At 36.5% G+C, this 67,475-nt stretch overlaps 1 protein-coding gene across 3 annotated transcripts; it reads right to left on the bottom strand.

Annotated features, from left to right (window-relative positions):
- Positions 1 to 6,240: 6,240 nt before the first annotated feature.
- Positions 6,241 to 60,658, bottom strand: GYG2 (glycogenin 2). Of its 3 annotated transcripts, none has more exons than XM_020992967.1 (11): positions 60,592 to 60,658; positions 60,086 to 60,301; positions 43,542 to 43,683; positions 37,566 to 37,740; positions 34,309 to 34,471; positions 33,044 to 33,170; positions 28,700 to 28,922; positions 25,543 to 25,689; positions 11,460 to 11,567; positions 11,019 to 11,123; positions 6,241 to 8,245 (listed from the first exon to the last, which is right to left on the bottom strand). In XM_020992967.1, the coding sequence occupies exons 2-11, from the start codon at positions 60,093 to 60,095 to the stop codon at positions 8,084 to 8,086; spliced, it is 1,362 nt and encodes a 453-aa protein (XP_020848626.1). In that variant the 5' UTR covers positions 60,096 to 60,301; positions 60,592 to 60,658; the 3' UTR covers positions 6,241 to 8,083. The 3 variants fall into 3 exon arrangements, with proteins under 3 accessions (XP_020848626.1, XP_020848622.1, XP_020848630.1); XM_020992963.1 differs by having other exon boundaries at positions 11,019 to 11,126; XM_020992971.1 differs by lacking the exons at positions 11,019 to 11,123; positions 11,460 to 11,567.
- Between the last annotated feature and the right edge of the window lie 6,817 nt (positions 60,659 to 67,475).

Here is a 67,475-nt window from a genome sequence, read left to right on the forward strand (position 1 = left end):
GCTTACCACCTATGTTATCAGATGAGGTGTTTTCTTCTACTAACCTTTAGTCCTAGGCTATTCTGTTCTTTCTGACAGACTGCTTTCTACTGGAACTTTCCACTGGGATGCTTTCAATCTCTAGATACAGTTTCTTTGGAACCTCTGCTTATTTCAGCAGCTAAGCAGCCCTCTCCTCTGCAGAAAATAAGTTCAGTTCTTTTAACTAGAACTTCAGAACTATAGTATCCACCAAGCCAGGCAACAAACAAAAACTATCAGAAGTCCTTAGGCTTAAATTAAGTCTGTCTTTTGAATGTCTTTCTCCTGACTACTCGGTTTTTCAGTCTAAGCTTTTATCTGAGTTACAGGACTGAAATCCTTTTAACTCCTATCAATCCTCGGGTTACTAACCTGTATCCTCTTTAAATAACCCAGAGCCTCCATTTAGCAAAACTAGAATGAAGCTGGATGGAACTGGGGTGAAGAATTTATTTTCAAACCCCATCATATCCCTGGCAACATGGGAGTCATGTCCATGCAAATCAACTGAAAAAAGACTTTAAAAGAGATAGGTGGGTTTTATAGCACTAATACACTTTGCTCCATTTTCCATAAGTGACCTGAATAACTGTGGGACCTACCAAAAAAAAAAACCCTACAACTACTTTTTATTTGTACAATCTATGGGTCTTTTTTTTTTTAATTTCAAAATATAAAGATTTCAGTTACCAGATTGGGGGGACCAGAAAATGCTTTATTACTCACATTATATAGAATTTTTACTATTTTTTTTCATGATGGTGAAAGATCCTCAAACATCTTAAAAGATTCTGAAGAAATGTGAATGTTCTTAAATTCTTAGGAATAATAAAGACAAAAATTCTCTAAATTTGTCATCTCAGATTCTGAGCACAAAAATATCTCCAAGACCTCTTAGGAATATGAAATATTGTAAAATGCTATGATCTTACTGGACTGACTTTCATCTAGTATTTAAATTACCTTTTATCATCATCCAATTGATGTTTGGAGTTGGTACAAGTAATAAAATAAACTCTTTATATAGTTATAAGATGATTCAGTTGTAAGTTTTCCTAAATTCCTGATATGTGTTGGTTTGATTAATTGGTTTATTGGTTTAAATTAGGATCTGGAGAGTAGCATTTTGAAATTGAGTATTTTTTTCAGCATGTGATTTTAAAAATTTCATGGTACAAGTTTAAAAGTAAAATTAGAGCCCTCAGTAGATGTTGCAATCAGATCTAACATGAAATGCAAATGAAGCAGGGAGTGGAGAGGTGTAGGAAGCAGAAAAGAACTGACCAATGTGGGACGTATTTCAAGGATTTGCCCTTTCATGGGGGTTATACAGAGCATGTTCAGAAATTCCCTGCCTTATTTTGAATCTAACACTCAGAACTTTTGAAATGTGTTTCCAGCCATGCATGACTTAGGAGTTGGTATTTAATGATGATTTTTTTTTAAAAAAAGCTTCTAATTGGCTGCAGAACTGAAAAAGAACTTTTAGATTGAGAAAGTGGTTAGGTGACAGTGCTGAACCTGGAATCAGGAATGCCCAAGTTCAAATCTGGCCTCAGACACTTTCCAAGTGGGTCACTCTAGTCAAGTCACTCATCTCTATTTGCTTCAGTTTCCTCAACTATAATCTGAGGATAATAATAACACAACTCACAGGTTGTTGTGAGGATCAAAGAGCATAATAGTCGGAAGGTATTTAGCACAGTTCCTGGCACATTGTAGGTGCTTAAAATAAATGCTGCTTTTTTTTTCCCTAAAGAGGTGCTGAACTGAGTGTGTATACAGAAGGGAGGAACTGCTGATCACTCACTCCCTTTTCCTTTTTGGCAATGATTAAAGAAAAGACTGCTATGAGCTGCCAAGTCAGTGGATCAATCTCTTACCTGGCTACCGCCATGAACACATGATGTCTCTATTTCTCCTGTATTTACTTTTTTTTTTCTTTGCTGTGGATGCATCTAGGTGGCCTGGTGAGCTCAGCAGATGTGAAGGAACCATTAGAGATTCCACTGGCCACCGTAGTTGGTAGCAGTCCACTGGATCCAAAAGCAGTAGCCACAGGAGTCAGGTAATGGAGAATCAACCTTGAGATGGACATCCCCAGTAATAGGTCTTGTAAGGTCTAGTGAGATTGCAGAGTGGCCTACCCTAAGAGTAACCACATCTCATAACAACTGGTGTTTACCGCTTCCCCGGAACCTGACCAGAAAGAGGGCAGGAGGGAAAGGCCAGAGTGGCCTCCAGAGTAGTAGTGGATGATGAAAGGATGTGGCTGCAGATGTATATGAAAAAAAAAAAGGCCATCCTAGATAGTAACAGCTTCAGGACTGTGACCCTGCATAACAAAGATAAGTGCTGTCTCTTTGCTATACGTGTACCGTGTACCTTACCACCACTGTACCTTAATTTTGAGCCCACTATCTGTGCCCAGGGACTTTTTGTGTGCAAAGACAGAGTGGACCTGCAGTTTGGGAGGATTGTTCTGTAAACATTTGTTCTTGCTATACTTCTCAGTAAATCCATTTTCTAAAACCTGATGTAATTCATCTGATTCTGATTAATAATGGGGAGCACACCAGTGAGAGCTATTGAGCAGGACCCAGCTCCTCAGACGTAGCAACTGCCCTATAGGGACTTGACCTACCAGTGCAAATGGAAGTAGGGTGGAACAGCTCTAAAGGGAATGTGACACAAGAATGCGGCCAGCAGTTAAAGAAAACTGCTGCTGCCTCCTCTTCTATCTTCCAGGCTCTAAAAGTGAATAGTTCAAAAATTCAGTGCTTATCCTGCATCTCTTCTGTCTCTTTATACTCTTACATGGATGTCTCTTCATCCTCTGCACCAATGACTCACAATCATATATCTCCAACTCCGATTGTACTACTTTTATATCTCTGCTTACTGAATATCTACATTTAAATATTCTGTCATGACCTCAAATCCAACATCTTTATAATTAAACAGTATCCCCCAAAATGGATGCCCAATTCTATCAATGCTATCATGATTCTCCCTATTATATACACCCCTAACTTCAGACATTTCTTTAAGTATATGTATTATTCTCTGAACATAGGGAACCAAAGTCAGGAACTCACAATCACCAAGCATGGTTACTCTTTCTTCAGTTTTCTTACATCCATCCATCAACCCATCCTTTCCTTCCACTTGAGTTCAAGTCTTCTTTTACTCCATTCCAAACTGGTTTCCTTGCCTTCAGATTCACCACACTCCAGTCCATTCTTTATACTAACATTGAATTAATCTTCCTAAAATACTTTTCTTGTGATGTCTGAACGTTCCATAGCTACCACTTGCCTAAAGGATACTGGAGTTCAGAAAGTTGTTTGTTTAAAAACACACACACATACATACATGTGTGTATGCTTATATAGATATATACACATACACACATATGGATATGCATATACACATATGTACATAAATATATATCTATAACTGTGTTTCAATATAATTTGTTTCCTATATAATCCTATGTATTTTATTTTAAGAATTATTCAGAGAAAGGGGATCCACAGACTTCACCAATCTACCAAAGAGATCTATGACACACACAAAAAGCTGAATGATCCTGAGATCCATATAGGTCAAGGAGACACTGTGCAGTTGATTTGGGGCTATAAACATGCACACACACACACACACACATACATACATACATACATACATACATACATACACAGACAAAATAGGATAGTGATGATAATAGGTGGCAAATGAATTAAACAGATAGTAAGTTCTATCAAGTTAAGAACCCCTAGCCTTGTGCGTTATCTCTAAACTCCTTTGCCTACCATTCAAGAATCTCTATAATCTGACCCTAATCTACATTTTCCACATCCTTCTACTACCCTACATGAATCCCTTGCATCAATCATGCCTCCCTATTCATTATTGCTTTAAATATTACTATTGGAATACTGTCTCCATACCTTTGTATATGTTCTTCCCCTTGACTGAAATGCCATCCATTTTCTACCTATGTGGAGTTACTCATATTTCAAGTCCTAGCTGAAGTGCTTAACCTCCATAAAGATTAATTCTTTTATCTCCTCAAACTTGATAGAATTTACTGTTCAATTCATTTAACAACAATCATCATATATTATCTTATTTTGTGTAAGTATGTATGTGTGTATGGCCCCAAACCAGATTCATGGGGTGCTGTCTCCTTCAATGGATCTCAGGATCATTCAGCATTTTTTTAAAGGTTAGAGAAACTGCACACCCAGTAAACCCATGCATTTGCTATAGGGCCAGGGCTACATATGTATTATGTGTGTGTGTGTGTGTGTGTGTGTGTGTGTGTGTGTGTGTGTGTGTGTGAGCCTTCCCAGTCAACTTGTCTGCTACTTGAGTACAGGCCAATATCCCCCCACAGACAAGTAGATTTTTCCTTTGAAATAAGCCAGAATACTTTAAGAAAAAGTTCAAGTATTGCCTCTGTACAGATGACACCTAGATCCGTATCTAATATTAATGTTAATCTCTCTCCAGAGTACCAGCTCCTCATCTCTGACTGGTTTTCCAGTAGGAATGTCAAACAAGAGATAACCATCTTCCCCTTATTCCCTTCTACAAACTTTCCTATTTTTTCTGGAGAGCATCATCATGCCAATGAGCATACAGATTTGCAATTCCAGAATCATCCCAAACTATTCTCAGTCTCTGTCTCTCTCTCTGTGTCTCTGTTTCTGTCTCTCTCTCTCTCTCTCTCTCTCTCTCTCTCTCTCTCTCTCTCTCTCTCAGCAACCAAATATTGTTGATTCCAACTCCACAACACTTTTCACAACTGTCCCCTTCATCACACTCACATAACCATCACCCTAGTTTATGTACTCAACCTCCTCTCATCTAGATTATAATAGCCTCATATTTAGACCTCTTGCTTTATGTCTTTCTCCTCTTCTCTTCCACATAGTTGCCACAAGAATCACCCTAAAGCACAAGTATGAGAACAGATGAGATGACATACATAAAAGTGTAAACATTAAAGCTCTATTTAAAAATTATCTTTATCATTCCCCTTTTTAAGAATGCCAACAGTGCCCTATTGCTTCTATTACAAACTCTCTAGTATAGTATTTAAAGCCCTTCATAACGTGGCCTGCCTTTCCAGATTCATTTCATATGACTACCCTTAGCACATTCTGTGTTTCAACCAAACCAAGCTTCTACCTCTTCCCCAAACTTGCCTCTATGCCTCTCTCCACAAGGCCTCATGTCTGAAATACCCTGCTTCCTTGCCTCTGCCATCTCTTAGGATAATGCCTAGCTTCACAGAAGGCTCAGATCATATTCCACCTCCTATGGGAAAACTTTCTTGGAAAGAAACTTTTCTTAGGAAAATTCTCCCCACTTTGTTAGCAATCCACTCCACTTTCAAATTATGTATATACCTCAGCCCCCAATAGAATATAAATTCCTTAAGGGCAGGAACTTTGCTTTAATTTCTCTTTCAATAATGAGTACCTAGGCAATTAATAAAAGCTCATTGGAGTGGAATAGGCAAGTAACAATTTATGTTCAGCTATTAGAAAATGCTTAGAGAGTTAACCAGTGCTTAAAGCAAAAATGAATGAGAGAAGAAAGAAGAGCCAGGGATAGTCAGAATGACTGGCCTCCTTTATGAAACTTTCTCACCTACTTTTTCTCTTTCCCATATCACCAGGAAAGGATCAGAAAGGAATAGGATAAGATAAGCAAACACAGCATGCTGGATTACTGTCAGAATGCTATAAAAGGTGTAGTAAAGATGGATACCCTCACAAACAGTGGTGGAATAACAACTGCTCCTTTGGAGAAAAATGGTAATATGTGCAGTGGGCTAATTAATTTTAGAAGAGTAAAATCCTATCTTAAAATACCTCATAATAAAATGGATTTAGTGACACTTTCTATTGAATCATATTTTTGTGTACATGAAGAACTTACATACAACATATATCTCCTTACATCACTGAAATTCTGTGGAATATGTATTATCTCCAACACCAGAGTAATTAATATATCAGGGTCCTTCTGAACTTCCTTATGTCTATATAGAGCCATCCAAAAGTATGTGTAAACATAAAAATTTGAAAAAGCATTATTGGAAAGTCATCAGCTTTCTCAGGTGGGTGTCATTTGAAAAATAAGCACTTTTAGATATTTTATTTCTAGAAACAGTTATGAAAAATCCATTTAATATGTGTTTGCTTATTTTTTTTATTTGGAGAATTTGGAAATGTGTAATAAAACTGCTTCCCTTTGAACATAAAACATCATCCTGTGTTCCCAGGACACACATGCAAAGCACAAACAAGTAGATTATACAACCTTTAAATGAGAACAGTTCAAAAGAGATGAAAAATACTGATGCTAATAGAGCATAGCAAGATTGACCTGCACAGTTTAATTTGTATCAGAGGACAGTTTAGCTGTCTCTGTTGACACACATCTCCAGAGACAAAAGAAGCTGAGAATAAAGCTAGTTCACTTAACTCCACATCTTATGTGTTCCACCTCATTTGTTAGATTTAGACCTATTTTCATCCACTATTCAATAACATAACACACAATATTTTCATTCCTTTCTCAAACAATTAGTACTGGTGGACTTCCAATAATATTAGATCACCAGTTCTATATTTGACACACAACTCATGCCCTTTTAAAATTGTTTTTAAATAAACTTTCACTAACCAATATGCATATGGTACTAGCAAGGACGATTGGGTCAGCCATCATTCAGTCTTAAGCAGAAATGAAGCTTCTAAATCCTACTTCCCTGGATAAACTGATGCCCTAACAGAAAAGAGCTATTTCAAAGTTCATTTGGATCTCCCTGACCCAGAACCAAACAACCTCAGGGAGATCTCAAATGTTTTCAAATATACTGATTCAATTAAAACACCACAGGACACAGGTGAACTTCCCAGCCCCTCCAAAATATATGGCAAACTAGTCATTCATTTTTCAGTAGGCTTATGATAAATAAGCCACTAAAAATTTCAAAAATTAATTTCCCCTCTCTTTTCAATAGGGTGAAATTCCCTAGTTATTATGATGAATGTGCCTGGTCTGTAACAGTGGTCATAAGAAATGTAACAACATCCATGGTAGGTTCATGAAACATAGACTCTTTTGAGAACTTCTCATAAAATTTAGCAATCAGTCTCATAAAACTGAGAATTCCTTGGAATCTGTTGAAAGAGTTTATAGAGCACCATGATTAAATAAGTTAGTTAAAACTGAGGTAGTGAGTCTTAGATATATATTGATAAGGGGAGGAGGGAAGAGATACAATTTAACAGACACTATAAATTTACTTTCCTCTCAGTATTTCAGGTATTGCCACAATAAGCTGGTCTATGGAAAACTGAAATAAAATATGAGTTCTTCAGAAACACTATGCCAATTCCTCTACGTAACACTAAAGAGACTCTTTTATCAGTCAGGTGAACACCTCTCTATGTGGTATGTTCAGAATCGGAGCTCCTGGCAGAGACATCAAAAGAGTTCATGAGATCTTAAAACTGCAAGTGAAATTAAAAAGGTGAGTTACTGAAATTTAACTTAACCATACAGGAACAGATCCATTTATCATCAAGCTTTCCCATATAATCAACTGCATCTCCTAGCATTATTACAGAAATGTGAACAGCAAGGCTTGATGCATGATTTCCAACTATACTAAGCATCTACATTTTTGCACCTGAATAGGTCTACATTTTAGGTATCCTTCCTGTTATAATACATACTTTTACCAAAAAGTCTATAGTTATTCTAAATCATTTTGCTGGCAAGATTAAGTGAGGTACAGATCTAATAGTGAAAACTAGAAGTTATTTATCTTGGGTCACCAGGTATTTCAAGCTAGACTTGAATTTTCTGCACTACTTGTATTTAGGCACTCAAGTTGGCTGAAAATAAATAGAGGCACATCATTTAAAAGGCCTTCCCCATTACTAAGGGCTAGAAGAGACTTTTTGTCATTTTGCAAAAGCATGAACATAATGACAATGACATTTGCGCTAGAACGCAGACACAACTGACAAGACTACTGTAAAAATCTATCCAATTTTTCCTGAATACGTGCAAAGGCATCTTTTCCCATGTAGTCCACCCGCCCTTCTTCCCATTTCCTCCTTTCCTCTTCTGCACTGGGTTCCTTGACTTTCTGTTGAATGGAAAGCTCTGCTACAGAAAAGGCCAAATCCACCTAAAAGAAATAAGATGACAAAAATCAATATTTTGTTCTGTTGATCACAACAAGGAATTATACTCTTTAAGCACACTTATGTAGAAAGTCTTCTTGCAGGATCATATTTATTGACTGAATTTTTTAAAGACCACAAAATCATATATTTGCCAGCTTCTCTTAAGCATTTCAGTGATTTACACAGCAATTTTTTTTCTAGAACAGTATTTGACTATTACTTAAAACTATATACAGAGACATGGAGATACACACACACACACACACACACACACACACACATATATATGTATATATATATATATATATTATATATATATATATATATATATATATATATAGTAACTTTAAACTCATAGGAAATAACATCAGACTGCTGAAAAGAAGTTTTTTTAATGCATCTATATGAATACAAAATCCTATAATATACTCTCAGATTGTTTGACAAGACAAATTGAATCATACGGATTCTCTTATTCTAATAATACTGCTACTTCCTCATCAAGCGTTATGAGAAAAAAAAGGAAGCAGAAATATACATCTATATCTTTCACAGGTCCTGCTGTTGACAATATTATTATCTAATGATGTAAGAATATCAATACATAATGTATAACTTTAGTTCCTTTGAAATTGTACACATATCCAGTTTCTTCTCTGCTTGATATCTGTAACTATTATTAACAAATCTTGGTACTATTTATGCCTCTGTCTCTATAATTGAACATGCTTTTGTTAGAATGGAGACGTTCAAGTTGTGAAAGTCAGGGATCTTCATGGCTTGTCAACTGTTGGAAAATGCAAAATATAATTCCTGGTTTGGGGATTGCAAAAGGTCTTCCCTGATGAGAATCACCTGCAATTTCAATAAAATTAGTATATGTAGACTTTGGATTTATTCCCATGTTCCCAGATAGCACTAGATCAGACAGTAAGCCAACACCAACTGTCATTCAAGTGAATTAAGTAAAGTAAGATTATTCAATCAATCAATCAATAAGCATTTATTAAATCTCTGCTATGAGATGAGCAACAAGGCACTGGAAGTGCAAAGACAAAAATAAAATGGCTCCTGCCCTCAAGGAGGGCACTCTACACTACAAAATTTATTACATTACAAAATACTACACACACACACACACTGACATAGATCATTTATCAAGTCAGTAACAAACCCACTTGGGAGGAGAAAAACAATATCCCTCAGTTATCAAGCCCATAACTTTGAATCAAATGATGGAAATTATGCTCTAGTAATGGCTACTGATAGTTACTTTCACAGCCCTTGTACTCACAGAATCATAGATTCAGATCTAGAAAAGAACTGAATGCATAGGGAAAATGAGGAGCCCCAGGAGCTTAAGTACTTTGCCTAATATCATAGAGGTGGTCAGTGGCAGAACCAGTATTTGAACTTTTGGAATTAGAATCTAGAACATTTTCATTTTACCACACTGTGTTTCTTAATTAAGTAAAAATCTTATTTGTCCAAAGGTTTTTCTTGCTCCAAGTTAGAAAGAGTGGGTTTCAAAAGGAGGAAGAAAATCAAAAGCACCAGTAGTGGGTCAGAAAGATTAAACTGGCATTCAATATATTGGCAAAATAAATACTAATCTCTCATTTTGCAAAATGAATATAAGGGCTTGAAATTTATTAATGGAACTCACAAAGTTCTGTTCCAAGAGTCCCAGGGAATTTCAGTCAAAGGAATTTTGGTGAAAAAGAAAAGAAAAATTAAAGATGTTCTTTGCCAAAAAATTGCTATATCTAAGGATTATTTTTGAAACTTAAATGATTTTATACTTAATATTTTAGGGAGTGAATGTCTCTTTAGAATTAACATTCTCCTAGGTTCTTAGTTTCATCATCTAGAGCGCCCTGAGGCCCATCAAACAAAGAACACAGACTGGAAATATCTTTCACAGAAGAAGCTACTATTAAAAGATCACCCGGATTGTTATTTACAAGAAGTTCCACTCCAAATTAACTTTAATTTCAACTATGAGTTCAGCTCCCTGTCTGCACTTTCTCTGTTCTTTATCATTTAATCAAGAACCTAAGTGTATTAGAATCTCACAAAAAGAATGCTAAAAACATGGTCCCTGTTCTCAGAGTAGGAATATAATTCTCAAGAATTTTTCTTTAAGAAGAAAAAATATAAAATAACACACATTTTATTTGACTCTTAAGGAAGCATTCCTTTCTCTTTGCCAGTCTATATCTCTCCATGTCTGAAAAACATTAGACTAATCTGTAATCGTACTCTCGTTATTAGAGAATGAATTAACTTGCATATTTATCACATTAGAAGATACAATACTGTCCTCTCCAAACAATAACAGTAAACCCAACCCTTAATTTTTCTTTATTTAATATACTTTTACCATATTATTTTTAAAGTGAATATAATTGTCACATGCTGAATTATTTATATATTCAACAATTAGGCCATGCAACAAATCAGCCACCTTGGGGCAGCTAGGTAGCACAGTAGATAGAGCTCCAGCCTTAGAGCTCCGGCCTCAGACACTTGAAACTTAATAGCTGTGTGACCCTGGGCAAGTCACTTAACCCCAATTGCCTCACCAAAAAAAAAAAAAACCAACAAAAAAAACCCCAAAACCAAATCGGCTACCTGAAGGGAAATCTTTACTGGAGACAGGAATCTGCTATTAAAGGGGAGACTGGAATGCTCTCATTTTAGTGATGTAAGAAGAAAAAAATGACATCATCAGGCGTATTAGACAAGGTGGAACATAAAGGTTGTATATATCACCTCCAAATTGTGTAGAGAAACAGAGTCACTGGTAAACTGTGCAGATGGTTCATTGTTTGGCTCCAGGAAACACTCAGGAGAATTGGGTTCCTCTTTATGGACTGGCTGCTAAGAATATAACCATTTTTCCATTAGTTAATAATTTGCTCTTCGGTGACTAGGCATTACGCAAAATTGCAAAACTTACCAGCCTACAACAATTAAGTTGGAGGTCTGTTCTGATTTTTATTTTGTCTTTGAAAAGACTAAACAAACCCGATTCATCCTCTCCCACCACCCCACAAAAACAAAAACAAAACTATTAAAAGGTAAATTGGCATGCTTTCATTTTAATAATATCAGATTCAAAAATAATGTTAATTAGTTCACCAAACATAATAATATAGAGCTGTTTCATCAAGTGTATTAAACAAGACAGGACATAAAGGCTGAAAATATCACCTCCAAACTGTGTAGAGGAACAGAGTCACTGGTGAACTCTACAAGTGGTTCATTATTTGATTCCAGGAAACTCTCAGGAGAATTGTGTTCATCTTTATGGACTGGCTGCTAAGAATATAACCATTTTTCCATTAGTTACCAATTTGCTCTTAAGTTACTAGGCACTAACAAAAATTGTAAAACATTGACTCACAGGAATCAAGTTGAAGATCCGTTCTGATTGTTATTTTTTTCTTAGAAAAGACTAAATAAAGCAGCTCCATCATTTCTAACTCACCCTGAAAAAAAAACCCTCAAAACTGCTATTAAAAGGTAGATTAACATACTTTCATTTTAGTGAGGTAAGATTAAAAATTAATTTTAATTAGATGAACAAACATAACGTAGAATTGATTCATCAAGTTTATCAAGACTAGATGGGACATAAAGATTGCATATAGGAGGTGGCGCAGTGGATAGAGCACCAGCCTTGAAGTCAGGAGGACCTGAGTTCAAATCCGACCTCAGACCAAACACTTGACACTTAACTAGCTGTGTGACCCTGGGCAAGTCACTTAAACCCAATTGCCTACCAAAAAAAAAAAGATTGCATATACAACTTCAAAAGTGTGTAGAGGAATAGGGTCACTGGTAAACTGTACAGGTAGTTCATTATTTGGTTCCAGGAAACACTCAGGAGAACTGGGTTCCTCCTTAAGGACTAGCAACTAAGAAAATTACCAGTTTTCCATTAGTTAACTATTTATGCATTGGCCCTGGAGTCAAGAGGACTCCAGTTCAAACCCAGCCTCAGGCGCTTACTAGCTAGGTAACCCCTCTCTCAGCAAGTTACTTAATCCCTCACTTAATTGCCTCAAAAAAAAAAGTTAAAAAAGAAAACAATTTGTTCTTGGAAGACTGAGCATTATCCAAAATTGTAAAACTTATCAGTCTATAAGAATCAAGATAGAGGTCTGCTGTAATTGTTTTTTGTCCCAGAAAAAAAAAAACTAAAAAAAATCTGTCCCAACTGTGCTCCCCCTCAGGGAGGAAAAAAAAAAACCACCCTTCTTTATCTTGCTACTTGTATTTTCCACAATCTCAGTATTTGGTTCAAAGATCTACATCCAGAAAGATTTGTTTATTAATGTGCCAATAGGACGCGTCTCTATGCTTCTCCCACACTTTTTTTTTCAGTGTATTATCATAAAACTCTTATCATGAACAAGAATGTTTAGTAGAGTAAATTTACTTATAGTTTATAGTAATGGATAAACAAGGTTCAGATGGAAAAATAAAGTCCTCATCACCAAATTCTCATTTTCTTCATTAAGTTCAACCTAATTCCCTAATATTTTTAAAAAATTATCAGAATGTGATTAAGACAACACAGAGAGAACTGTAGTTGGGTCTCTTTCCAGCCATAGGATTGATAATGGATTAAGAGTTAGTGGGATCTTGGGAAAGTCCTAACATCTTTTATTTTACAGGTGTAGAAACTAAAACTCAAAGAGAATAGGTGACTTCTCCAAGGTCACAAAGGCACTAAGAGGCAGACACAGGGCTTTCACTTCTTCCAACTTTAAATCGAACATTCCTTCCAAGGCACAAGAAAATAAAGAAATAACAAATTCAAGCCAACAAGCTTTAAATAATTGCCTGCTATGCCAAAGCATTATGACAGGAGCTGGGGTTAAAAAGAAGAAAACTAAAAAGTTACTGGCCTCAGGAATTATATATTCTATGCCACTAGGCAAAGAAAAGGAGTGAGGAAAATGAAATTGATTTTGTTAAATAGCAAAACTAGACTATCAGCCTTGAATAATCTAGAAATAACTATCCTGTAACTTGTATATAACTTATTAAAAATGACTAGGAATGCCAATACTCAAATTAACACTCAATTAATCATATATCAGGCACCTACTTTGTACCTAGCACTGGTGAAAGAAGTACAAAGAATTCAGCAATATCTACTCACAAGGAGCTTACATACTAATGGAAATAATATCAATACTTAGCAGATTTATTTGCATTTACCAATCAAAACAAAACAAAAAAGAAATTCACAGTAAATATCATATAGAAAAAAAGGGTTTCGTTTTTGTTTTCCTCACAGTTCATGATAGTGGTTCATAAGCATTGTTTTGTTAGGTGAAGGAAAGAGAATAAACATTCATTAAGGACCATTACTGTGCTAAGCATTTTACAAATACTCTGTCACTTGATCCTGACAACATTAATGGAATGTAGGTACTATTTATTATCCCCATTTTACAGATAAGGAAACTGAGGCAGAGATCATGTGACTTGCCTAAGTTCACATAGCTAGTAAATATCTGAGGCCAAATTTGAATTCAGGTTTTCCTAACATCAAGCCCAGAACTCTACCCAGTTCCATATCACCATTAGAAAGCAATAAGTTGGGGCAGCTAGATGGCACAGTGGATAGGGCCTGGGGTTAGGAGAACCTGAGTTTAAATCTGGCCTCAGACACTTAGCTGTGTGACCCTGGGCAAGTCACTTAACTCTGTTTGCCTCAGTTTCCTCACCTGTAAAATGAGCTGGAGAAGTAATTTTCAAACCACTCCAGTATCTTTGCCAAGAAAACCCCAAAAGAGGTGAGAGAGGTAGACATGACTGAAAAGTGACTGAACAACAAAAATGTGCATGGCATTGGAGATCCAAATACAAAAAAATGAAATAATCCATCCCTTCCCACTTAGACATATTTTATCAAATGCACATAAGCAGAATGGTGAAAAAGAGAGAATCCCTAATGTGCCCATGACTATCAACAGGTTCTGGCTATAGTTAAAATGAGAAATCAAGGGGCCTATTCACTGAATGGGTGAAATTGCCTCACTCAAAGTGAGAACCCGAAAAGACCTTAGCTTAAAAGGGCTGAGGTCTCGCATTGCATCCTGGGCCATCTCCAGTCGTCCTGACTGATGTCTGGCCATTGGACCCAGATGGCTCTGTAGGAGAAAGTGAAGCCGGTGACTTTGCACAGCCCTACCTCACTCAAATCAAAGGCAATTGCAAGTCACGTTATCATCTCCCTGACGTCATGGAACTCTTCGAGAATGAAAACAAACCACAAAAACTACCACAAAATGAGAAATCAAGCACAGAGTCTAGGAAAAGTTAATATACTTTGCTTCCTTTCTACTCGCTTTGTTTTTCATGGATATTGGTGTTTGTGGAGGAATGCATGAGAGCACTTAATAAAAGATAGATTAGTGTTTATATGATTTCAATTTAAGCCTGATTCTCAAAGTGATGAACAGTCTAGGAAAAACGAAAAGGAATTAGAGAGATGGTTACAGAAGGCTTTTCAGAAAGAACAAAAGCAGCTACAAACACACATACCCCACTACAATTAACCTTTGACTCTTGCTTCACCCCTGCTTCAGAGTTAAAAGACCAAAGGGCCATTTAGTCCAACCAGGGGTGGGGAACCTGCAGCCTCGAGGTCACATGTGGCCCTCTAGGTCCTCAAGTGCAGCCCTTTGAATCCAAACTGCACTTTAGGACCTACAGGGCCACATGTGGCCTCCAGGCCACAAGTTCCTCACTCCTGGGACTCCAACCCCTCACTTCATGGGTGAGGAAATTAGGGCTGAGAGGGGCCAAGTGATTTGCCTAAGGTAGGTTCTGAAACCAGATATGACTACTACTTCCAAATGTCTATAGTCATTAATAATAATATTCAATAATTACATAGGCTTAAGGGCTTGTAGGACACTTTATATTTTATCCTTCCAATAACTACTAGTTAATAAAATATGACAAATAAAGTACCTGAAGCTCAAGGAGGTAAATCATTTGCCCATGGCCATACAGCTAGTGTCAGTGAGAGAATTCAAACTGAGAGCTCTCCTAACTTCAAGTTCAGTATTCTCACCATGATAGCACACGAACTCTCATTAATTCCCTTAAAATGCCAGAGTACTATGGAAGTCCTTAATAACTCTGCCATTTAAAGTTCAAAAAAGGTAATGACTAGATCAAATTCCATTTTCTTCCAGAGGTCTTTCTCATATCCCCATTTACCCCAGCTGCCAATGTCTTCCTAATGGCAGATCTTCTTTCTCTCTCTCTTTCTCTCTCTCTCTCTCCATATATATATATATATATACACACACACACACACACATATATATACACACACACGTATGCATATGTATGTATATATATACACACATACATATATATGTATAGATAGAAATATAGATGTATATATAGATATATCTATATGTATATACAAGTTGACTTCTCCATTGAACGTAAGATCCTTTTTTTCTTAAATAAATATATTCCTTTATTTTTTCTTTTTGGTGAGACAATTGGGGTTAAGTGACTTGCCCACTGTCAACCAGCTAGTAAGTGCCAAGTGTCTGAAGCCAGATTTGAACCTAGGTCCTCCTGACTTCAAGGCTAGAGCTGTATCCACTGCACCATCTAGCTGCCCCTGAATATGAGATCCTTTAAGGCAGAGACTGTTTTTTACCTTTTTATTTTTGTATCCCTAACACTTAGAATAGTGCCTAGCACATAGCAAGCACTTAAATGCTTGTTGATTTGAGAGTTCTCCTTTGCAAAAACATTTAAATTCTATTCATTTTTTTCCCTTTTGGGACCAAGGGGCACAGGGTAAAGGGTGACACAGGAACTGTCCAGTGGAGTACTCAGAATGAAATAAAAAGACCTAGCAATATCAGGAAAATATATCAGTGCTTGGTGTATTGCTGGCATTCACCAACTCAATTGAATTTAAAAAACCAACCAAAAAACCCCACATACTCTTTAGGAAATGGCTACAGAAGAAAGAAGAAACATTTTGAAATGTCAGTGGGATCAATACAAACTTGTCAAACTGAATCACATTTTAATGGACTTAATAATTTTTAGGAATTATATGTAAGGTGAAAACAATTTAATCATTAATAGCATTTTTCCCATTTTCTATTTTCATTCTCCAAAAAGGTTATAGGAATGAGAAGGAGGAGAAGGAGAAGCAAAGCAGGGGAAGGGAACACAGAAGGAAGGAAAGAGATTTAAAAAAACTGAATTGAAATTTGAGTAAAGCCAAGAAACTAGTTTAAGCTAAGAACCATTAACACTTTTCAATATATAGCATATTTTAAATACACTAATAATTTTTATACATTTTAACAGTTTTAAAATTTATATCACAGAAAAAAAATAATTGTGCTAACCAGAAATTCCATCATCCTTGATGATATTATTATCCTGCTTCCTTATCACATCCATAAACAAATGTTTTAAAAATAAATTCCCAAAATTTTCCAACTTATTTCAAAAGAATGTATATATCCTTCAGGTTTTTATTTGTTATTTTCAAATTATTATAAAAGAAATTAATAGTACATAAAATATTTGGTATAAATATGCCATTTTTGTTTTATCAAAATTAATAATTTTCTAAAAATCTCAGTTTGCATAAGGTCACAAATTTTTATTAACCGTGTTCTCACTGATACCAAAACTCCATTGAAAAGTATTTTTTCCCTTTACTGACCAATCTTTCTGGCCCAAAGTCACAGACTGTTCCCATTCTGAGAAACAGTGGTTGCCCACCAAGATAAAAAGCTCTTTCTTACACATTCATTAAGGAGGGCATGTTAGGTTCTGTTTTTCATTAATTCCCTGTTAAAAAGCTCCAAATATGGACTTTATATCACATTATCTTGAATATTAACATGTCAACTCTTTCTACTTTGCTTTTATCCCATACAGATTTGACAATGCAACTCAACGTCCTCTTCATTTTCCAATTAACTCTTTTTGAAAGCTTATGATTTTCATAGAAATAGTAATAGGGAGATTTGCTTGTGCAATCCATATTTCCATTTTCTGTTCATATTCAATCTTATTTTACACAAATTCAATCTTATTTTACACAAAGACATTGAGACAGTATTTATATGATTCAATCATGGTGTGATATTAGCATAGTTTAATTTAAATAGCTCAGTTATATAAATGGAATGATTTCACATCTAACAGCTGCTTCAACATAGCAGGAATACTGTATCTTTCAGGATGGTTTTTAATAAGAACAAAAACTCAAGACAATATTAAGAAGTGGATTAAATGTTGGCATATGTCAGTAAGACTAACAATGCAAAACAATCAGAAACTACAGACGAAAAATTGTAAAAATTGGATGTGCTATGTCATCACGCATTTCCTCTCCCCTATCCCTAGCTCTTTTGATGTCTAGTCTTCCCCCATTAAAATGTAAACTACTTGTAGGTACAGACTGCCTAGCATGCTCCCTTGTATTTGTATCACTAGCACTTACCAGAGTACCAGGTACCAGCACTGCCTTGGTACTTAAGAGGTGCTTTATCATCCATTTCATTGTTGTTCATAGGTAAAATGCTAATAATTTATCATCCACTGTACTCATAGATTGGTTCTCCTTAACCCTCACTTTTCTCTCCCCAAGTTTAAACTTACAATTTTTACTTTTAAATAATGCTTCCAAACACTGATTCTACTGCTATTCATTCAAGGGGGAAATTATATTGATGAACAAGATGGCATATGACAGTAATGAATTTGAGGTCTCTGACAGATGCCTTTCAATATCTAGGAGATCTGAAATAATTATTTGGAAAAGATCAAAAGGTCCTACATTATAATTGGCAATAGAGATTTATGATATAGAAAACTTCTCCAAAATGAAAATTCATTATTTGTATTTACTGAATGCCTAATATTCATAAGGCAGATTTTCTGTTGTTCAGTGTTTCAGTCAGGTCTGACTCTCCATGACCTCATCTAGGGTTTTCTTGGCAAAGATACTGGAGCAGTTTGCCCTTTCCTTCTTCAGCTCATTTTACAGATGAGGAAACTGAGGCAGAGTTAAGTGACTTGTCCAAGGTCACATGGCTAATAAGTATCTGAGGACAGATTGAACTCAGGAAGATGAGTCTTCCAGATTTGAGGCCCCAGCACTGAATACACTGTGCCACCTAGCTGCCATAAAACTATAAAGATATGATTCTTGCTGTCAAAGATTTTATGATCTGGATGGGGATGACACAAGTAATCTGTGTGTCTGCTATCATGCACACAGCATGTTACTTAGTAACTGCAGGGTTAAAATCTAGACCAGCGATTTCATTGTTATAATGAAATCCCCATGAAGAGCTTTCTCTGCTGATGGAAGTCATCAACTCATCCGCAATCTATAGTCTTCAACCTACTGTCTTGCCTAAAATCCTAATACGTTGAGTGACCTGAGCAGCATCACACAGCTTTTATGCCTCAAAGATGGGAATAAAACCTAGGTTTTCTTGAATTCAAGATCAATTCTCTAGGTTGCTCAGTGGACAAAGTAATGGGCCTGGAGTCAAGAAGAGCTAAGTTCAAATCTAGCCTCAGTCACTTACTAGCTGTGGAACTTGAAAAAGTCACTTAACCTCGGTCTGCCTCAGTTTCTTCATCTTAAAATAGGAATAATAATAACACTTACCTCCCAGAGTAGTTATGAAGATAAAATGAGATAATACTTGCAAAGTATTTTGCAAGCTACAAAGTATTATGCATGTGTTATTATTGTTGTTTTTCCTTAATACCAAAAAGCAAACTAACATGTTTTAATTACTTGTCAATTTTTTAAAAATACTTTTTGCTAAGTGGTTTTGTTCAGATTGGACTTATTGGTAATTAATACATAAGTTGCGTTTGATTTCTATGACTTAAATTTAATGAAACCCAGCCATTGAGAAGGCCAAATTCAGTCAACACTTGCAAATACTTACTCGAGGTGTAAAGCATTGCTTAATAACAATTATATTCATGGTTATAAGAAGGTGAGCCATAAATTTTTAATTGATCTTTTCTGCAACAGACAGGATTCCTATCTTTAGGTAATCTATGTAATGCAGAGATATTAAGACAAAAATGAGCAATTTTATAATTTTACAGTATTTGGGTATTATTTACATGCATATACAAACAAATGATATTAATTGAAGCTTTTTAGCCTAATATAAAATCATGATACATCAGTACTTGCACCACTGCCTAAAGTACTGATCACTATATCTCAACAAAGATACAGTGAAGTTGGAAAAGGCTCGAAGAGGAGCTAAAGAACTTGTATTATGAAAACAGACTTTAAAAAAAAAAGGAACCTTTCAGTTTACACAAAGACTGCAAAGTTATATGATCTCTATCTTATATCATATAAGAGATGGATAGCGTGACCAGGGCCTTTTTCATCATATTCTGGAAGTGGAATAGTAACTCCTTTTAAAGCCTAAAAGAAGTAAATTTAAGACAGATAATACAGAAATACAAGTCTTAGACGGCACTACTGATCGACAGTAAATTGGTGCCAGAGTTGAATAGAAGGAGGCAAATGACCCTGCTAGATTATATGTAAGAAATTGTGTCATGCAGTTTCAATGAGCCTGAACTGATTCCTACTTCATAAACACGTGCTTTGAACATGAATATTCTCCTAGTGATGTTATATGGCTATGGATGATGGAAAACTATAAAAGAATTAAAATTGTAAGTGATGAAAAAACCAATACAGATGTATATAAGGGGTGTCTATAGGCTGTAGTTTAATACTAGTGATTACTCACAAACTGTAATAAGTAAAGCTATCATAGGAAAAGATGATCTGGTTATGCACGTAGAGTGAAGACTAATGGATACATTGCCCAAGTGTTGCATGTGTATTCACTAAATGCTAAAAAATCTAAAGTGTGGGAAAGAAGAGGTATTAGTCTGTGCTGACCTCATTGTTGCATGCCTATGAAACCTGGACAGTACACCCTAACCATGCCAGGAAGCTGAATTGCTTCCATTTGAATTGTCTTAGGAAGATTCTGAAGATCATCTGGCAAGATCAGGTACTAGACTCTGAGGTCCTTTCTCTAGTTGAGCTTCCAAGCATTCAGACTCTACTGCAGACAGTGCAACTCCAATGGGCTGGCTATGCTGTTTGAATGTCAAACACACATTTGCCTAAAAGACTATCTTATCAAGAACTCACATAAGGCAAGCACTTACACAGAGGTCAGCAGAAGCAATACAAGGACACTCTCAAGGTCTCTCTGGAGAACTTTGGAATTGATAGCATGACAAGGGAGACAATGGCACAGGACCACCCAACATGGCATGCCTGCATCAAAGAAGGCTCTGTGCTCTATGAACAAAGCAGAATTGCAGCAGCTCAAAAGAAACGCGAGATGTGCAAATTTAGAGAAATCTCCACTCTAACTGTTCATATGGATTATTTGTGCCCAACCTGTGGTAGTCTTCTGAGCTCATACCGGTCTAATCAATCACAGTCAGGCACACTGTACCTTGACCTCAACTTAGTGATGTCATTTTGGTCCTCTTTGAGCACAAAGGACAGCAACCAAAAGATTTAAAGACCTCAGTAAGTACATTGGGTAAAGACTCTATTGCAGATTTTTGGAAATGCTTACAAAGGACAAAGAAAAAATGAGGTACGGATAGATTATGTCATATCACTGGAAGTATAACCCACTATGATGAAATCAAAGACCCACTCAATTAGCTAAGTAACACTGAAATACCACTTTTCGTGGTGGATAATAAGCTCAAGGAATTAATCAATCCAAGTGATGGCATATATATATGTATTTACTTTTGAAAAAAGTCTTCTTATATCACTGGTATATGGAACTCTCTCTGCCAATACAGTATGGTACCTGCTCTATAATATTGAATCTTAGAGAGTTGCATGGGGCACTGAGAGGTTAAGTTAGTTACTCATGATCAGTGGTCACAAAACCAGTATATGCCAGATGTAGGACTTAAATCCAAGTCTTCCTGACTCCAAAGACAACTCTCTATCATTATCTCCTGCTACTTCTGAAGAGGTGGCATGAGCCAAACAAATAGGTTCAATAAAAGTTTATTTTTAAATATTAATTACAAATTTGTAATGTGTTATTTTGGGAAAGTAGTACGCATCCCCAACTTTTGGAAGCTGGCATGTAAGAAGTTAAGTATGCCTTCCCTAGGGTCAGCTAGGTGGTGCAGTGGATAGAGCACCAGCTCTGGAGTCAGGAGAACCTGAGTTCAAATCCAGCTTCTGACACTTGACACTTTCTAGCTGTGTGACCCTGGACAAGTCACTTAACCCCATTGCCTGGCTGAAAAATAAATAAATATGCCTTCCCATAAATGTCCTTCTGTATCATTGCCTGAGACAGACTACTGGACTTTGAGCAAGAAATGAAATTCTTATGTTTGTAAATCAATTTAGAAAGAAAATAATCTAGGAAAATCCACTTATATCACTTAACTGTCAAAAGAAAAACAATGGAAAAGATCAGGAGATTGAAAATCAAGAAAGGTGAATTTTAGTTTTATTATATGAGCTTGGCTAACTCACTGAATGTCTCTGAGCCTTCATTCCAAATCTGTAAAATGAAAGGGCTGAATCAGATGACCTATGAAGTCTTTCCCCAGCTCAGAAATTTTATGATTCTGTGGGTGATCAGCAGGTGGCAGTCAAGCAACATGAAAAATGATAGAGCGTCCACACAGAATAAAAAATATCAAATACATCTTAAGACCCAAAGACTGTCAAGTATTGTGCTTTACTGGATCTATATTTTGTCCATTTGTATAATCTCTTCAAACTTTCTCATCCCGCACAATTCTTAAACACGTCTTCTTCCCCTGATTCTTTTAATACGTGATAGATGCAGAAGAAGCACTCAGGCTAGTCATCAGTTACATCTTACTCTTGATACATGACAGCCCACCTCTTTTGGGGGTTTATTAGTCTCTAATGATGTAATTTACCCTATGTGTCACATTCAAGTCATCATTGTTAATTATATGCTAACTCATTAACTTACATTACTTATGCAATTCTCTTTTGGTCATTGGGTCACCTGAAACTGTGATTCTTCTGATATCATGGTGGTTTGTGATTCACAATTGTAAAGGATTATCAGAGGAAGCTTCATTTTACTGCCATGGAGTTTTGTGGCAGTGGGCAGTATGACATCATCTAAAGTTCTGTGCAGTTTCCTCAATGGTGTCTAGTATAATGTCCTCCTATTCAATTCTAGGCTTGGCTTGTTATCTGTCCAAACTGTCTGCCAAAGTGATAAGTACTGATGAACACTACAATAGATTTATCATCCAAATGCACACAGCTATCTGGCCAATAAGTATTCTTCATCCCCTTTATTTTATTGTGTAGATGGCCAGGATGGTCAAGTGCTAGATTATGGATTAAAATGGAAAACACTTGAGATAGTCATTTATGTGTGCTAAATATTGACAGTGAACATTGATTTTTTTTTAATAGCATCAGTGAGTCTAGTCTCCATCTGCAGCATGGGGTTATGGTTTTATACATAATTCAACAGCAAACTGACAAGTGAGTTACTAACTTAAAAAAATCAAACACTATTTTTTTCACCCTCAACAGTAATATTCCATTGCCCAGCTTCAGAATATTATCCTTTTAGAACACGTTAATGATAGGTGTAGGGATAGGGCGTGGGACTAGACCTGGGACAATGTGATATCATAGGTCTAAGAAGCTTCTGGGAAAGGAGCTGCCAATACAGGTCTGAACTTTCTCTAAAATTTACAGTCTTAGAGAGTTGCCTATAGTACCGAGAGGCTGTGATTAGCTCAGGGTCCCCCAGAAAGTATATGTAAGAGTGGGGCTTAAATCTAGATATGACTAGCTCCAAAGCCAGCTTTCTGGGATTAAAGGGGTTAAAGTCAGGAAATGCTACATTTCATGTTAACACTTCAATCTTGACCTTCAAAGCCATAGGAAGCCTTATTTACTTTGCATATGCTGACATGAGCTCAGCAATTCAGGAAATGCTGATTCATGAAATTAAGGATATGTTTATTTCATACATCATCATGAAGTGTGATGTTTTTAGAAGACTCAAAATTACAGGTGACCCAAAGGATAACATAAAAATGAGAGTACACTGATAATTTGCGTAAAATTGTGGAAGACAGACAAGAACAATGACATGGTCAAGGGCATGGTCAAGAATTACGTAATATAATGTATAACTTATGTCAAATTATTGTCTTCTCAATAGAAGGGAAGTGAAGGAGGGAGGTAATTCAGAACTCAAAATTTGAAAAAAAATGCTGAAACTGTTTTATATGTAACTAGGAAAAATAAAATATTAAAAAGAAAAAAAACCCTACATATTATAAGAAGACATGGATAGGACAGGTCACAATTTGCACCAGTTTCTCAAGTAATTACACAGATGAGACCATGGAGCAACTGAAACATTGACATAAGTGACATTTTACATATGACTATTTAGATACTTCAATATATATATTAACAGCAATCAACTTAAAACCTTAAATCAAACATCTTCAGGGTGAGATCAAGAGCTGCCAGTAAAAACAAAAGCATTACTACCTTGGCATTCCCATGTACAATTCATCTTTATATATAAAACTAAAAGCTCTGTCAGGAAGATAAGAAGCTGAGCAGTTCTTTTGAACATGGTCATTTAAAATCAGAAAACTATTCTAACAGCACAGAAAACTATTCCAGTTGGAGAGATGGAATCAATAAATTACAATTTTTAAATTTTTTTTCAAGGATTTTGCCCTAGCAACCTGATGCCTTATTTTTATTTTTGTTGGCAGACATAATTTACTAGACACAGCAATGATATACATAACTTTAGATGTCTACACCAATCATTTAAAGTGTTCTTTACAAATCTTGTGTGAATGTGTAAAGTTAACTAATAATAATATTAATAATAATAGCATTTATATCACACTTCAAAGTTTACCAAGTGCTTTACAAATATCTCATTCTATCCTCACAATTACCTTGGGAGACAGGTGCTATTATTATCCCCATTGGAAGGAAGGATTTATTAAGTGCATACTATATGCCAGGCCCTATGCTAAGTGCTTTATAAATATTTCATTTGGTCCTCAACAACCCTGAAGGTAGGTGCTACTATTATTCTGCTACTATTATTCCTGTTTTACAATTGAAGTAACTAAGGCAGTTAAGTGACTTGTCCAGGGTCACACAACTAGTAAGTTTCTGAGGCTGGATTTGAATTCAAATCTTCCAAACTCCAGGTCCAGCATTCCGCCCATTGTGATACCTAGCTGCCTCTATCTAAAGGCAGAGAGTAAGGCATCGTGAAATGAATAGAGAGCTGGTCTTTGAGACAGGAAGATCTGGGTTCATGTCCCACCTCTGACACATACTGACTGTGTGACTCCAGGCAAGTGACTAACTTAACCTCTCAATGCTGCAGGAAACATTCCAAAACTGTAGGTTTCTGAGAAGATGCTGACCTATACTGATAGAAGGATGCTTCATTGGGAACTTCAGATGAACTCGTAGGCACAAGCATAATAAATAAATGAATGGATGGATAAAGACAAAAATAGATAAATAGATGAAAAATAAATCAATGAATGAATGGATGAACAAATAATGACTGAATGGATAAATATATAGATGAACAGATAAATAAATCAATGATTGGATAGGTAGATGGATGATGAATAGAAGCTTGCAAGTATACAACGCAAAATAGAAGTTCAATAGTTTTTGGGAAAAAGAAGTCTGGACCTGGAGTCAAGATCTCAGTCAATTTTTTGTTCTAGTAGCTATAAGCCTTAAAAAGAAAAAAAAATCTTACTACTATAGCTTTTCAAAAATGCAAAAACAAAAATTGCTGCAGTAATACGGGACTATAACAATTCTTTGAATCAAAGGAAATCTCCATTCTTGGGCAATCGGGTCAGAGTACAACCTGGAAAGAGTCCAAAGAAAGCCAAGATGGAGCTGAACCATTCACAATCAAAACCAAGTCAAACCAGAGTAGGATCCTCTGATACTTTTTGAGTCTGAGCAGTGTGAAGACATGGACTTTCCAAGAGTGGTACACTCAGCAGTGTTATCAGGTCAGAGAAAGCATTCTGGGCAACAAACATTAGCTCCACCCAATGCATTCTCTACATGTGACTGGATAGAATCTGGTATTGGCTTTGTTTCCACCCTGCTACATAAACCAAGCTGTTACCATGTACTTACATCTTTCTTGGTCACCTCTTCTGGTGTCAGAATAGGATGAGTTATTTCCAGTGTCTGTTCTGGAAACTTCTGAACAGGGAAATACTGGCTATTATTTTGGCTTGAATTTGAGCTTTCCCATGGTTCACCAGTACCACAAAGAGTACTCTAAAATAAAATAATAAAACAAGAGAAATTAGACAATGAAATGGTTTATTTTTACAACATAACCATTTAATTATATTTCCTATATTATTTCCTAGCTGTATTTGTTAATGTAGCAAGTTTTATGATTTATATTACATTTCTACAATCATGCATTTATTGATCATAAGCACTTGATAAGTATCACCTTTTTCTCCCCTAGTTGAAGGCAACAAGCATTTATTATGCACCTGTTATATACTGGGAACCGTGCTAAATGCTTTACAAATATCATCTCATTTAATCCGTACTACGACCCTGGGAGGTAGGTGCTATTATTATTATTCTCATTTATAGTTGAGGCAGCTGAGGCAAACAGGTTTAAGTGACTTGCCCAAGGTCACACAGCTAGTCAATGTTTGGGGCTGCATTTGAATGCAGGACTTCCTGACCAGTGGGCAGCTAGGTGGCACAGTGAATAGAGTGCCAGGCCTGAAGTCAGGAAGACTCATCTTCCCAAGTTCAAATCCAGTCTCAGACACTTATAGCTGTGTGACCCTGGGCAAGTCACTTAAATCTGTTTGCCTCAGTTTTTCATCTGTAAAATGACTTGGAGAAGGAAATGGCAAACCACTCCAGTATCCTTGCCAAGAAAACCCCAAATGGTATCATGGAATCTGACATGACTGAAACAAGAGAACACACTTCCCAACTTCAGGTCCAGTGTTCTATCCACTACCATCTACCTTCTCCTCTGCCCTAGACCAGAAGATTTAGCAGAATTATTCTACACAATCACAAGTGCTTAGTGTTTTCCTTACAAATTCATAGGTCCTATCTAGCAATTGTGTGAGTGGGGAATCTGATACAAGATGTTATTATAACATCTTTAGCAGTGCCTACCAGATATTAAACTAAGGAAGCATCTGTTAAAGTCTTTCCCTTTTGAGAAGAATCTATAAATTCTCTTGGATAAATAAAAGTTTGTTTTATTCTGATTCTATTAAAGCAAAAACAAATATTAAAGTGAAACATTAATAATACTAATTTATAATTTTGTATTAAGACTATTTGCTAGGTAATAAAGTAGATAGATTTCTAGACTTGGAAGTAGAAAGATCTGAGTTCAAATTCTGATCCAGACATTTACTGGATATGTGACTCTAAAATGAGGGGGTGGCCATATCTTCCAGCTCTAAATTAATGACACTACAATTCCACAATATTTCTACCAGTCCCCAGAAAAGTGGAAAGGTATGTAAATACACATACACACACATACTTAAATATAACTTTTCTAAGGAAAAGGTTGTTTTATAAGTGTATGTGTATATATGTGTCTGTGTATGTATGTATGTGTGTGTGTATATATATATTATAAAACACCCTTCCTTTACATGTATACATAAATATTCCTTTATACATACATAAATAATAGTTTACACACACAAACACAGTTAACTAAATCTGTATGTGATATGAAAAAATAAATGTGTGTACAGTATTTCTGCATCTCCGCAATCATTTCATGTTGTCTTAAGATTCTTTCTTCCTTCAAAGCAGTAACTGAACTGTTGTGTTACAATTTTCCTAACCTCCAGCACCCTATATCAGATCCCAATCTAAGGATTGGAGAGATTTAAGTCAACCATGAAAATGAACACTGACTTCTTACTTCTGGAAGCTAAATTCAATTAAGGCTTTTGGCTGACTGTTGTAGACAAATCAAAGTAATAATAAATATTAAAATATTACATAGATCTACTGCCTTGGGCCACAGATTCATTGATACAGTACCATGTTATGACACTGCTGAACTTAAAAGATTGGTAAAATGTGTTTAAGCAGTAAAATGTATACATGTGTACCTTACATATGCAATATTTGGCAAGGCAAATAAATTTCCCCAGTGCAAATAGAATGCAGATTGGGTATGCATGATTCTATGATTTTCTTAAGTGTGAGAGAGGAATCATTTAAAAAAAATAGAAGTATAAATGTTTTTCATAATATAACAGTTCATATTTATATATCTTGATGTCTACAAAAGCATTTTCCTCCAAACCACTCTGTAAGGGAGGTAGTTTAAGAATTATTACGTCCATTTCACACATGATAAAAATTGAGACTCAGAGAGTTGAAGTGACTTGCCCCAATATCAGACAAGTAGTAAAGTGAGATTTGAATCCAGGTCTTACAGATTCCAAGACCAGTGTTCTTTCCATCATTCCATGTTGCCTTCTACAAGGCAGATTTATCCAAAGAGACAGTTAAGAAATCCAATCCTTTTGAAATACATTTATATTCTGGTCTTCACACAAAAAAGTAAAAACAAATCTACTCCACATGTCTATCAAAAAAGTAAAGGATCCTTCTGAAGCACTTCCTGGTTGCTATTTTGAATTTGATTTGAAATGAGGGCAAAAAAATCTCTTCAAACAGAATTGTAATCAGCATTCTATTCTAGCCACTACATATCTGTGATTAAGGCCCATATTATAAAATATCAGCTGCTAATTTAAATAACCTATTCTTCATTATTAGAAATCATTCCAGCATCTCACACTCTCTTAAACTTTACCTTTTTTTTCTTGTCACTGAATTCTATGCAACCAATAATTTAAAAAAATAATAATTTACATGACTAGCATTCTGCTACTCAAAACCAGACTTCATGCCACAGTGCACAGTGCAGAAAATAAATTTGGTTTTCAACAATTGATCCTTCTTCTAGATAAGCATGGCTATAGAAAGGAAAAATGAGTGGCCTTAGAGTCAGAAGACCTGAGTTTTCATCTCAGCTGTGTGAACCTCAGCAAGTCACTGACTGCCTCTGACCCTATATTTCCTTAACCATAAAATGTGGATAAGGATTTTTTTCCTAGGTATTTTATAGGACTGTTATAAGGATTAAATCAAATTATATATGTCAAAGTGTTAGACCAATGTCTGACAAATTAAAATTCAACGTGATCAACAACTTCATTTTTTAAAAAATGAAGTTGATAGTAGGTAGAATCATCAGTTTACTTACTGTTTGTTCTTGAGATTCAAGCTCTGCTACATGCTGGAGTTTATCGAAAAAAGGCACAATGCTCTCATCGTATATTTTCCACCAGAGATCAAGAAATGAGACATGATGCTGAGATTCTGAAGTTAAGCTCTCCGAAATCACTGAGCCAGTCTGACGGTTATATTTGTAGTGCCAAGGCTTTGATGGCCCCAAAAAATGGACCACTTTTGCATCCGAGCCAAATCTTAGAAAACAACAATAATCTATTTTTTTCACTTGAGTGATGACACATCCAAGTAATTTATTCAACAATTGCAAAGTTCTTAAAAAATGAAAGGGAACTGGGAGATTCTTTCAATGCTTTTTTTAAAATTGAAAATCACTTCATTTTTTATCGAAAATCACTTTTACTTTTATTGAAGGCCAATTCACAACGAACTTAGATTAAAACTATTTTTCTTATCAATATGTCAAGGAACTCTGATTCATCAGACCTTAAAAACTCCCTCCCCATTGGGACAAATCACAAACCATTTAAAACATGGAGACTTAGAGGGTTTTCTGAGGAATAGAAAGGTTGAATAAATTGACCACAATCATGCAGTTCATATATTTTACTATCGGAGGTTGACCTTGTTTCCAAGCCTTCCTAATTGCAGTTTCAGCATTCTATCCCCTATGCCATACTCCCTTTCATTTTCAGTGAAACAGTCCCGATGCTTAAAATAGCATGAATATATTTTTTATATAAATAAAAAGGCAGTTATGTTTCATGTTTCTATATGGGGTTTACTAGGGAAAGTGCTAGGCTGGGAGACAGAGGATGTAAATTTTAATCCTAGCTATAATGCTAAATAACCATAAAATCTGGGACAAGTCACTTAACTTCTGGGCCTCAATTTCTTCATTTCTAAGGTCTCTTCGAGATTTAAAATACTTATTTAATTTTTTTTTTAGAGTCTATGTGGTATAGTTGCTTTGAAATCAAAGGACCTGGATTCAAATTCTGTCTCTGATGCTTACCATGTGTGTGACCTCAAGCAAATCACTTAACTTTCTTGGACTTCAAATATTCTCATCTGCCAAATGAGCAGGTCTTTGAGGTCCTTTCCAGCCCTACATCTATGATTCTGTGACCCTATTACTTATAGTCACATATACTTAGTTTCAAGTCCAAACCAGAACTCATTCTTTCTCTTTAAACTTTACTTTCTTCTTAATGACCCTGTTTATATTGAAGGAAGAAAAGAAACAAACATGTATTAAATGCCTACTATGTGCTAGGAATTATGTTAAAAGTTTTACAAATCTTATTTCATTTGTTCCTTACAACAACCATGGAAAGTAGGTGCTATTATTATCCTTCTTTTACAGAGGAGGAAACTGAGTCAGAGGTTAAATGCATTGCCCAGTGTCATATAGCTGCCTTTTGTGGAAGGCACCATCAACCTTATAACTACCTAATTTCCCAACTAAGGTGTCATCCTTAACTCTTCACCCCATCCACCCTTACTTTATGACATTAAATAATTTGCCAAGTGTTACCAAGTCCACCTGCTCAATATCTCTCACACTGGTCCCTTTCTCTCCACTCACTTCACAACTTTCTAGTCCAGGCCTTCATCACTTCTCACCTGGACTAAGATGACAGCCTCCTAATTAGGTTCCCTGTATCCATCTTTCTCCTCTCCAAACTACCCTCTATAAAGTTGCCAAAGTGATGTCCCTAAAGTATAGACCTGTCCATGGGACTCCCCCACTTCCCAACCTCAGTGCTGTTCTGTTTGCCATTAACGCCCTTCACAGTCTGGCAGCAGATGATCTTTCTAAAGTAATTACCTTTTATTCTTCCCTATTTGCTCTTTGTTCCAGCAAAATTGGCCCACTTGCTCTTCCTGATAAATGACATCCTATTTCTTCCCTTTGTACCTCCACACGTGCATGGAACGCTCTTCTGACTTCACTTCACTTTGGAACCCCAAGCTCCCTGTAAGGTTCAGTTCAAGTGTCACTTCTTTCAAGGGGCCTTTTCTGATTCCCCCAGTGATCAGAGCTCCCTCCTCCAAGTTTCTATGCATTTATCCTGTAGTATCCCGTACTTGCCTTTGCATTATCATAGCACGCTAATAGAATAAAAGTTCTTTGTATCCCCAGGGCCTGGAGCTGACCTGACACATAGTAGGCACTTAATGACTGCTTCTTGATTGGTTGATTCAATTGTTAGCTCAATCACCTGCTCAGCTTCCTCAACATAGGGGTGATAATGATTGCCATAATCATTCAGAAGGTTGTTTTTAAGAATTTAATGTCACCGTAAAGTACTGGGTAAATGTAAGCAATTATTAATATATTATCAATATACATTATCAAATACTATTTGAAGCTCTAATAACCTTGCCAAAAATTGAAAATTTTAACATTTCTTAATAGTACATATGTTTAGCAAAATGATGTGAACGCAAAGGGTAACCTTGATAGTTGCTGATAAATCCAATTTGTTTAGCATATTGATCCACTTTATTAACCAATTCTAAAGGTTTGTGTTTTGTTTTGTTTTCACTTCATCTGGAGACATTTCATTCCCTAGACTGCTCACAAAAATCATGTACTGTACTAAAACTTCATCACATAATTATCCCCCAAGTTCCTGGTGGAAACAACAAGGACCATAATATAATGGAAAGAACTCTAGATTTAAAGTCAGAGGGACATGACTTCAAATACTGGCTTTGCTATTTTCTACCTCTGTGACCTTAAGCAAAATGGTTTCTCTCTGTGCCTCAGTTTCCACCTCTGTAAAATGAAAAGAATGCACTAGAGAACTTCTAAGGTCCCTTCCAGCTCTATATTCTATTACCAAGAATAGGTAACAGTGGTAACGGAATTCCAGTAGTTAGGGTAAATTCAACTAATCTAGGGTTGTGGGGTAGTTGCATGAACCATTGGAGTCAAGAGGGTGCAGGAAAAGGGAGGTTAAAGTACCTTGAAGAGAGAGGTCCTAAGGGTTAAGGAGGCTAAGGAAGATGTAGAGCAGAATATTCAAAGTGGGTACAGGTTGAGGTAGAGAAGACTGTGAGCTATGTATTGAACTAGTACTTAGCACACCATAAATCTAGCTGACTTGACTGATCCAGAGGTCCATAAATGATAGCAGCAAAGATCCACACAAGATGGATTGGAATTTAAAGAGGGAAAATATTGATGAGTGACAGTGGAAAGGGCAAGATATTAAAGTAGCATTGGGAACAAGGAGTACGTGTCACTTCTACTTTCTGGCCTTGTATATCAAGAGGTGCAGGAAACCCTGGTGAGAGGCAGGACTGATGCTGTATTTTAGTAAGCACCAGAATATGAAAGTCATCTTAAAGGACAGCTACAGGATCATAGATTTGAGCTGTGAGGGACCTTGAAGTTCATCTTAGGCCTATCTTGGGGTTTTTCCTGTTGTTCACAAATCTGAAGTTATCTGCTCAAGATCACACAGATTTCACACTTAGGTTTTCTGACCCTAAATCCTGAGATCTTTCTACTGTACCATAACAGAATAAAGCACTTGGACAGTGTAGTGTAGGGGTTCTAAAACTGGGTTACATGAAATATATTTGAATAACTATAGTTCAAAATAACTATTTTAATCTTAGAAGAGGCCCACAGACTTCAGGATACTGCCCAAAGGATTCCATTTAAAAAAAGGAGAGAGAAAGAAAAGGTTAAGAACTCCTAGTATAGTGTAAAGAGAAGGCAATAAAGTGGAGGCTAGTAATTGCAGAAGGGCTATGGTTGACTTTACTATGGAAGAAGATAAATGGGGAAGGTGATAAGATGGCCAGCACAGCTAGATGTGAACAGCTTTCATTACTTATGTCACTAAGTGATCCCACACTGATACAAGGCATCTAGCATGGCATGGCTCCCAGATAAGGTGGTTCATATGACTAGGAAGGGAAGGCAACACAGAAAAGGGTATGGCACACTCATGGGACCCTGAGGGAGAGGCAAACTAGGTCCCTCAAAGAAGTAAATCACTTGGGCTGACAGTTGATGCTGAGAGGGAAAAGTGGTTGGCCAGGGAACCAGAAGTAAGCCCCAACCATGGAAGGCGATCATGCTTTCTGAGATGCAGGCATCTATGTCATAGTATACCAATCACGCCATGCTAGTAACAGCTCTGCCCTTGATAATTACTTGTAAGTCAGAAATGCTGGCCCATGAATAAAGCAATCAGACACTTGAAATCTGCAAGTCTTGAACTAATATGAATACAATTTGCATTTATATGTCAGAGTCAGGCTGACTGCCATGGAGAGAGAAAAAGCTACTACAATAAAGAATGGGGGGGGGGAACTCAATAGCAATCAAACTTACTTATTGAAAGCAGGTCTATAGGTATAGATGGTGCTACTGCTCAAGTTATAGAGAAATGGCAAATGTTTGCGAATATCTGAAGTTGCCCAGTTACTGAAGAAACTATTCAATAATCCTTGGTCAGCCCCTAGTAATTAAAAAAGAAAAACATAAAAGAGAAATGCATAAACATAACATGTAGACATTAAGAAAATGGATACAAATGAATATTCATGATGAAGGAGACTAGGAATTACTGACTTCTCTGCTTTCTGGATAATATTGTTTCAGACTGTTCTCTCTGAAGAATTTGCAATAATTTCCTCAAAAGCTCTCACAGACAGAATCAGAAAACCAGAATCTGACCCGTTAATATACTATAGCAAAAGAAAGGGATCTAATGGTCTAAGAGAACAATAAGATAAATCCACATAACTACTGTCAGCTAAAACCTTATGCTTATATTTCTCTTCCTAGAGGTCTTGCTAATTCAAACTAAAATGTTAAGTACATTAATTCTTTCCTAAAATCATCATCTAGGACAGCTAGATGGCACAGTGGATAGAACAACGGCCCTTGAGTCAGGAGGACCTGAGTCCAAATCTTGCCTCAAACACATAACACTCACTAGCTGTGTGACTCTGGGCAAGTCACTTAATCCCAACTGCCTCACTCACAAACAAAAAAAAAAACAAACAAAAAACAAATAAAATTATCGTCAGTACATCTGATGAAAGCAAGTTGGTATTTGCCAAGCTTTATTTACTATGACGTCACTTTCAATATCTAACATACTCATCTCTATATTAAGGAAATTTCTATTTTCTAGCCAGATATTTCTTCTATTATTAGGATTCCAAATAACTATGTTACTATGTGTTTCCTTAATTACCACTAAACTTTAACCCTTTTTTTCTCTTTAACTCTGCATAGAAAAAGAATAGTGAGTTAGAGTTCTAAGTTTGACACTGAGTAGCTATGTGACATTAGACAAGTCATTTAATTTCTCTGAGCCTGCATTTCCTCATCTGTAAAATAAAGGGATTGGACTAGATGATCTCGAAGATCTGTTCCAGTTTTTAACAATCTATCTTCTATTTTACCCACTTAGCTGAATATTACTTCAATAGCTCTTTATAGTTGTTTATGTCAATTTTATCCTTTTAACCTACGTATCCTTGCCTACTGAGTTGATTCAAAATACAAGGCAAAAAAAAACCAGATAAAATCCAAGTAGGAGTGTATATAATTTCTAGGCAAGCAACTCTTTCCTCTCCAAGATTTACCATCAAAACTTCCATGTTTCACTGCATGCTGCATCAGCAGGCTATGGGTTTCTAAAGACGGTCGGAAAACAAATACTCCACTGTTGAAACAATCTGGCCATCCAGGGTCTGGGGCCGCAGAGAGCTCTTCACGGTCAAATAGCTCATCAATATTACACAGCACCTGGGGAAACAGAAGCCAGCTGAAAAAATTGCATCAGTATGTCTCAGGAGTTTGACAAATAACTAACAAATGAAACTGATGCTTAGGGGTAGAAAAAGACAGGCATTTTTTGCTTTTGTTTTAATTTTGTTTTGTTTTAATGTGTCCTTTTAAATTCAGTCAGAATCATGAATGAAGTTTTCTGTATTTCTAAAGAAAAGAAAATGCTGTAGTAACTCTGCCTTTGAGATGAAAGTGATTTTCTTGATGTTCTTAAGGTACTACTTTTAAATGTTCACCTGTCCTACTCTTAACATAGGTGACAAGTGAAACAAAGGGAACACACATAGTGAAGAGCAAAGAACATGTTTAATATGCTACCTCTGAGAGTCTGATGGCAGCATACAGTTTCCTCAGTGACTTTCTAAATGGTGTTCTAGTTTAAAAAAAAAGAAATAGAAAAAGTATTGAATAGCCTTTTGTTCCTGCTCCCTTGCTTGTCATTTCATTCAGATACCTTTTCAAAGATACATTACAAAATAAACTAGAACCAAATAAACTACCAGCACTCATGCCACCTCAGAACATAGACTCTCTGTTGAAATTTGATCATGAACTTGAAGATTTCGATTTCTATTTAAATGAACTCCTTGACCACAGAAGTTGAATGTGCATTTTCCAAGTCTGTTGCCAGCTAACCCAAAAATCAGGCATAGCAATCCTATCTGTATATCTAATAATAACACAAACATATGTAGTCTTTTAGTATTCAAAAGGTGCTTTATTTATATTATTTTATTTGATCCTACAACTCTGTGAGGTGGAAATAAAAGCAGTACTATCCTATTTTTACAGAAAAAACTCAGGTCTCTTCACACTCAGTAGTTTATTCATGGCCACATGACTGAGAAGTATCAACATTAGGATTCAAATGTGGGTCCCATCCAAAGTATAGTGTATTCTATTATATAAAGATTTCTTCTACTGTACTCATTGTTGGGCACACACAATTTGGCACTTGATTTTATTTCTGTCTAATAATCCAGGGGTTCTTAAATGTAGAGTCCAAGAAATTTATTTTTAAATTTTTTTATAATATTTATAGCAGCTCTTTTCTGGGGGCAAAGAATTGGAAATTGTGGGGATGCCCATCAACTGGAATATGACTGAATAAATTGTGGTATCTAATTGTGATAGGATACTATTGTGCTATAAGATACAAAGTGAAATGTACTACGTACAAAGTAACAGCAACATTGTAAGACGATCAGCTATGAATAACTTGGCTATTTTCAGCAATACAATGATCCAAGACAATTCTGAAGGACTTATGATGAAAAATGCTATCTATCTCCAGAGAAAGAACTGTCTGAATACAGATTGAAGCATACATTTTTCACTTTCTTTATTTTTCTTGAGGTTTTGTGAGGTTTTTGGCCTATGTTTTCTTTCACAACATGACTATTATGGAAATGTTTTTCATTACTACACATGTATAACCTATATCGAATTTCTTGTCTTCTCAGTGGGGGGTATGGAGAGGAAGGAAGGGAGAGAATTTGGAACTCAAAGTTTTAAAAAACAAATGTTAAAAATTGTTTTCATGTGGAACTGGGGAAAAAGAAAAGACAATATTTTTTTAAAAAAATAACTGTATTTCAATATAATTCCTTCCTTTGTAATCCTACGTGTGTTATTTTAGAATTAAAAAACAAAACATTATTCTGAGAAGGGACACAAAGGCTTCACAGGATTGCCAATCCAGTCTAAGATGCAAAATGGTTAAGAACTACTGTTCCAGTTGTTTTATATTACATACTAATATACATATACATAACTAATAGTTAGATTGTAAACTCCTTGAGGCAAGGGACCATGTTTTACATTTCTCACATAACAAGCAGAGCAATAGTTGAGGATGCTGCCAAAACTCAATAAATACTTGTATGTTGAATAACTGATGCTATATAGTGAGCATAAGAATGCTGCATTCTCAAGTAAATAGGATAGCAGTTCAGTACAAATTAGAAACTTCTTGTTATATGAATATATAGTATAAAAAGGTCAGTATCATATACTGTAAGGATATCCTACTCTAGTCTGCTATCCTTCTCCATTTTGTGAGTGTTTGTCCCATTCACACTCACAGTTATACTTTACTGATCCTCTTGTACTTTTTTTCCTCCCATCTCCTCCTTTACAATTATGGAGGTAATAAAGGAAGTTTGCCCACATATGTGCTCTTAAAAGTGAAACATTATTTTTTTCTCTGATGCATCTTTTATTTTGCCTTTATGCCATCCCAATGCCTGGTTTTATCTTTGTTTTCCTTTCCTTTTAAACCACCTTCACATCCCTCTCACAAATATTCAAAGTCTTTTTTTTTGGCTTATTACTATGCTTTTACCTATCCTGCCCTCCCTCTTAGACCCTTCTCTACCCCATTCCCCTGTCCCCTTCTATTTCTCTTTTGAGTTTAACGTATTTCTATACCAAAATCCCTATGTGTTTGTATGTATTTGAGATTACGTTAAATTTTCCTCTATCCAATTCAATTCATGAGATATTAATTCCACTCACCTCTTTCTCCATGATCATATATTCTTCATCTTATGCACCTCTATTATGTAATAGTGATTTTCCTCCCTTCCTCCTCCTTTCTCCCCCAGTATAGTCCCCTGTACCTCCCATCTTTGTTTTCCCCAAGACTGATAAAAGAACAAAAGTACCTACCAATCCACTCTAATTTTCTCTATGACCCTCAAAGAATTTAAAGGTCTGGAAAGGATCAAGCTGGACTGAGGTACTTCTTGATGTTGGGGCTTGGGCAGGAATTACTGGAGTGCTTTCTGCATTATGTCTCATCCTTGATATAACCCAACTTCTTCATGCCAGTCACTCTGCAGGATTCTGGAGGTTTTTCTGTGGACTTCTGGTTTGGGTGAAGGAGTCCAAAGGTGATTCATTCCCTTACCAGAGTGGTGCATCTCTAAGCTCTGAGGGATCCTCTGTATCTAGTCTGCCATCATCTTTCCACAATCTCCCTAAAACTATTATAAGTTTTTTTTAGTTTTATAACACATAACTGCTCTTCATCATTTCCTATTGTACTCACCAATGTATCAGCATCCATAAAGATACATTTGCTATAATGAGTAAGAGTCCAACAGTGAAGTTTAGTGAAGGTTACACCAAGTTCTGGTCTCTTCAGCAAAGCCAAGTGGACATAGTCAGCACTGTCTTCTAAATCCACTTCAATGACTTCATCAAAAACTTTGTAGAGAACATCCCTGAAGGAAGGGGAAAAAAACCCAGCATAACTATATCTACACACACACACACACACACACACACACACACACATACTCATATATATGTATATATGTGTGTGTGTATACATATATATACATATATATATATATAATATCAGAGCAAAGAGTGAACATTTTAATACAGTGCAACATTTTTCTTTAAGTGAATGGCCTTTTGTACTATTAAATCATAGATCACTGAATAGATTTATGTTTAGAAGCCAAAGATTAGTAAGCAAAATAAATATATTAGCATATAGTATGCTACAGCACAGACTGCTTTCTAAAAAGCCAAAGCCTCCAGGTACTATTTGCTGGAGAAATCTTTAAAAAGATAGAAATATTCATCCTATTGAACACACAGAAATAAATTGAAATATTGAAATTCACATAAATAAAAAAATCAGATCTCTGTGCCGCACATAATATTTATAGAGTAGAATATAGTTTATTTTCATTAAGAAGAGGGTAGACCTATTGAATAATATTTTCATTCCTGTGATATTAAATAGCTGAATTTAATAACTATATTCCATTTTACTTTCCATTCAATTTAAAGAAAAGTTCCTCAAGTAATCAATGATATTAAGAAATAGATGCATACTATGCTATCTTATACCATTCCCTGGCCTTATACACTTACTAGTAATCAATCCAATGTTATTTACAAATTACTTATGATTTATTAATAGTTGTATCATTTTTACATTGCATTTCATTATATATCATGACTTTATCATATATAGCTCCACTAGAATAATTCTCCTGAAACATTCTTTCTATCATTTAATCCCCTTGTTTATTTGGTTTTTTGTTTGTTTGTTTGTTTGTTTTTGGCTAGGCAATGGGGTTAAGTGACTTGCCCAGGGTCACACAGCTAGTAAGTGTTATGTGTCTGAGACTGGATTTTGAACTCAGGTCCTCCTGAATCCAGGGCCGGTGCTCTATCCACTGCACCACCTAGCTGCCCCTAATCCCCTTGTTTATAAACTCTAAATGATTTCTCCTGTGTTGCAGAAAATAACTAAATACCTTAGCTTGGCATTTAAGGCTCTCCATCTATTTATTTCTCTACCTAGTTTCTTCAACTACTTACTTTCCACTATTCCCAGAAAGAAGAGAAGATTCATTATGGGGAAGAAAGCCAGCCTTAGAGGAAAGAAGGCCTGGGTTCAAGTCCTGTCTGTGATACACACTGGCTGTGTGTACCCTAGGCAAATCACCTAACTTCTTGACCCCCCTGGCCAACTCTTCAGGGCTATAATGTGCAAAATAAGTGATAATCTGCAGTGTGAGAGTGAGTTCTCCATAGTAATGAAATCTCAGGTCCATACCAGAAAAAAAAAATTCCCTTACCTGAATGCTTTGTTCTATCCAAATAATTTTACTAACTGCATCCAAACACATCTTTCCTATGTTGTCCCCATTCCTTTATTTACACGATTCCCTCTTACAAGGAATGTCTTACTTCTGCCAGATCTCACATCAACAAGACAACCATGTGGCTCCTACCCATAATTCAAAATCCAAATCAAATTGGACTCCCTAAGGGAAATCTACTTTCACAATTCCAAATGGACACAAACTCTCCCCTTCTCTACACTGATTTGGCACAAATCATACACTGCCTTATTATTTAGTTAGGCATGTCTTTAGGATCAGCAATGCGCTTTACATAAATTATCTCATTTGATCCTCATTAACACTGTGAAGTAATATAATTATTCTCATTTTCCAAAAGAAGAAACTGACACTAGGAGCAGTCGATTTACTGGCTTATCATTACACAGCTAGTAAATACAGAGATGGGATCCTAATGAAGTTCTTCTGTGCCCAAGTAATGGACTTTATGCACTATGCCATGCTGCCTCTTTATATGTATATATAAGGTCCTTGAGGACAGGTACTGAATTTCTTCTTTACTCCTTCCTTGATCTAACACAATGTTTTGTGCGTAGGATGTCCTCAAATCAGTACTTAATGATTGGTTCATAGATACATATGCCTGTTTGCAAATGGCTAAAAACTGGTCATGACCAATTATAGCCAAAGCTATTATGAGGGTGGGCCACCAGAGTTTTGCCAACATGCACTGAAGTTCCTAGGACAAGCAAATCTAAAATAATAATTTGAAACTACTGTGTACTTTGCTCATGTAAATTAAACTAGGGGAACAAAAGACAGATGTGAAGCAGCAGAGTCCATAATCATATCTTTATTAGATATATGTGCTGCCCACAACAAAACTGCTGACTTTTTTTGTTGCCTTGCATTTAGCTTATATTTACATAGAGATTTACAGTTTGCAAAGAATATTACATCTTTCATTTCATCTTCACAATAATCCTATAAAGCTTTTATAATTTGCCTATGAGAAAACTGAGGCTGAATGACATTTTGGTGTCACATACACAGTCACACTACAAGTAAATGTCTGAAGCTGGATTCTAAAGTGGGTCTTCCTCCTCATTTTCCAGAAGAAGAAACTGAGGCTAGGAGCAATCGATTAACTGGCTTATCATTACACAGGTAGAAAATAACAGAGATGGGATCCTAATAAAATTTTTGACATACTCTTGAAATAGCCATGAACTGTGTGACCCTGGGCAAGTCACTTAACCCATCTTGCTTTAGTTTCCTTATCTGTAAAATGACCAGGAGAAGGAAATGGTAAACCACCCAGTATCTTTGCCAAGAAAATCTCACAAAAGGTCACGAAGAATAGGACACCTCTGAAATAAGTGAATAAACTGTGATTAAACTTTTTGTTTCTGTATTCTTCTTCAAAGAAAAATGCTAGAAGTTGACTCACAATATTGATGCACGAGAAGAAAGATTGATTCTTAATCCATCTCCCTATTTCATCTTCATTTCTCCTACTCAATATCCTTGCTCTGTGAATCTCCTACCCTTAAGGGGCTCCCTCTAACATAGAAACTGAAGAACAAGAGGGCAGGCAGGAGCATATATAAAAGTCATAACCCAAGTTCATAAGAAAATCTCAGATAGCATAGCTTTATCTCTAAATAAAAATACATAGCCAAGCAGTGGAAAATTCAGGTTCCGAAACTAAAAGATCAAACTGCTAATGTTTTTTTTCTTAATTTTTTTTTTATTTTTCTATTTTGGACTTAGGAACACATGGAAAAAAGAGACTCAGGATTCATAAGAAAGTTACCAAGTTTCACCTAGGTGTTTATTTTTTTACATCTTACTGAAAATGTGCACAATTTTTATTTTCAAATACAGTATTCTTTAATGTTGGTATGGCACACTGTCTTTTAACATGTTCTTCAGTGTTGATATGTATACATATATATGTTTTATATATACACATGTATGTATAAATATATACACATATGTATGTATAAATATATATGTATATATGTGTGTCCATAGAATTCTCTCTGTATAAACCAGAATAATTAAGAGGAAACTATGAATTGATGCAGATTAAAGGGAAAAGAATCAGAAGAATATATATAGTGAGTAAAATGATATGAACTGAAAGACAGTTGAACTCTGATTAAATGTGATAACCAATCTTGGTTCTAGAGGATAGATGATTAAATACACTTCCTCCCTGGTATAGAGGTAAGGGACTATGTATAAGGAATATTATGTACAATGCTAGATGCAGTCATTATGTTATTTAGCTTTTGCCAAAATAAGATAATAACAGTTTCCCTCAGACCATCAACCTTGCTTCCAGCAGCCATCATAGAGGGGAGCAACTCTTGTGGCAAAGGAACCTGTCATCCCTACCAATGCCATCACTGACATGAACTATTAAACAAATGTCCCTGATTTGTATAGGCAAGACAAGTGACCAAAGCAGCAAAGTACCCTAAGAAAGACATAAGGGATGCTATTGCTAGGTGGGTCAAACCACCTTGGCCACCATCCTCCCTCAGAGGTGGTAGAGATAGAGATAGATATGGATAGATAGAGGACCCTAAGCCCAAATGCCTAGCAAATAGTAGTGCAATGCAAATCACCAACCCTGCTTGCAGAGGAGCCCTTCTAGCCATCACTGAAGGGAACAACCCTTGTGGACACTGTCCACACACCACCAACACCAATGCCAACTAACTACCAATGGAGAAATAAGCCTAACCCCCCCATGAACAGCAGCTCTTTCCCAACCATAAGCCCTGCTTACAGCCTACTCCCGGCAGCCATTATCCAGGGAAGCAACACTTGTAGAGATGTGGATGCGGAGGCCTCCACCTCCTAAATGACCACAGATATTGAAAACCTAGAAAAGACAGCACTGAAGTCCCTAACACTAACAAATGGTTTGATATCAGAATTCTATGTTTTTATTAATGGAAATGGTGGCAAAGTATAGACATTAGTACCTGCTTGGGTCATTTCCATCTGACTTACAGTTGAAATCTCCTATGTTTACTGTCTTCTTCCATTAAAAAATGAGCTCCTTGAGAGTGGGGGCTATGCTATTTAATTTTGTTTTTTACTTAAAGGGCACATAGTAAACATTTAATAAATGCTGTTTTCATTCATAAACTAACTATTTTTTCTGTATTACAAGGGAAGTTTAATGAAAGAGTGGCTAAATTTCAAAAACATTGTAATGAAAATCTAAAAGGCATTAGTAAAACTGTTTTTTTGAGGAGAACTGCATGGTAAAGCACACTTAGTTCTCTGTCAGTTAACTATGTATGTCATGCTTACTGCTGCAGTCTAACTGTTCAAGTCACAAGGCTTACTCACCTGGTCACACCTAAGGAGAAATAAATGATTCCTTGAATGTTGTATTTCTAAACATACACAAATAGAAAATAATAAAAGAAACATAATATCTACCTAAAAATAGGCATAGATAGATAGATAGATGTAGATATAGATATAGATATAGATATAAATATAGATATAGATATAGATATAGATATAGATACACACACACACAGAGGATATAACACAATCTAAAATATCCAAATGCAAACCAGGAATCTATTTCCACATCCATAGATAAACATACAGAACAGAACCATATTTTGACATGACACAGATAAGTTCAAGTCCCCTAAAATAATGATGTATCAGGATTTTACCCTGTACTCAGCTCACCAAATATCAGTCAAGCATTTACTAAATGCAAGGCATTTTCTAGGCACTAGGGATGCAAAGAACAACATATAATAGTCTAGCCCTTCAAGGAGCTTACATTCCATTGGGAATGCTAGGGATGAGGAAATGAATATCAGCACTAGTCCTGTCCAAACATTATGTGTACATATATGTGTGTGTGTGTGTATATATATATACACACACACACACATATACACACAGACACACAGACATAGATATAGATAGCAGACTGACTAGTGGACGAAGGTACAGTCCTAGATTCAGGAAGCCTTGAGTTCGAGTTCTGCTTCTTCCACATACTAACTCTGTGACCATAGTCAAATTACATAACTAGTTAGCCACATACATATACATACAGAGATCTATGTAATACATAATATATATGTGTATGTGTATGCATTATACACACACATACTTATAAAATAGTTACAAATTGCTAAAAGTCCATTGTCAACATGTGAATTTATACAAATTCTATTATTTAATTTTTCTAGATATTCTACAAACGTCTTATTTTTTTTTCAAAAGATAAAGTTTGCCTGGAGATAGTGAGCAAATTAGGGGTATCTATATAAGCCTAGATCCGTAATATGAAAAGGAATTAGAATATTAGTTTTAAATTAAATTAAAATGTTCAAATATATACACCTGGCTTTTATGCAACTTACCTCGATAGACTAGAGACTTGAGATGTAATTAGTATCACCAGTTTTCTTGTTATCCTGTGATTTTTCAAGGATTGTCCAAGAACAAGAGCTCCCTGGCAGTAAACATCATTGGTAGCGAGTGTCACAAACGCTTGATCTGTAACTAAATATTTAGAAGAAAATCCATTTTACTTTTCTGACTGGCAGAACGGCAGATATATTGCAACCACCCTTTCTCCCAAACTTTCATGCTTGGCACACAGACCATAACATAAAGGCCTGACTTCATGCATGTCGGTATATATCTATTCATGAAGGAGCAGATGTCGCAGTGGATAGAGAGCTGGGCTTTGAGTTAAGATGACCTGAGTTCAAACCTGGCTTCAGACACTTACTAGCCTCAGATACTCCTGGGCAAGTCACTTAACCTTTGTTTGTCTGTTTCTTCAACTTCAAAATGGGGATAATAATAGCACCTACCTCCCAGAGTTGCTGTGAGGATCTAATGTGATAATATTTACGAAAAGCATTTAGCACAGTGCCTGGCACATAGCAGGCATTATCTAAATGCTTATGTCCTCCTTCCCTCCCTCCCTCATTACACAAATGCAAAGCATAATTCCCACCCCATCCTCCAACTCAGAAGCTTATTTAATGAGTTATTGGCTTTCTTCCTTTTCCCTTCTTCTGTTCCCCACCAAACACACACACACACATGAATGGAGGAATGGATGGATGAATGGATAAATGGATGGATGGGTAAGTAGATGGATGGATGGGTGGGTGGATGGATAGATGGATGGATGGATGGATGGGTGGATGGATATATGTGTGCAAATTTGCATGAGCACATGGACACATATAAAGGAGTTGGTCTTTAATCAATCCCAAGAGACCCAAATCTAATCACAAGGTGTTAAACTAACTGTAAGATATGGCTACTCCAGGTGTTCACTTTATGAAGTATAAGCAAGTTATTTAACTCCATTAGAAAGAAAACATTGGCCACTGTCTCAAAATGATTGGCCATGCCTCCAAGTAGACTTACAAAACAGTCAAGTCAAAAATGAGTTGGCTTCTGCTAGTCTACTTATTACAAGAGTAGTTATATGAAAGAGACTCCTATACCTATAACAGAGGGTGGAAGGAGGGGAAATTGCCCCCTCTCTCATTGAGCACAGAGACTAGAGGCAGAGCTACTAGCAGTAGCAAATACTACATTCTTCGGGTCAAGAGAGTGGGAAGCACAGTTTTCCAAAAAGCTAAGGACAAAAGAGGAAGTGACTTGAAGCAAAAGGCAGCTTTAAAAAGTATGACCTCTGACAGCAGAGAAGAGAGCTGACTATGGATTCAACTGAGAATTAACCTTGACAATCAAGAGTGGAGTGGTACAGAAGAGTAGACCCTGAGAAACTGGCCCAGTAGAGACATTGTGCCAAGGGTGGGTCATCATAAGGCCTCCATCAGGAAATAATGAAGTACCTAGAGGCCCTACCTCCCAATGCATAATTTTTTTTAGCCACTGAGTTTCTTGCATGCATGCCTCACTATCATTATACTCAAAGTTTGTGCTCACTCTTCCTATGGATGCTTAGCACGTTTTTAGGTGAGTGTTACCTGGTTTTGTGGTGGGAATGTTTTCCAGCCACTGCTCTTACTATGCCATCTTAATAAATGCTTCTGCTTTGAGCTAATTGTGTCTACTAGCTGACTCTCAAAGACAATTGCATGATGGATGCTCATGAGTGTTAGTTTTAAAAGTTCATTTAGAATGAGGGAAAAGATTTTTATTTTATTTAGTATTCCAAAATTTCCTAAAGTATCTTTTTCAATTAAGAGGTGATTTCTAGTTAATCATTTATAAAACTGTTTTCTCCTTGTTTTCTTTTTTCTTTTTTTTTCATAAGATTGTTGAAAATACAAAAAAAAATAGGCCAACTCTAGGCAAAACTGAGAATTAAGGCAATTGTTTTGGCATATTAAGCAAAATTGAAGCTATTCAGGTGAGGCCCAAAGACCTCTATGGGATCAAAATTGTTTGCCATACAAAACTATTTTCATAATAATGATGATTTTTAACAATATAACTTTTAGCTAGCTTTATTCTCTTCATATAATAGCCAAAGTGTCTTAGTGGCTAGAATCAACCATGGAGACAGGAAAGCCTGGGTTCAGTTATCATCACTGACACATATCAGCTACATGACCCTGGGCAAGACACCTAACCTTTCAGTGTTCCAAGCAACTCTCTACATGTTAGTTGCAGAGAAGGGGCTCACTTGCATCAGTAGAGGGAGATTTCTCATCCGGGAGAGTTTTCTATACCAAAGAAATCATAAGTCTAGAGCCTATGCCTCTGTAACAGCCAGCAACCATTCCTAATGCATGCTTTGTAAATACCATAAGTTTAAGTCATTTGCCAAGTTGTGGTAGAAACCACAAATATTAGTAGAGAGGGATGAAAGATTTTCATATTGAGTATCATGTGGTAAGCTAGACTTTATCATTTCAAGTGTCTGTTTTACTGAAGAATATGCATGCCAAATGTCTTTTTCAATGATTTATAATATGTATTTTATCACTCGCAATGTTTTTGTCTAATACATTCTAGTAAATTTTTTTTAAGCAGAAGGATATGCATTTCTTGCCAAGATAATTGTGTCTAGGCACAGTCAAGTCATAATCAAAATCTCTACCTGCTTCAAAAATCAGATTAACAGAACACTTGAATTGTAAGAGTGAAGGTGGAGAGGGAGGTGATAGTGTTTCATTAACAGAATGGCTTTCTCTCACCATAACTTCTCACTAGGGATACAAGAAATAGTTTGTTATCTGACCCAGTTTACAGTACAACACTGAAGTTCACATACATACCACTACTTTGCACTTCTATAGCAACTTTCAAACAAGTTTGTCTCTCAGGCCCCAGAGAGCTTGGTTGCCAAGATAAAGACAATAGTTCTATGAGGAAAAGAGACACACTGAGAAATCCTGAGCCTTGCCCAAGGCTACTGCATTGTCTTGAGAAATTGGAATTCCTAGCATGAAGCCCTGTGCCCAGACCACACAGTATCTTCGGTTCCCACAAAGCAGACTACAGTAATTCCTGAGGTTTGTAAGACTCCAATAGTACTAAAAATCATACAAGTCCTAAATTAAATCATGAAAATGCAAGCTTTAGAGCTCGCTTTCACATAGTGGTTTCTTTGTTACTAACATTCCAAAGGGAAAAACTAAATAAATGAGCCTCTCTAGATACTCTGTATACTCTCCCTCAACTTACTCTGAGCATTGTTAGCTAAGAAAGAATACTTCAGGTTCTTTCATAGTTATGATCAACTGCAGATGAGAGGGAAATAGTTGTTGTGGTTGTTTGTTTGTTTTTTAATTTGAAAAAAAAATTTTTTTAGTTTTCAACATTCACTTTTATAAGATTTTGAGTTCCAATTTTTTTCTCCCTCTCTCCCCTCCCCCTTCCCCAAAACTGCTTGCAATCTGATATAGGCTATACATGTACAATCAGATTAAATGTATTTCCCCATTAGTCATGTTGTGAACGACAAATCAAAACAAAAGGGAAAAACCATGAGAAAGGAAAAAAAATAGAAAATAGTGAGCTTCGATCAGCATTCAGACTCCATAGCTCTTTCTCTGGATGTGGATAGCATATTCCATCTTTAGTCTTTTGGAACTGTCTTAGATAATTGTATTGCTGAGAAGAGCTAAGTCTATCAGAGTTGGTCATCGAACAGTGTTGCTGTTACTATGCACAATGTTCTCCTGGTTCTGCTTACTTCACTGAGCATCAGTTCATGTAAGTCTTTCCAGGTTTTTCTGCTATCTGGCCGCTCATCATTTCTTATAGAACAATAGTATTCCATGACATTCATATACCACAACTTGTTCAGCCATTCCCCAATTGATGGGCATCCCCTCAATTTCCAATTCTTGACCACCACAGAAAGAGCTGCTATAAATATTTTGTAAATGTGGGTTACAAGGAAAGTATTTGTTAACTTTCAGGTGATATTCTTGAGTGAATAAAACAAAAAAACATAATTCACATTTACAAAGTACTTTCCTCACAACAACCCTATAAGGAAGATACAAGTATTATCAGCCCCATTTTGCAGATGGGAAAAGTGAAGCTTCAAGATTTTAAGTGATTTGCCCATGGAACATGCCTAAGAAGTGTCTGAGCCTTGATTCAAAACCAGTTTTCCTGAATTAAAGTTCTATAAGTCCTGACTCTTTCCTCACTATAATCTGAATTGTGTACTGAAGTGACTGCTGTCATGATTCTATTTTGGAAGTTAACTAAATACAAGACAGAAGTGTAGTCTATTAAGACCTAAGTATGGGAGCACTTCTGTGGTGCAATAAATAGAGCACTGTCCCTGGAGTCAAGAGGACTTGAGTTCAAATTCTGCCTTAGACACATAACACTTACTACCTGTATGGGCAAGTCACTTAACCCCAATTGCCTCACAAAAAAAAAACCCTCTAGTATGACTGAATGTGCTGAATTTCACTATTGATGTTTCAAAAATTTTGGATGCTGACTTAAGCCACTGTTCATTTTTTAATAAGCAAAGTTAACTTTCTTTTTGTTATACAGAAGTGGTTAGGTTCCATAGTATCCTTAGTTTTATTTCCTTGGTCATAAGGTGATAAGGGGTCAAAGGAGATTGAGGCCAGAGGAGGTCATAAGAATAGGTAGTAACAAAACAAATCCATGGCAGAACTCACTTAAGCACATAATTCAGATTATCCAGAGAGTCAACTTTCTAGAGCTTCTAAGCTATGGATCATTATTGCCATTCCTGCATCCTAGACTTTTGAAAGATTTGTCTAGATGCCTCACTAGGATTCTGTTATTTTGGAGGAAATATCAGACAAATGGAAATTTTTGGCATTTTAATGTAAATGTCTGAAACATATTTATGGGTTTTACACTTACACCTTCAGTGTTAGGACCAGTAGCCTCCTTAACATTTCCTCTACCAGCAGACCTTTTATTTAAGAGGCTATATTATTTTTAAAACTTGGAACATATGGTATAATACAAATTAAATAAGGCTGAATTTTTTTAAAGTACACTAGGGAAAAAGGAAACTGTAAACATAGAAAGCTATACAAATGTAGAAGCAGGATGCAATTATAAATCTTTATTCCTTCATCAACAGGATTCTGTCTTTTATATAATTTCCCAAAAAAATGTAACACTCTCTAAGGCATATTCTCCCAACCCCAACCTGCACTGTAGGCCAGGTCCCAAAAGAACCATTTGACTATTTCTCTCTTCAGGATTTTATGGTAACCTTGAGATTCTGGAAGGTTGTTAATACTATAATGAATACTATAGCCCCTATCCAGTACCTTTCCCAATGATTAATCAATTAGCCAGACAGAGTTATTTGGCTATTAGAGAGGGGTATTTACTTTGGAACACAATTCACAAATACATAATACATACAGAGTTCAGGGGAAAGTGGGCTCAGGGTTAGAGAGTAAACATGGCAAAGAGGTAATTCGTAGCTACTGCTTATCGGAAGTCTTTTTTTTTTTGGTAAGGCGATTGGGGTTAAATGACTTGGCTAGAGTCACACAACTAGTGCCAAATGTCTGAGTCCGGATTTGAACTCAAGTCTACCTGACTCCAGGGCTAGTGCTGGAAGTTTTGTTTTTCTTTTTTTGTTTTTGTTTTTGTTTTTTGGCAAGGCATTTGGGATTAAGTGACTTGCCCAGGATCACACAGCTAGTGAGTGTTATGTGTCTGAGGCAGGATTTGAATTCAGGTCCTTCTGACTCCAGTGCTGGTACTCTATCCACTGCACCACCTAGCTGCCCCTGGAAGTCTTTTTTGTGCCTCATGGAATTATTATGAAATTTCCCTGAGACTTGTCTCTTTGTTGGGCTCCTAAAGCCAGTGCCTTTGTAGAGTCCACAACTAAACTCAGTTTATCTCATTTATCTTTTTCAAGTCCCCAGCTAGATGCAATGTTTTTTAATGGACCAAGTCTCTCCAATAACATGGTCAATGGTGGAGTACAGAGGGGAAAAGGGAGTATAACATTTGATGTTGGCTTACTCCCTTCTTACTAGCAGTTCTCTGGAATTGGGACTAAAAAGTCTTCTCAAACCCCTCCCAAAGCTCGACTACCAAAGCAGTTTCTAGAGTAGTTAGTAGAATTCCTCTCTCTGATATACATATGCCTAAATATGTAGCAAACTCAATACATTCCCTGTGTCATTTAATTTTGTCCAGTGAGTCAAAAACACTTCCCTCCTAGTTTAAACGGATTGATTAGTTCAATAGAGGTGTCTAGACCTCTTCACACAGAGTTTATGCTTTTGATTAATACCTTCTATAGCTCAAAGATGTTTTTCACCTGAGAAAGGTATCAGGGTATAAAATATCTTGTTAACTCTATTAACTGAGGTTGAAGGGTGTAGGACACCCATCTTACAAACAGACCATCCAACCCCTCCTCTCCTTGAGAAGAAATTACCTTTCCTCCAACATTAGCTTCAAAAATAAATATGTAGTATTATTTGAGCTACTAAATTTAAGAGAAAATGAAAACAAGAATTTGGAAATATCATGACTGATAAGATATCAGAAAAGATAGTGGGTACTAAAGTGAAAACCATACAGCTTGCTTCACTGGAGAGTAGTTCTTCCAATTTCTTTGATTAATGAGGCCAGGAAAAGAGTTTTACATACTTCTTTCTCTTCTTTTCACCTCCAGATCATTCTTCTACCATCATCCTTCATGAACTTTCTTCTTCTAAAGGCCAGCAAATACACTAAGATCTGATGACCCTAAATACATCTTCATTTATATCATATACTTACATCACTCACAATTACTCAGTGACCACATTACTTGGCTCATGATACTCTTTTTCGACTTAGCTCCTGTCATTCCCAAGGAGATTTAAACATTCATGATAATTACTCCTCCTACCAACCTGCCCACAAGTCACTGAAATTCCTCATCTTCAAAAATCACCTTCTCTCTACTTCAGCTGTAGAACAACATAAGAACACTATGAAATTAACCAACTCTTAGAATTTCACCATCTCTAAGATCTAAAACTTTGAAATTCTACTCTCCAACCATAACTTTCTGTAGTTCCACCTATCCCATACTGTCATATAATAAACCTACTCTTTATTTTTATGATGAAATCTGAACCCCTGATTCATTCTTGTTCTCTCAAATTATCTCCCCCACTCTGGCTTCCTTTGTTTCTGTAGTCAGCTTTGACCTCATGGTTGACTAAAAGTTTTATAAACTATAACCTTAGAATACCTTGTCCATCTGATCTTCCATCATTTCAGACTCATGGGTCATCATCAATAAGTGTGGGTCCTTATCCTTGGCTAACTCCCAACATCCTGTAACTCCATTGTGATTCCAGGACTACTAAACATCATTGAAGAATATCAATGAATCAAGCTAATTTCAATTTCCATTCCAATCCTTCCTACACTGCCAGATTATTCTTCCTAAAGCATACAATAGTATCACTCTGGAGTTCAAAAACATCAGTGACTTGCCCAAGCCTGTCTGTTTATGTTTAATTTGAAGTCCTATAAATCAAGGCCCTCCATCACATATGCCCCTAACTTTTCCTGCCAGATTAATCTCCTACTACTCCATATCTATCTGACAAATAGATATAGATTGATTCGTATATTATATATAAGTGAATATGCATATATTACATTATATATAGTCTAATGAATAATCCAGTTTCTCAGGGATGTGGAATAGATAGTTAGAAAGCTAAATATTTATAGAGATATATCTCTCTGGAAAATTACCTTATTCATTGTCACCTCGAAGATACTTTGAATTTTCCTGCCTCCACATCATGCTGTTTCCTTTGCCTGAGACAAATTTCCACCTCCTCCCCAAACTCATCTCCAGTTCCTTTCCTTTATATATCAAGTCTACTATAACCTCTTTCATGAAGTCTTTCCCCATGTTCCCAAATGGGCAAGGTGCCTTACTCCCTTGAATATCTTTAGCATTTTGCTTGTATTTCTACTGTTACATTTATCTCACTCTACTTTATGTGGCAGCTACTTGTTCAGTCAACAATTTGCTAAAAAATAAAAAATTTTAAAAAATTTAAAAAAGAGCTCACTATGTACAAAGTATCATGCTAGGCACTAAGGAAAATAAAAGATTTAAAAAAGCAATGTCTCTGAACTCACAAAGCTAGGTCCCAATTAGTACCAATAATGAATCCCCCAAAAATGGTTACGTGAATTTGAATTCACATTATTTAAAATTGTAATGATGTAAAAAATGGTAATTAATTCCAACCCAATGGAAATATATCATACAGATTTTAAGAAAACTCATTCCTACTATCTGGGACCTGGCTATAGTCTGGAAGGGGGATATGACATATATACAATGAACTATAGCGCAAAATAATACTTAAATATACAATCAAGTTTTTACCAAAGTGCTATGTGAAGTGTTAAGAAGAACAATAATTACCATTAGGAGGAAAGTATGAAGGGGAAATCAGGGAAGGCTTCATGGACAAAGGAACATTTAAATAAGGATGGATAAGATTTCAACAAATTGGGATGGGATGGTGAAGGAACATATGGAATGGCACAAGTAAAGGCAGCAATGTGGCACAGGCAAAGGACCTTTTATGGTAGGTGATAGATAATCCAGTTTGGGTAGAGTGCAAAGTACGTGAAAGCAAACCTGGGACAAAGTAAGGTTCAGAAATTGCATTTCTCTGCATCCCTCTTTCTCTCACCTTTGAAAATTTTGTTTCATTTGGTATTATTTACCCCAGTTTTAAATATTTGCTGAAATACATATGATGGTTTCAATAGTTCAACAAACACTGATTTTTGCCACTGTGAATACTCCATCAACACAATATTAGCTTCTCTTAGTCTTCAAAGAAGTTTGTTTTAGGTTGCTATGGCTAAAAAAATTCCATTACCTGAAGGCCAACTGTCTGATTATGAGCTTCTCCCAACTTAGCTTACTAAGCTGGACAAGAGTCATAAAATCCATTGTTAGGCCCATTCTTATAGATTCCTAGCAACATTTAAAGCTGGAAGTGACCTTAAAGATGATCATATCCAATCTCCTCTTTTTTAGTTGAGGAACTTGAGGTCTAAAGAAGTCAAATAATTTGTAAAATGTCACAAAACTAGTTATCATCAGAACTTGGACTCACACTCAAATCTATATGTATGTGTATATATGTGAGGGTGCATATGTGTACATATATGCAAATACTTATGTATACATATACATATACTTACATATGCATACACACTTATTATATATGTGCATATTACATATACATATACATGCTATACATATTTATTTATTTGTATACATGCTCTTTCTACTATTAAGACAGGAAAATATTTCACATTTGTCTTTCTATACCCAATATCTACCAAAATACCTGAAACGCAGCAAGAATTTAATATGTTTATTGATTGATTTGTCTCCTAATAAATATTCTTTCCATCATAATACACTACTTAAAACTGTTACAATTTAGTAAAACCCACCTGAAGTTATGATTTGCTAACATAGTTTTTGCGAACCCATGGCTATTGGAAATGCTATATTGAGATATTTGTGTAAGACTGATTGGAAAAAAAGGAAATCAAGGTATGAAGGTCTATTAAAAGGGTACTGTAATAGTCTAGACAGGTGACACTGAACAACAGGAACAAAGCGGAGGGAATGTGCAAATAAATACAAGATAATTTTGGAAAGAAAAGTCCTAGCAAGAGAGCAGATCATAAAAGGCCTCATGTAGAAAATAGCACTTGAACTATACTTGAAAGGAAACTCATAATAACTCTATAAAGTAGGATTACAGATGTAATTATCCCTATTTTACAGATGAAGAAGCTAAAACTCAGAAAGTTTAAGAGCCTCAACTGTAGTTACACAGCTGGTAAATATTGGAGGTAGAATTAAAACTCAGGCCTTTGTAACTCTAATGACAAGAAACCAGGGAAAAAGACAGAAAAGCAATGAGCAAACAAAAGAAAAAGAACAAAAAAGGAATAAGGGGTGTTCAAAAGCATTGAATACAAAAGAAAATTAAATTGCAGGAATATAAGGTTTGAGAAAAGCCTATTGGACATGGTGATAGAGAATTCATCACCACCTTTTGTGAGAGAATTTTTAATAAAAAGGTGGTCTTACTGTGAATTCACCATAGAGTTAATTAGAGTAAGTTTATTTGGGAAAAGTCAGAGTTGTCATCTATGTGTTTCAATAGTTTCATGAAGATTTCATGGAGATATGAGCATGTTATAAGACACTCCAAGGTCATAAAACAAAAAATTAAAACAAATTTAACAACTAAAAGACACAACAGTTCCATTCACTCAGATATCTGGACTCCTTAGAATGTGAGGAAGATGGCCTTCTTATGCCATTGGTCCTTTGGAATGGATCTGGGTTACCCTGATTTAGGGATAACCGTATTTTTATTGCCTGGGCTGCCAAATGGGAGATTAAATCCATTCAAAGCAAGAACATTAATTCCCCTCAGTGTTTCCTTTCCTTTCTCTCCTTTAAACCCCTACTGCTTCTGAATACATGGCTATCTGCTGGATATTTGGAGTTGTATATGATAATGGAACGACATTAGTCTTTTCCCCGAATCTCCAAAGGTTACCTTTTATAAAAGAATGGACGTTAGAAAAGAAAATATATACATGCACACATACGTATATATAGATATATACGTATGTGTGTGTGCATCTAGTTCAAGTTCAAAAATAGCCCTTTCATTTTAATAAGGAAATTTAATTAATACTGAAATTTGCTGATAAAGAGTAAAGTATATCGACAGAACTTCAGTTCTAAAGCATATTAGAGCTATCCATATGAGATTAAAAAAAGGAGAATTATTCAAAAGATTTATTTAATAATAACTTACATTTATATCATGCTTTAAAATTTGCAAAGCTTTCTTTTTTGGGGGGGCTAGGCTAGGTGACATGCCCAGGGTCACACAGCTAGTAAGTGTTATGTGTCTGAGGCCAGATTTGAACTCAGGTCCTCCTGACTCCAGGGCCGGTAATCTATCCACTGCGCCACTTACCTGCCACCAAAGCTTTTTACATACATCATTAGATCCTCAAAACAAACCCATAGGGTAGTTATTAGCCATATTATTCCCATTTTATAAATGAAGAAACCAAAGCCTATAACAGTTAAGTGACTGCCCACAGTCATGTGTCAGAAGTAGAATTCAAACTCAGTTCTTCCTAATTATAAGTGAGCACTTTCAGTCATGACACGCTGCCTCTCAAGTCACTGTGATTTACATCCTTCCCCTTTTTCAAGATTAGATATAACCTCCTCCGTGAAGTCTTCCTTTACCAGCTTAAAGTAATCCCCATTGCTCCTTGAATTTTTCAGGCCACTGACCTTTTCTAGCTACTTGATCATTTTTAACATCATATAGCTATTTGGTTATATGAGTTTATATATCATCCCATATTATAAGTCCTTTGAGGGCAAGGTCTGTATTATTTTCATCACTGTATCCCTAGCACCTAACACAGTGCCTCATTCAGGGGTTTGATACATGTTTATTGAATTTAATTACATGAATTGAATTACACATTCCTAAGACATTTTTCAAATTACTGCACTATAGCCTCCCCGGACCCAAGTCTTCCTCTAGTAAATGAAAGATGACATTTGGAGGTTGAATTTCTCAAGTTCATCACCTCCCTCTTGTAAAGGAGAGATTCCAAGGGATAAAGTGCTGAGGTCAAAGGTGATTTTGTCATGAAGACCAAAATAATATAGATTGACATAGAAGGGTGAAGAAGTAGAAGAGAATGAAGCTATGCTCTATGCAAGGTAACAGCATGTCTTAAAAAAACAAGCATGTTTTCATGCAATTAAATTTGACCAAGTACAGGATTAAACATTAAATGGTAAGTCAGTAAGAACAGTACCTGTCTATAACTACCTTATCCTCCAAAAATAATTCAGATCTACCAGAGAAGTAGCTTCTGTTACTTTTATTCATTGAAGGGGCCTTTGGGGGTTTCTGGGTTTGTTTTTGTTTTTTGTTTTGTTTTGTTTTGGTAAATAGTTGGTGCTTACATAAAGTCTGAATTGCTAATTTCAATGTTGATTAAAATCAATTTTAAATGGTTTTCAAATTAGAGAAATCCAAACAAGCAAACTACACAGACATTTTTCTGCTGCCCTACAGGAGGGAATTTGGTGGTATATGCCCTCTTAAAGGCAGTATTCTGTTTGCAACCTAGAAAATATATTGAGCATTCTCCTTTCTCAGACAGGAGGGATGAAAGGATAAACAGCACAATAATTAGCCATAATTTTCTGGTTTCTAAAAACAACCTACTAAAATAATATCCCAACAGGTGATCAGTTATTCATTTCTACTAATATGTCAAACAAGTAGACCTTTAAAATAAAATAATAGAATATGATGGAATGAAGTTGCCTTAGACAGAGCTACATAGCTCACAAGGTTGTCATGAAGATCTAATTAGAAAATGTGCATAAAGGGTGTCTAAATCTTAAAGCACCATATAAACATCAGCAGTTATTGTTATCCCTCCACATAATTTTATTATGATACCTCATTGTGCTGGGGAGGTGACCCTGGGTTCTCAAAAGACTCTGTCAATAGAGCACAAGCTCTGGAGAGTACTGCACCAAAGTGTCTTATAGTCCCAGTAACAAAGTGAGGACAGCCTTTCTGAGGACAGCATAGCTAAGAATGACAGGCATATCATCCGTAAATTAGCTACTATGATAAATTGTGGCAACAATTAAAGTTTGGCACTGGCAACAACTCATGATACAAGGAAAAACATTAACTGGCCCTCAGTCCTGTGTATCTTTTTCTTCAGAAGAGACAATGAAGAAATAGCAGAAAAGGAAGCACTCTGTGTGCTAAGAATCAAAAGGTTTTTAGACCATCTATACATAATAAGTGGGTATTATAAACATGAGATCTTTGTTCAATGGCCAACTAATTGTTAAATTAATAGAAATGAACCATATCAATATTAATATACATGTAATTAAAAAACCATAAGACAAAAGGAAAGTACAGCTAAATTAAAGGATGACTCACTGGTCTTCCCTTGGAGAGGCAAAGAGTTACTGGAATGACTTTCATCATGTGCATAAGGCAACAAGATGCATCATTTGATGGAACTCTGCCATCTTGTCATGCATTACTCATGATGAGCATTAAAAAAAAAGATTACATGATGATAACTGCAATTTTTGCACCAATATGTGCTGCAGAGGATAAAAAGGTAGATTCTTTCAATTCAAGTCAATATGTATTTTGATATTTAATCACTCTGGTGCAAGGGATGATAATATGCATACATTAATGCATATATATACACACAGTGTATATATGGTCTTGTATATATAGCTATATATTTTCTGTACTCGTATATGATATATGGTGCAATCATGACGGCCTTTAGAAATTAAAATCTCAAGAGTCATTAATTCCTTAAGCCTGTGCATATTTCTAATTACTCAGAAACTATCATCTATCTATTTATCTATCTATTCATACAGACATACACACATATACACACATATACATGTATACATATATGCATACATATATCTATGTCTATGTATAAAATGAATACTTTGATCCAAAAAAATTAAGAATGTGATAGAAATGGAAGTAGTATCTTTTTTTCCAAAACAATTGATTCAAAGTAGAATTGTCTTTTTAAAAATGAAATGCATAAATATCAAAAACAATTCTACAAAAGTTTCACATGAGACTCAAAGTAGTCACATCATGCTAAGATCACTGATGGATAAAACTTACAAGAGAATAATAAACGGAACTTGGAATTAATGTGTCAACACTGCCATAAAAATCTCTACCATTAGTAACAAAGAAACTACCTCAGTTGGGGATTGATGGTTTACTCTTTAATCTGTAATAAAAATAAGCAGAAACGAATTTAAGAAGAAGAAATTGGGGAAAGAACCTGGACCAGATAAAGTATATACTAATGAAATTAACATAGTCTTGAAAGCATTGCAAGATCACTTCACAAAATATCCTGAGGAGAAGATAACAAAAAGAAAGGAAAATTTATAACAAAAGAGCAAATAAATAATACCAGTGCCTACTTTGTCATCTTTACATAATATTTATGAGAATAATCTGCATGTACAGAGAGGATACCTTGGATAAAATTGTGAGAAATAATTAGCGAGCTCTCTTAATAATTCTCTGTAGTATATCACAACTTTACAACCATATAATGACCAAAAGGTGCACAAAACAAAAGTTTATGCAGAGTTTATTGCTTGTTGCCTGAAAAAAAAATAGCATTTGATTTAAGGCACAATTCAAGGCACAAGGTCTCCTACAAAAAGGAGTCTTTCATACAAATCTTAAGGATCAATATGAAACTCTTTGATAAATGAAATCCCAGTGACAGATTTTTAAAGGAACCTCTGATTATTAAAAACAAGCAAAGAATAAATTAGGAAGAAATATACAGGCCAGAAGGGTTCACTACTATCACAGATAATGTCTTACACAGAGTGAAACTGGATTAACCTACAGATGGCAAAATCTCTAAAATTCTCCCACTTGTAGATACCATGAGGTGCATTGTTTTGTTTTTATTGGTACCTTTTGTTTTCACATCACATTCCTTTGCACATATGTCTCTCCACCTGGACAACGGGAGATGACCCCCTTTGGTACTAACAATACTGATAAATCATGAATTGGACTCAGAAAGACTTATTTCGATATCATTTAGTCAACTATGTGAGATCCAATGGGCAAAGAGATGCATTGTGGTCCCAAATTAGGAAGAACAAAATTCTAATGAAAATCTGTATTTGACAAGAGGAATAATAGAATGATATGAATAGATATCCATTAATAAAATTCAAAAAAGAAACCCTTGATGGGAAAAGGAGGTAGACCAGGAATGACGGTTGAGCAAACAATAACAGATGAGAATATCCACTGGAATGCACAAAATATAGAAGAAAGCCACTAGCATGTTAGGTAGAGATTCTGCAGAAGAACAAGGACAAGAATCACTAAAGATGAAAACATAGATGAATGACAGTCTAAACCCATAGAATCTACAATAATGAGATCATGGATCCACTGAAATAAGTATCATCACCTAATCCAACCTATTTACCTTACAGATTAGTGAACTGAGGTGAAGAGAAGATAAGCACTATACTCATGGTCACACAGCTGTGAGGTATCTTTTTTCTTATACCAGTGAGTCTAAATGTCACCATTTTGGGTTGCTAAAGTCAACTCTTCATTTTTATATGCCCATTATGTTTAAAGGTGAAGAAATGAGTTAACTCACTTCCTGGTGATTAGCTGTGACCCAAGTTGGATTTAGCAGTCAGAAAATGTCCAAACTGACTACTCAGGAGTAATTTTTTTTACAGTCAAAAGAGAGCTGTTTAAATAAATCTACTTAATGTTCCCTAAATTTTGAAAAATCTTATTTAGATAACCTCATTGACCATCTCAATATGTGTGTGTGTGTGTATATATACACACACACACACAACACACACACATACACAGATACACAAATACATATATATTTGTGTGAGAGCACTACTCATTCAGTGATCAAAAACTACACGGCTTTTAAAATACTTCTGAAGCACATGCACATTCATTAAGGATATAAAAATTCTGTTATAATTTTGAAATGGTTTTGCTGAAAGAAAAAATGAATTCTAAGAAATTATTACTAATAAAAAGTGATGCTTTATCACTTTATGGTTTATAAAAATATATATGTGTGTGTATATAGTATTTATTATTTATTATATGCTATATAGGGATGTGTATAATGTATATACACATATACATATGTGGATGTATATATGTGTGTACATGTGTGTATGTACATATATACGTACATACATACATACACACACACACACATATATATATAGTCTCTTTTAATCCTTCCAATGCTGGAAGCTAGGTAAACAGGCAACATTATCCTCATAGTTATTACACATGAAGAAACTGAAGATCATAGAGCTTGCCTGGAGACCTACATGTATAAAGTTGAGGGGGGAGGGGAGTACAAAATCTTCTGGCTCCAAGTCAGAGATTTTCCACTGTGCCATGCTTCGTGGTATTCTACAAATACGCTACAAAGAGCCAACACATGGGAAGATAAATTCTTGTTACTACAGGAAGCCAAAAATAGGAGAAGTCCAATTCCTATCATCCCCCTAAACAGATGGTAGAATTTCTAACGTGTCTAGGCTATTTATGACAAAGCATCCTGGTTGCAGTAAATAACTGAAAATGGTTTTCCTTGCATTGCTTTCCAACAAGGGCAGTCAGGGAGGAAAAGTTAACATGAAACATATACCCACGGCAGAAGCAATTTCAAGAACTGCACATTTACCACTGAATAAGTCTCAAAATAAATGGCATGTTTACCACCCCCAGGGCTGAAAAGGGAAGAAAATACACCTACTTACCAGACATCATCTAAAGCCAACAGGATAAGGGGATGAGAACAGGGGGCGTGTATATATGGATATCTGCACTCCAGCCCACAGAGAAAAAGCAGCAACTACAGCTCTCAGAAAGGGCCCAAGATGAAGAGATGAGGTTCCTCCAGAGGAAGAGGGGTGTGGAGGGTGTGGGGTGGGGGAAAGGATGGAAAATCTTGCCTGACTTTGCAGGTCTCTTGCCTGCAAAAGAGAATAAATTAATTTCCCTCGATCTGCTCACAGCTGCAAATGTCCCCTCCCCCTTCAAGGCAGCAGAAGCAGAGTCAGGCATGCCCCAGCCGCCGAGCGGCCAGGCTCACCCGCAAATGCTCTGGCTGTCAAGGCACGCCATCCCTGGGACCAAATTGCTCTTGCCCACACTTCTCCTCTTCCTCCCCCTCCACACCTGCGCCGGGCTCACCCTCCTTTCCTGCACTCCGTCAGTGCCCTTTCCCCCTCGCCCACTGTGTCCCCATCCCGGGCCCCGAAACCTGCTGGGCGCTGAATAAGGGTGCGCTCACACCCTCCCCGGTCCGGAGTAGCCCTGCACACCGCTCGGGTCCCTCCCGCCCCACCCCCGCTGAATCAGGGGCTACCTCTTCCCCCCCACCCCGCACTAGGGCAGCCTCTGTAGCCCAGGTCTGCCGAGCTGGGAGTCCCCGGAGCCTTCTGCCTGCTGGGATTGGTCGCTCACTGGAAAGCCGGCCCCGCCCCTTACTCTATGCAGCCGCCCCCAACCCCAGTACAAGCGACAACAGTAGCCTCCGGAACCCCTCCAGTGTTTTCCTGCCTACCAATCGCCCCTAACCCCCAAGACTCTTAGGGACATAAGGGTAGCCGCCGTTACTAACTGAAGGTAGATGGAGGGAAGGAGGTGAGAGCTCTCCTTTCCAGTCCTCTAAATTAAGTGATTTCAATGCATGGACATTTAACCTTTAACCCATCCACCCCAAAGTCAATGTTTACAGTGGCCTCAGGGGAAATGGGCAAAAGGCCAGAATTCTGGTATCTGCGTAGAAATCCATCCATCCTAGTAAAAGGAGAACAATATTGTAAAACTTTACTGATTGAAAATCAAACTTCCTACACGTAGACCGGGAAGACAAGTTACCCTAGATTCATAGGTGGAGTAAGTGAGCAATTGGAAACAAAGATCGCTAGAATTCCCAGGAGAAGGGCCAGGTCTATCCAAGGAGAAAAAGGGCCAAGAAGAACCAACTGTGCTGTCAGGGCCATGTGTCAGCAATGAACATTTGACTTTATGGTATTGTGGGTAACAATGAGCAAATAGGAGACACCAGTGACCGGGGGAATGTGGACAATAAGTAAACAGACTGCCCTTCACTAGCTTACCATCTTATACTAGATACAAGAAGCAACTAGAGAACATTATAATCTGTGATGAAGAACTAAATGGTGGGATGCCCAAGAGCTGAGTGCTAGAAACAATGAGATAAAGCTGAGATCAAAGTAGAGAAGATTTATCTGGGAATGATTGTTCCAAGAAGCTGGTGATAGCTGAGCTGGGCCTTCCAAGAACCTTGAGAATCAAATTAATAGAGGAGAAAGAGGTCTTTCAGCAACTATCACCTGGAACAAGTAACAGACAGGTCTTATTTGCCCTTATGGGTTATGGGCACTCCAGAGATAGTTATTGGCAAAGAAGAGCTGCATCTCTACTGAACTGCTCTGCTAATAAAATTGTTTGCTGTGTACTTAGGGTGTATGGTTGATTGCACTGAGGAGGATTGGACTACTTCCACAAAGCAAATTGAGCAAATCCCCATGATGGCAGGTCATCAGGCAATTTGTAGAGGTAACAGGCTGCTGCTTTTTTAAAAAAAATTTCTTCTTCAATCTCTCTTATATACCACATCCCCTGAGTCCTTCCAAAATAAGAAAATAAACATGCAAGAACTGTTTTGTGTGTTTTGCAAAAAGGTGGGGGTAATAAAGACTGCCTTGCTCAGCATCAATGAGCCCTCTCATCAAGTCCCAGCAAAAGCAGAGGAGATAGGGTCAAAACTCTGAGGCTGTACAAAGCTGAAGGATAGGTTGCCCCAACAGGGAAGAAAGCAATAGAAGAGAAAGGAGACCATCTTTCCCCACTACCTTGCATGGGTGGGTTTTGGACACTTGGGAGCAGTACCTTTTTCTACTGTCCCCTAAGCTGCTGCTGCCACTGCAGGAAAGAGAACAGATTTTTAGTCATTTCAACCCCAATCATCCTGTATTATTTGTCTGTGTGCCAGTGCAGATACATGCACATATATGCATATGTACTGTGTAATATGCATGTGTGCATGTCCATGCATTCATAAATGTCTGATCCTGATATAACTACATCAGTCTTAATATGGCAGTGTGTGTGAGTGCTCATGCTTGTGCATGTCTTTGAGTAGCATGAATCATTGTGTCTATGTCTGCTTCCTGTTTCCAGTTCACACAGGTAAAGCTGCCTAAGGAGAGGGAGGCAAGATGAGGAAAGGATGATCAATGGCGGCATTTTACTTATTGGAGAGAAGTAGGTACTGGACCGACCTCTGAAGTTATGCAACTCATTTGCTAGGAAATAAGTGCCTCTGGAGCATGATGCCATTAAATCAATCCATGAACATACCATATGCCAGGATTGTACAAAGCCAATCAATCAAATTTGATTATTTTTTGTTGATAGACTAATCCTATTTCTCTGCCCTCTCAATATTCACTGGCCTTCTATATGTTTAGGTCCCTTCCCTACTGCCTTTGATAAAAAAGGGGGAAGGTTCAATAGAAAAGGTTTTAAAAAATGTTATTTTGAATGCAAAGGCATGTTAGTCTGTATTTTTCAGGGTGGTACAACTGTACATTAGATGAAACTATCTCCTATTGAATGTAAGAAATGTCAAACATGACAGTCTTCAAGAACATAACTAATTCAGAATAATGGTCAGATGCAGTGTTTAATAAAGTGTAGATGCTTGGGAGCCCACAATGTAGTACAGGTGGTAATCTCCATGTTCAAATTCCCTATATTCTAATGGCTGGAGGAGAATGTGGGGCAGATAAACACAGCCTAATGCTTAGGGCTTCTAGTTTTATTGTGGGCTTTCATATACATATAAAAGGCTGGAGATTAGAAGTCCATTCTCTTAAACTCATCTGTTGTGCTTTCTTAGATACATTTGCCAGCAAGACTCACAAGGTTTGGGGAGCAGAGGGAAACCAGTTTCCTAGATTGACATAGCCCCCTAGGTTTTTTGAAATGCAACCTTTTGAAATGGATTAAGTGAAATTCAGATTGACAATTACAGATTTATTAGAGCTGACATGAAGTTTTAAACCATAAATCAGAGGCTTAGAACAGGGAAATTTATGCCATCAGCAGGAAAAAGTGAGATCAGAGACAAACTTAAAAGATTCTCTAAGTAACTGGTTGACTGTTGGACTGTTGACATGACTGGAATACCCCAAGGATCTCTGCTTGTCCTGTGCTGTTAGACATTTTTTTTATCATTTACTTGAATAAAGGGATAGATGACATGAATAGTGAAATCCTTGAGGACAAGGACTGTCTTTTGCCCCTTTTTGTATCCTGAGTACTTAGCACAGTACTTGGCACTTAGTAGGCACTTAATAGATGTTTATTGATTGATAGACATGGTCATCAAATTTGCAGTTACTGACAGCTAAGAGAAATACCTATAATGTATGGGATGACAGATGGAGAGAGAGAGAGAGAGAGAGAGAGAGAGAGAGAGAGAGAGAGAGAGAGAGAGAGAGAGAGAGAGAGAAAGAGAGAGAGAGAGAGTTATAGTTATATATAGTCATGTGGCTGTATAGCATAGTATTGAATCCAATTAAAAAGGACTTCAAAAGTAATAGATGTACAAAATAAATAAATGAATACCTTCACAGATACAACAAGGGGGAGATATAATTTGGTGGTAGTTGTTTCAAAAACAATCTGGGAATTTTAGTGGACTGAAAACTCGTTATGATTCAGCAGTGTGATGTAGCTGTAAAAAAAAAAGCTGAGGTAATTTGGGCTGTATCTAGAGGTATAGCTTTCAGGAATGACAGGTGATAGTCCCATTGTATTCTGCCTTCATCAGACCTCATCTGGAGCATTGCATGAAATTCTTGGTGCCACAGTTTAAGGACATCAATAAGCTAGAAAGAAAAATCCAGTGGAGAGCAACCAGTATGGTGATAGGAATTGAGTCATTTCCTGTGAGAATTGGTTGAAGGACCTGGAAATGCTTAGCCTGGAAAATATAGGAGTAAGTGGGGTTGATGTGGTAGAAAAGAGTACTTGAGGTAGAGTAAACAGGATGCAAGATGTGAGGTATAAGATAAGATGTAGGGTGCGACCAGCCAGAAAAGCAGTCAAAGAAGACTATGCATTGAAGCCCCTCACCGTGAACTTACCTGTGTGCTTTCACAAAACACCCAATTCCAAAACAACTCTCCCCCTCCCCTTTCCTATTCTCTTTGCTTAAAGGCACCTCTGGACTACCTGATACCCCAGCATTTTGGAGCCCTTCTTGCTCCTCCCATTCTCCTTTCCCCTTTCCCTCCATTTCCGTAAACTTGTATTTGAACCATATCTTTAACCTGGCTAACCACCTTTGCCTCCTACGGAAGCAGGGGCTGCTCTGCTGTCTTAGGGGAGCAGGGCCTACTGCCTATACTCTGTCTGTCCCACATGGAAGCAGGCACGCTTGGGAGCATCCCCTTAATAAATGCCTTTCTTTAACTTGGAGACTATCCGAATGAATTCTTTCAGGGCAATAGGACCCAAAGTCTATTCCTCATCATTTCAGGTGGTACTCCAACATTCTTGGGGTGCACCGTGAACTCATCAGGCTCAGGAGAACTGTCTTCAAGTATTTGAAGGACTCTCACGTGGAAGGGAGGAAATGAAAGATATAGCCTCCAGAGGTAGTAAATTTCTCTTTCCTTTGAGGTCTTCAAGCAAAGGCTGGATAACCACTTGTCATGTTATAGTGGGAGTTACATTCATATGTAGGTTGAACTAGAAGTCTGTTGTTCCAGGGGCTCTAGGGGCCTAGAATAACTTTTCAGGGAGTTCATAAGCAAGATAGTATGCTTTGGGGTGTTTCACCTGTGTAAGGTCATATTAAGGTCTAGCCAATCTGGCTTTGGCCCTCACCTAAATGCAGAAGGAGCGTGACCTAGTTGCTAAAGTGATTTGAAGATATTTCTTTGGATCATTCAGTTGCATATTTTAATGCATTTACAGACATTACCAGCCCCTTCTATGAGAGTCTAGGAACTAAGAAATACATAGTTTCTGCTATGTTGGCTTTACTAGTATTCCCCAATCACCCTTTTTTGTTGTTGTTCTTGTGGTCCATCATGAAAATCTAAAGTCTATATCTGACTCTAGAAAGAAAAATGAATGTACATGGCAGCTAGAGTCCATTCGATGCAAGCAGTAATAAGCTCCTGGAAATTCCCAGAGCTTCCAGGAGAAGAGAATACATGTTTTCTTGGGGGGATGGGGAGATGTATCTTTTGCTGTTTGCTCTAGATATTACTAAATATTTCAAAAGCCTACTGTGTTACAGAAGCAATCAATTTCAATTCTTCAGCTCACCCTTTCCTCCTCCTCTGTCTCCCTATCTCTCCAACTTGGAATCATTATTTTACTTTACTATTATATATTACATAAAGAAATATTTCTTTTTAGAGAAAATAATTAATAGTATGTTATAGTGAAAAGGAGAATCAATTAGCCATAGTGGGTAAAAGGCCAGCCTCGGAGTCTGAATAACTTGGATTTAAGCCTCACCTCTTACAAACTGACTGTGTGATCTCACGCATGTCAATTAATCTGTTGGTGTCCTAGAAGACATAGAATGGCTATAGCTTTGCAGAGAGTTTCCTCACCAACAGCTTATAAAATCAAAGGTCTAGAAAACAAAAAAACTCAAAACAGTGAAAAGCCTTGACTTTGTAGTCAGAGGACCTCTGTTGAAGCTTTATGTTACTACCTATTATCTGAGTGACCTCAGAAAAGTCACTTAACTATCCTGGGCCTCACTTTCTTCATCTGTGGAATGGGAAGATTGGACTAAATGATCTCTAAGGTGTCTTCCAGTACTCAATTTAAGCTCCTAATAAAAATGTTGATTTACATTTCATTTCAATGAGAAGAAGGTAGTTTAGAAACAATAAGCAGCAGGAGATGATTCTTGTGGCTTTTGGAGATGAAAGATTATTTTAGCTTTGAATTCTCTGTGAGGCTCAGAAATTGCCCTACACTAATTGAAAGTTTTCTAGGTATAAAAGGATCTGTAACTTCTTCAGTCCCAAAACCCTGCAGGTCCCTTAGCAGAGAAATGGGCCTTCACTTTTTATAAGTCTAGGTTTCCACATAATTGTTGCCCAAGAGACTTAAATATAGTTGACAGAAAACTAACACAGAAAACAGTTTTAAAATCACAGTAAAATAGTCTTACAAAAACATTTAAAGGGGGGGGACCTGATGAGCTTTTTGATGAGGGGGATTAAGAAAGATGTTTTCTTTACTTAAGGCTGATTTCACTTTTCCCTACTTAGTACATTTTCTCTTTCCAAGCAGAGCAAAAGTTTCTGAGGCTCTTTGCCACATATAACTCTGAATTGGGCATTCTTACGGAGGCCAAATAACATATCAAATTCCAGACTCTATACTTGGCTTTCACTTCTTGGAGTACAAAATATGTGACAGAGGGCTCCCCAACAAGGGATTAAGCTGAAGGATGAAGCCAGTTCAGCTGACAAGAAGACTAATTATATTCCCTCTCTTGCATAAAGTGCCTTCTTAAACTTTGCATTTTCTTTTCTTTTCAAGACTGAATAATGAGCCCATTCTAGGTATGGAAAGAACAACTTGGAATCCATAAGCTCTGGTCAGACACTAACAGTAAGGCATTTCAGGTTCTTCCTCCACAATTTCCCTAAAACTAACTCATTATGACAATTATAACAATAAAGATGCTCTCAGAAAGTCATTTTATTGTTAATTTAAATTGTTCTCCAGACTTCTAAGAACGAGATGAAATTTGAGTAAAACTGATTTTTTTTTTGGAGTAAGGCTCTTTACTGAGCTACTACATCTCAAATGAAGAGGGAGAGATGTCAAGAAGCCTTTACAAAATAACTTCAGGATTTTATTGAACTGTACTGAGGACTAAAACATGTCAGTTGCTTTAGTATTAAGATTCTGCCTCCCTCACATATCTCAATGAAGTAATTAATAGTTGTGTATAGGTTTTGATACCATTTTATGGAATTATAAAGTTGAAGACCTGAAAGGGACTGAAGTGAGAATGTCTATTCCTGCCAGTTTTACAGAGGGGGGAATTGAGAATTTGATAAGTTA

The sequence above is a fragment of the Phascolarctos cinereus genome, unplaced genomic scaffold (assembly GCF_003287225.1).
Source record: "Phascolarctos cinereus isolate Bilbo 61053 unplaced genomic scaffold, phaCin_HiC Scaffold_726;HRSCAF=1367, whole genome shotgun sequence".
NCBI classification, from domain to species: Eukaryota; Metazoa; Chordata; class Mammalia; order Diprotodontia; family Phascolarctidae; genus Phascolarctos; species Phascolarctos cinereus.

Coding starts and splice junctions, on each gene's coding strand:
- GYG2 (XM_020992963.1), bottom strand. Junction 33,171..34,308: donor GAAACATGGAAGTTTTGATG/GTAAATCTTGGA, acceptor TTTAATTACTAG/GGGCTGACCAAGGATTATTG. Junction 25,690..28,699: donor TTGAATCTCAAGAACAAACA/GTAAGTAAACTG, acceptor ATTTTATTTTAG/AGTACTCTTTGTGGTACTGG.